The following is a 72,089-nucleotide window of genomic DNA, read 5'->3' as shown; positions in this document are numbered from 1 at the left end:
TTCGATTTGAAAATGCTTTGCATCAGCTAGTCATTATCGTGGAGAGAAACGGAAAATATTATGTTCTAAAAAAAAAATTGCGCTTGAAAGACCCAACTCTTTTCTCTTCCGAAGTCGTAAAACACGTCATGACGTTGACTAAAGCATGGTTTGCTTCATGCTTGGGTTTTCCTGACATATGATGGTTCCCGTAAAAAAATTTGATGCGTTTCAAAGTCCGTATAATCGTCTTTGATATGCTGAAAACAAAAGTTACACATGCTTTTCGCAAAACTAGAATATTTAGGATGATACAACACCATCAATTAAATGGGACAGCGAACAATGAAACATTATTATCACGAAAAAATCGAGTTTGCATCCACAATATTTTTGTCCCCTATCTAAGAGATATGATATTTTTCGATTTGAAAATGCTTTGCATCAGTTAGTCAATATCGTGGAGAGAAACGGAAAATATTATGTTCTAAAAAATAAATTGCACTTGAAAGACCCGACTTTTCTCTTCCGAAGTAAAACACGTCGTGACGTTGATTAAGACATGGTTTGCTTCCTGCTTGGGTTTTCCTGACATATGATGGTTCCGGTAAAACATTTTGATGCGTTTCAAAGCCCGTATAATCGTCGTTGATATGCTGAAAACAAAAGTTACAGATACTTTTCGCAAAACTAGAATATTTAGAATGATACAACACCATCAATTAAATGGGACAGCGAACAATGAAACATTATTATCAGGATAAAATGGAGTTTGCATCCAAAATATTTTTGTCCCCTATCTAAGAGATATGATATTTTTTCGATTTGAAAATGCCTTGCATCAGTTAGTCAATATCGTGGAGAGAAATGGAAAATATTATGTTCTGAAAAAATAAATTGTGCTTGAAAGACCCGACTCTTTTCTATTCCGAAGTCGTAAAACACGTCGTGACGTTGACAAAAGCATGGTTTGCTTCATGCTTGGGTTTTCCTGACATATGTTGGTTCCGGTAAAACATTTTGATTCGTTTCAAAGTCCGTATAATCGACTTTGATATGCTGAAAAGAAAAGTTACAGATGCTTTTCGCAAAACTAGAATATTTAGGATGATACAACACCATTATTATGACATATGATGCTTCCGGTAAAACATTTTGATGCGTTTCAAAGTCCGTATAATCGTCTTTGATATGCTGAAAACAAAAGTTACAGATGTTTTTCGCAAAACTAGAATATTTAGGATGATACAACACCATCAATTAAATGGGACAGCGAACAATGAAACATTATTATCACGAAAAAATGGAGTTTGCATCCAAAATATTTTTGTCCCCTATCTAAGAGATATGATATTTTTCGATTTGAAAATGCTTTGCATCAGCTAGTCAATATCGTGGAGAGAAACGGAAAATATTATGTTCTAAAAAAAATTGCGCTTGAAAACCCAACTCTTTTCTCTTCCGAAGTCGTAAAACACGTCGTGATGTTGACTAAAGCATGGTTTGCTTCATGCTTGGGTTTTCCTGACATATGACGGTTCCCGTAAAAAAATTTGATGCGTTTCAAAGTCCGTATAATCGTCTTTGATATGCTGAAAACAAAAGTTACAGATGCTTTTCGCAAAACTAGAATATTTAGGCTGATACAACACCATCAATTAAATGGGACAGCGAACAATGAAACATTATTATCACGAAAAAATGGAGTTTGCATCCACAATATTTTTGTCCCCTATCTAAGAGATATGATTTTTCGATTTGAAAATGCTTTGCATCAGTTAGTCAATATTGTGGGAGAAACGGAAAATATTATGTTCTAAAAAATAAATTGCGCTTGAAAGACCCGACTTTTTCTCTTCCGAAGTCGTAAAACACGTCGTGACGTTGATTAAGACATGGTTTGCTTCCTGCTTGGGTTTTCCTGACATATGATGGTTCCGGTAAAACATTTTGATGCGTTTCAAAGTCCGTATAATCGTCGTTGATATGCTGAAAACAAAAGTTAAAGATGCTTTTCGCAAAACTAGAATATTTAGGATGATACAACACCATCAATTAAATGGGACAGCGAACAATGAATCATTATTATCAGGATAAAATGGAGTTTGCATCTAAAATATTTTTGTCCCCTATCTGAGAGATATGATATTTTTTCGATTTGAAAATGCCTTGCATCAGTTAGTCAATATCGTGGAGAGAAATGGAAAATATTATGTTCTGAAAAAATAAATTGCGCTTGAAAGACCCGACTCTTTTCTATTCCGAAGTCGTAAAACACGTCGTGACGTTGACAAAAGCATGGTTTGCTTCATGCTTGGGTTTTCCTGACATATGTTGGTTCCGGTAAAACATTTTGATTCATTTCAAAGTCCGTATAATCGACTTTGATATGCTGAAAAGAAAAGTTACAGATGCTTTTCGCAAAACTAGAATATTTAGGATGATACAACACCATTATTATGACATATGATTGTTCCGGTAAAACATTTTGATGCGTTTCAAAGTCCGTATAATCGTCTTTGATATGCTGAAAACAAAAGTTACAGATGCTTTTCGCAAACTAGAATATTTAGGATGATACAACACCATCAATTAAATGGGACAGCGAACAATGAAACATTATTATCAGGACAAAATGGAGTTTGCATCCAAAATATTTTTGTCCCCTATCTAAGAGATATGATATTATTTTTTCGATTTGAAAATGCCTTGCATCAGTTAGTCAATATCGTGGAGAGAAATGGAAAATATTATGTTCTAAAAAAAAAAGCGCTTGAAAGACCCGACTCTTTCTCTTCCGAAGTCGTAAAACACGTCGTGACGTTAATTAAAGCATAGTTTGCTTCATGCTTGGGTTTTCCTGACATATGATGGTTCCAGTAAAACATTTTGATGTGTTTCAAAGTCCGTATAATCGTCTTTGATATGCTGAAAACAAAAGTTACAGATGTTTTTCGCAAAACTAGAATATTTAGGATGATACAACACCATCAATTAAATGGGACAGCGAACAATGAAACATTATTATCACGAAAAAAAGGGAGTTTGCATCCAAAATATTTTTGTCCCCTATCTAAGAGATATGATATTTTTCGATTTGAAAATGCTTGGCATCAGTTAGTCAATATCGTGGAGAGAAACGGAAAATATTATGTTCTAAAAAATAAATTGCGCTTTAAAGACCCGACTCTTTTCTCTTCCGAAGTCGTAAAACACGTCGTGACGTTGATTAAGCATGGTTTGCTTCCGCTTGGGTTTTCCTGACATATGATGGTTCCCGTAAAAAAATTTGATGCGTTTCAAAGTCCGTATAATCGTCTTTGATATGCTGAAAACAAAAGTTACAGATGCTTTTCGCAAAACTAGAATATTTAGGATGATACAACACCATCAATTAAATGGGACAGCGAACAATGAAACATTATTATCAGGATAAAATGGAGTTTGCATCCAAAATGTTTTTGTCCCCTATCTAAGAGATATGATATTTTTTCGATTTGAAAATGCCTTGCATCAGTTAGTGAATATCGTGGAGAGAAATGGAAAATATTATGTTCTTAAAAAAAAATTGCGCTTGAAAGGCCCAACTCTTTTCTCTTCCGAAGTCGTAAAACACGTCGTGATGTTGACTAAAGCATGGTTTGCTTCATGCTTGGGTTTTCCTGACATATGATGGTTCCCGTAAAAATTTTGATGCGTTTCAAAGTCCGTATAATCGTCTTTGATATGCTGAAAACAAAAGTTACAGATGCTTTTCGCAAAACTAGAATATTTAGGATGATACAACACCATCAATTAATGGGACAGCGAACAATGAAACATTATTATCAGGATAAAATGGAGTTTGCATCCAAAATATTTTTGTCCCCTATCTAAGAGATATGATATTTTTTCGATTTGAAAATGCCTTGCATCAGTTAGTGAATATCGTGGAGAGAAATGGAAAATATTATTTTCTGAAAAAATAAATTGCGCTTGAAAGACCCAACTCTTTTCTCTTCCGAAGTCGTAAAACACATCATGACGTTGACTAAAGCATGGTTTGCTTCATGCTTGGGTTTTCCTGACATATGATGGTTCCGGTAAAACATTTTGATGCGTTTCAAAGTCCGTATAATCGTCTTTGATATGCTGAAAACAAAAGTTACAGATGTTTTCGCAAAACTAGAATATTTAGGATGATACAACACCATCAATTAAATGGGACAGCGAACAATGAAACATTATTATCACGAAAAAATGGAGTTTGCATCCAAAATATTTTTGTCCCCTATCTAAGAGATATGATATTTTTTCGATTTGAAAATGCCTTGCATCAGTTAGTCAATATCGTGGAGAGAAATGGAAAATATTATGTTCTGAAAAAATAAATTGTGCTTGAAAGACCCGACTCTTTTCTATTCCGAAGTCGTAAAACACGTCGTGACGTTGACAAAAGCATGGTTTGCTTCATGCTTGGGTTTTCCTGACATATGTTGGTTCCGGTAAAACATTTTGATTCGTTTCAAAGTCCGTATAATCGACTTTGATATGCTGAAAAGAAAAGTTACAGATGTTTTTCGCAAAACTAGAATATTTAGGATGATACAACACCATTATTATGACATATGATGGTTCCGGTAAAACATTTTGATGCGTTTCAAAGTTCGTATAATCGTCTTTGATATGCTGAAAACAAAAGTTACAGATGTTTTTCGCAAAACTAGAATATTTAGGATGATACAACACCATCAATTAAATGGGACAGCGAACAATGAAACATTATATCACGAAAAAATGGAGTTTGCATCCAAAATATTTTTGTCCCCTATCTAAGAGATATGATATTTTTCGATTTGAAAATGCTTTGCATCAGTTAGTCAATATCGGGAGGGAAACTGAAAATATTATGTTCTAAAAAATAAATTGCGCTTGAAAGACCCGACTCTTTTCTCTTCCGAAGTCGTAAAACACGTCGTGATGTTGACTAAAGCATGGTTTGCTTCATGCTTGGGTTTTCCTGACATATGATGGTTCCGGTAAAACATTTTGATGCGTTTCAAAGTCCGTATAATCGTCTTTGATATGCTGAAAACAAAAGTTACAGATGATTTTCGCAAAACTAGAATATTTAGGATGATACAACACCATCAATTAAATGGGACAGCGAACAATGAAAATTATTATCAGGATAAATGGAGTTTGCATCCAAAATATTTTTGTCCCCTATCTAAGAGATATGATATTTTTTCGATTTGAAAATGCCTTGGATCAGTTAGTCAATATCGTGGAGAGAAATGGAAAATATTATGTTCTCAAAAAATAAATTGCGCTTGAAAGAACCGACTCTTTTCTATTCCGAAGTCGTAAAACACGTCGTGACGTTGACAAAGCATGTTTGCTTCATGCTTGGGTTTTCCTGACATATGTTGGTTCCGGTAAAACATTTTGATTCATTTCAAAGTCCGTATAATCGTCTTTGATATGCTGAAAACAAAAGTTACAGATGTTTTTCGCAAAACTAGAATATTTAGGATGATACAACACCATCAATTAAATGGGACAGCGAACAATGAAACATTATTATCACGAAAAAATGGAGTTTGCATCCAAAATATTTTTGTCCCCTATCTAAGAGATATGATATTTTTCGATTTGAAAATGCTTTGCATCAGTTAGTCAATATCGTGGAGGGAAACTGAAAATATTATGTTCTAAAAAATAAATTGCGCTTGAAAGACCCGATTCTTTTCTCTTCCGAAGTCGTAAAACATGTCGTGATGTTGACTAAAGCATGGTTTGCTTCATGCTTGGGTTTTCCTGACATATGATGGTTCCGGTAAAACATTTTGATGCGTTTCAAAGTCCGTATAATCGTCTTTGATATGCTGAAAACAAAAGTTACAGATGCTTTTCGCAAAACTAGAATATTTAGGATGATACAACACCATCAATTAAATGGGACAGCGAACAATGAAACATTATTATCAGGATAAAATGGAGTTTGCATCCAAAATATTTTGTCCCCTATCTAAGAGATATGATATTTTTTCGATTTGAAAATGCCTTGCATCAGTTAGTCAATATCGTGGAGAGAAATGGAAAATATTATGTTCTGAAAAAATAAATTGTGCTTGAAAAACCCGACTCTTTTCTATTCCGAAGTCGTAAAACACGTCGTGACGTTGACAAAAGCATGGTTTGCTTCATGCTTGGGTTTTCCTGACATATGTTGGTTCCGGTAAAACATTTTGATTCGTTTCAAAGTCCGTATAATCGACTTTGATATGCTGAAAAGAAAAGTTACAGATGCTTTTCGCAAAACTAGAATATTTAGGATGATACAACACCATTATTATGACATATGATGCTTCCGGTAAAACATTTTGATGCGTTTCAAAGTCCGTATAATCGTCTTTGATATGCTGAAAACAAAAGTTACAGATGTTTTTCGCAAAACTAGAATATTTAGGATGATACAACACCATCAATTAAATGGGACAGCGAACAATGAAACATTATTATCACGAAAAAATGGAGTTTGCATCCAAAATATTTTTGTCCCCTATCTAAGAGATATGATATTTTTCGATTTGAAAATGCTTTGCATCAGCTAGTCAATATCGTGGAGAGAAACGGAAAATATTATGTTCTAAAAAAAAAATTGCGCTTGAAAAACCCAACTCTTTTCTCTTCCGAAGTCGTAAAACACGTCGTGATGTTGACTAAAGCATGGTTTGCTTCATGCTTGGGTTTTCCTGACATATGACGGTTCCCGTAAAAAAATTTGATGCGTTTCAAAGTCCGTATAATCGTCTTTGATATGCTGAAAACAAAAGTTACAGATGCTTTTCGCAAAACTAGAATATTTAGGATGATACAACACCATCAATTAAATGGGACAGCGAACAATGAAACATTATTATCACGAAAAAATGGAGTTTGCATCCACAATATTTTTGTCCCCTATCTAAGAGATATGATATTTTTCGATTTGAAAATGCTTTGCATCAGTTAGTCAATATCGTGGAGAGAAACGGAAAATATTATGTTCTAAAAAATAAATTGCGCTTGAAAGACCCGACTTTTTCTCTTCCGAAGTCGTAAAACACGTCGTGACGTTGATTAAGACATGGTTTGCTTCCTGCTTGGGTTTTCCTGACATATGATGGTTCCGGTAAAACATTTTGATGCGTTTCAAAGTCCGTATAATCGTCGTTGATATGCTGAAAACAAAAGTTAAAGATGCTTTTCACAAAACTAGAATATTTAGGATGATACAACACCATCAATTAAATGGGACAGCGAACAATGAATCATTATTATCAGGATAAAATGGAGTTTGCATCTAAAATATTTTTGTCCCCTATCTGAGAGATATGATATTTTTTCGATTTGAAAATGCCTTGCATCAGTTAGTCAATATCGTGGAGAGAAATGGAAAATATTATGTTCTGAAAAAATAAATTGTGCTTGAAAAACCCGACTCTTTTCTATTCCGAAGTCGTAAAACACGTCGTGACGTTGACAAAAGCATGGTTTGCTTCATGCTTGGGTTTTCCTGACATATGTTGGTTCCGGTAAAACATTTTGATTCGTTTCAAAGTCCGTATAATCGTCTTTGATATGCTGAAAACAAAAGTTACAGATGTTTTTCGCAAAACTAGAATATTTAGGATGATACAACACCATCAATTAAATGGGACAGCGAACAATTAAACATTATTATCACGAAAAAATGGAGTTTGCATCCAAAATATTTTTGTCCCCTATCTAAGAGATATGATATTTTTCGATTTGAAAATGCTTTGCATCAGTTAGTCAATATCGTGGAGGGAAACTGAAAATATTATGTTCTAAAAAATAAATTGCGCTTGAAAGACCCGACTCTTTTCTCTTCCGAAGTCGTAAAACACGTCGTGATGTTGACTAAAGCATGGTTTGCTTCATGCTTGGGTTTTCCTGACATATGATGGTTCCGGTAAACATTTTGATGCGTTTCAAAGTCCGTATAATCGTCTTTGATATGCTGAAAACAAAAGTTACAGATGCTTTTCGCAAAACTAGAATATTTAGGATGATACAACACCATCAATTAAATGGGACAGCGAACAATGAAACATTATTATCAGGATAAAATGGAGTTTGCATCCAAAATATTTTTGTCCCCTATCTAAGAGATATGATATTTTTTCGATTTGAAAATGCCTTGCATCAGTTAGTCAATATCGTGGAGAGAAATGGAAAATATTATGTTCTGAAAAATAAATTGTGCTTGAAAGACCCGACTCTTTTCTATTCCGAAGTCGTAAAACACGTCGTGACGTTGACAAAAGCATGGTTTGCTTCATGCTTGGGTTTTCCTGACATATGTTGGTTCCGGTAAAACATTTTGATTCGTTTCAAAGTCCGTATAATCGACTTTGATATGCTGAAAAGAAAAGTTACAGATGCTTTTCGCAAAACTAGAATATTTAGGATGATACAACACCATTATTATGACATATGATGGTTCCGGTAAAACATTTTGATGCGTTTTAAAGTCCGTATAATCGTCTTTGATATGCTGAAAACAAAAGTTACAGATGTTTTTCGCAAAACTAGAATATTTAGGATGATACAACACCATCAATTAAATGGGACAGCGAACAATGAAACATTAATATCACGAAAAAATGGAGTTTGCATCCAAAATATTTTTTTCCCCTATCTAAGAGATATGATATTTTTCGATTTGAAAATGCTTTGCATCAGTTAGTCAATATCGTGGAGGGAAACTGAAAATATTATGTTCTAAAAAATAAATTGCGCTTAAAAACCCCGACTCTTTTCTCTTCCGAAGTCGTAAAACACGTCGTGATGTTGACTAAAGCATGGTTTGCTTCATGCTTGGGTTTTCCTGACATATGATGGTTCCGGTAAAACATTTTGATGCGTTTCAAAGTCCGTATAATCGTCTTTGATATGCTGAAAACAAAAGTTACAGATGATTTTCGCAAAACTAGAATATTTAGGATGATACAACACCATCAATTAAATGGGACAGCGAACAATGAAAAATTATTATCAGGATAAAATGGAGTTTGCATCCAAAATATTTTTGTCCCCTATCTAAGAGATATGATATTTTTTCGATTTGAAAATGCCTTGCATCAGTTAGTCAATATCGTGGAGAGAAATGGAAAATATTATGTTCTCAAAAAATAAATTGCGCTTGAAAGACCTGACTCTTTTCTATTCCGAAGTCGTAAAACACGTCGTGACGTTGACAAAAGCATGGTTTGCTTCATGCTTGGGTTTTCCTGACATATGTTGGTTCCGGTAAAACATTTTGATTCGTTTCAAAGTCCGTATAATCGACTTTGATATGCTGAAAAGAAAAGTTACAGATGCTTTTCGCAAAACTAGAATATTTAGGATGATACAACACCATTATTATGACATATGATGGTTCCGGTAAAACATTTTGATGCGTTTCAAAGTCCGTATAATCGTCTTTGATATGCTGAAAACAAAAGTTACAGATGTTTTTTGCAAAACTAGAATATTTAGGATGATACAACACCATCAATTAAATGGGACAGCGAACAATGAAAAATTATTATACCGGTAAAATGGAGTTTGCATCCAAAATATTTTTGTCCCCTATCTAAGAGATATGATATTTTTTCGATTTGAAAATGCCTTGCATCAGTTAGTGAATATCGTGGAGAGAAATGGAAAATATTATGTTCTGAAAAAATAAACTGCCATTGAAAGACCCAACTCTCTTCTCTTCCGAAGTCGTAAAACACGTCATGACGTTGACTAAAGCATGGTTTGCTTCATGCTTGGGTTTTTCTGTTATATGATGGTTCCGGTAAAACATTTTGATGCGTTTAAAAGTCCGTATAATCGTCTTTGATATGCTGAAAACAAAAGTCACAGATGCTTTTCGCAAAACTAGAATATTTAGGATGATACAACACCATCAATTAAATGGGACAGCGAACAATGAAACATTATTATCAGGATAAAATGGAGTTTGTATCCAAAATATTTTTGTCCCTTATCTAAGAGATATGAAATTTTTTCGATTTGAAAATGCCTTGCATCAGTTAGTCAATATCCTGGAGAGAAACGGAAAATATTATGTTCTAAAAAATAAATTGCGCTTGAAAGATCCGACTCTTTTCTCTTCCGAAGTCGTAAAACACGTCCTGACGTTGATTAAGGCATGGTTTGCTTCCTGCTTGGGTTTTCCTGACATATGATGGTTCCGGTAAAACATTTTGATGCGTTTCAAAGTCCGTATAATCGTCGTTGATATGATGAAAACAAAAGTTACAGATACTTTTCGCAAAACTAGAATATTTAGAATGATACAACACCATCAATTAAATGGGACAGCGAACAATGAAACATTATTATCAGGATAAAATGGAGTTTGCATCCAAAATATTTTTGTCCCCTATCTGAGAGATATGATATTTTTCGATTTGAAAATGCTTTGCATCAGTTAGTCAATATCGTGGAGAGAAACGGAAAATATTATGTTCTAAAAAATAAATTGCGCTTGAAAGACCCGACTTTTTCTCTTCCGAAGTCGTAAAACACGTCGTGACGTTGATTAAGACATGGTTTGCTTCCTGCTTGGGTTTTCCTGACATATGATGGTTCCGGTAAAACATTTTGATGCGTTTCAAAGTCCGTATAATCGTCGTTGATATGCTGAAAACAAAAGTTAAAGATGTTTTTCGCAAAACTAGAATATTTAGGATGATACAACACCATCAATTAAATGGGACGGCGAACAATGAATCATTATTATCAGGATAAAATGGAGTTTGCATCCAAAATATTTTTGTCCTCTATCTGAGAGATATGATATTTTTTCGATTTGAAAATGCCTTGCATCAGTTAGTCAATATCGTGGAGAGAAATGGAAAATATTATGTTCTGAAAAAATAAATTGCGCTTGAAAGACCCGACTCTTTTCTATTCCGAAGTCGTAAAACACGTCGTGACGTTGACAAAAGCATGGTTTGCTTCATGCTTGGGTTTTCCTGACATATGTTGGTTCCGGTAAAACATTTTGATTCATTTCAATGTCCGTATAATCGACTTTGATATGCTGAAAAGAAAAGTTACAGATGCTTTTCGCAAAACTAGAATATTTAGGATGATACAACACCATTATTATGACATATGATGGTTCCGGTAAAACATTTTGATGCGTTTCAAAGTCCGTATAATCGTCTTTGATATGCTGAAAACAAAAGTTACAGATGCTTTTTCCAAAACTAGAATATTTAGGATGATACAACACCATCAATTAAATGGGACAGCGAACAATGAAACATTATTATCAGGACAAAATGGAGTTTGCATCCAAAATATTTTTGTCCCCTATCTAAGAGATATGATATTTTTTCGATTTGAAAATGCCTTGCATCAGTTAGTCAATATCGTGGAGAGAAATGGAAAATATTATGTTCTAAAAAAAAGCGCTTGAAAGACCCGACTCTTTTCTCTTCCGAAGTCGTAAAACACGTCGTGACGTTAATTAAAGCATAGTTTGCTTCATGCTTGGGTTTTCCTGACATATGATGGTTCCGGTAAAACATTTTGATGTGTTTCAAAGTCCGTATAATCGTCTTTGATATGCTGAAAACAAAAGTTACAGATATTTTTCGCAAAACTAGAATATTTAGGATGATACAACACCATCAATTAAATGGGACAGCGAACAATGAAACATTATTATCACGAAAAAAAGGGAGTTTGCATCCAAAATATTTTTGTCCCCTATCTAAGAGATATGATATTTTTCGATTTGAAAATGCTTGGCATCAGTTAGTCAATATCGTGGAGAGAAACGGAAAATATTATGTTCTAAAAAATAAATTGCGCTTGAAAGACCCGACTCTTTTCTCTTCTGAAGTCGTAAAACACGTCGTGACGTTGATTAAGGCATGGTTTGCTTCCTGCTTGGGTTTTCCTGACATATGATGGTTCCGGTAAAACATTTTGATGCGTTTCAAAGCGGGTATAATCGTCGTTGATATGCTGAAAACAAAAGTTACAGATACTTTTCGCAAAACTAGAATATTTAGAATGATACAACACCATCAACTAAATGGGACAGCGAACAATGAAACATTATTATCAGGATAAAATGGAGTTTGCATCCAAAACATTTTTTCCCCTATCTGAGAGATATGATATTTTTTCGATTTGAAAATGCCTTGCATCAGTTAGTCAATATCATGGAGAGAATTGGAAAATATTATGTTCTAAAAAAATAAATTGCGCTTGAAAGACCCGACACTTTTCTCTTCCGAAGTCGTAAAACACGTCGTGACGTTGACTAAAGCATGGTTTGCTTCATGCTTGAGTTTTCCTGACATATGATGGTTCCGGTAAAACATTTTGATGCGTTTCAAAATTCGTATAATCGTCTTTGATATGCTGAAAACAAAAGTTACAGATGTTTTTCGCAAAACTAGAATATTTAGGATGATACAACACCATCAATTAAATGGGACAGCGAACAATGAAACATTATTATCACGAAAAAATGGAGTTTGCATCCAAAATATTTTTGTCCCCTATCTAAGAGATATGATATTTTTCGATTTGAAAATGCTTTGCATCAGTTAGTCAATATCGTGGAGGGAAACTGAAAATATTATGTTCTAAAAAATAAATTGCGCTTGAAAGACCCGACTCTTTTCTCTTCCGAAGTCGTAAAACACGTCGTGATGTTGACTAAAGCATGCTTTGCTTCATGCTTGGGTTTTCCTGACATATGATGGTTCCGGTAAAACATTTTGATAGGTTTCAAAGTCCGTATAATCGTCTTTGATATGCTGAAAACAAAAGTTACAGATGCTTTTCGCAAAATTGGAATATTTAGGATGATACAACACCATCAATTAAATGGGACAGCAAACAATGAAACATTATTATCAGGATAAAATGGAGTTTGCATCCAAAATATTTTTGTCCCCTATCTAAGGGATATGATATTTTTTCGATTTGAAAATGCCTTGCATCAGTTAGTCAATATCGTGGAGAGAAATGGAAAATATTATGTTCTGAAAAAATAAATTGTGCTTGAAAGACCCGACTCTTTTCTATTCCGAAGTCGTAAAACACGTCGTGACGTTGACAAAAGCATGGTTTGCTTCATGCTTGGGTTTTCCTGACATATGTTGGTTCCGGTAAAACATTTTGATTCGTTTCAAAGTCCGTATAATCGACTTTGATATGCTGAAAAGAAAAGTTACAGATGTTTTTCGCAAAACTAGAATATTTAGGATGATACAACACCATTATTATGACATATGATGGTTCCGGTAAAACATTTTGATGCGTTTCAAAGTTCGTATAATCGTCTTTGATATGCTGAAAAAAAAAGTTACAGATGTTTTTCGCAAAACTAGAATATTTAGGATGATACAACACCATCAATTAAATGGGACAGCGAACAATGAAACATTATTATCACGAAAAAATGGAGTTTGCATCCAAAATATTTTTGTCCCCTATCTAAGAGATATGATATTTTTCGATTTGAAAATGCTTTGCATCAGTTAGTCAATATCGTGGAGGGAAACTGAAAATATTATGTTCTAAAAAATAAATTGCGCTTGAAAGACCCGACTCTTTTCTCTTCCGAAGTCGTAAAACACGTCGTGATGTTGACTAAAGCATGGTTTGCTTCATGCTTGGGTTTTCCTGACATATGATGGTTCCGGTAAAACATTTTGATGCGTTTAAAAGTCCGTATAATCGTCTTTGATATGCTGAAAACAAAAGTTACAGATGATTTTCGCAAAACTAGAATATTTAGGATGATACAACACCATCAATTAAATGGGACAGCGAACAATGAAAAATTATTATCAGGATAAAATGGAGTTTGCATCCAAAATATTTTTGTCCCCTATCTAAGAGATATGATATTTTTTCTCGATTTGAAAATGCCTTGCATCAGTTAGTCAATATCGTGGAGAGAAATGGAAAATATTATGTTCTCAAAAAATAAATTGCGCTTGAAAGACCCGACTCTTTTCTATTCCGAAGTCGTAAAACACGTCGTGACGTTGACAAAAGCATGGTTTGCTTCATGCTTGGGTTTTCCTGACATATGTTGGTTCCGGTAAAACATTTTGATGCGTTTCAAAGTCCGTATAATCGTCTTTGATATGCTGAAAACAAAAGTTACAGATGTTTTTCGCAAAACTAGAATATTTAGGATGATACAACACCATCAATTAAATGGGACAGCGAACAATGAAATATTATTATCACGGTAAAATGGAGTTTGCATCCAAAATATTTTTGTCCTCTATCTGAGAGATATGATATTTTTTCGATTTGAAAATGCCTTGCATCAGTTAGTCAATATCGTGGAGAGAAATGGAAAATATTATGTTCTGAAAAAATAAATTGCGCTTGAAAGACCCGACTCTTTTCTATTCCGAAGTCGTAAAACACGTCGTGACGTTGACAAAAGCATGGTTTGCTTCATGCTTGGGTTTTCCTGACATATGTTGGTTCCGGTAAAACATTTTGATTCATTTCAAAGTCCGTATAATCGACTTTGATATGCTGAAAAGAAAAGTTACAGATGCTTTTCGCAAAACTAGAATATTTAGGATGATACAACACCATTATTATGACATATGATGGTTCCGGTAAAACATTTTGATGCGTTTCAAAGTCCGTATAATCGTCTTTGATATGCTGAAAACAAAAGTTACAGATGCTTTTCGCAAAACTAGAATATTTAGGATGATACAACACCATCAATTAAATGGGACAGCGAACAATGAAACATTATTATCAGGACAAAATGGAGTTTGCATCCAAAATATTTTTGTCCCCTATCTAAGAGATATGATATTATTTTTTTTTTTTTCGATTTGAAAATGCCTTGCATCAGTTAGTCAATATCGTGGAGAGAAATGGAAAATATTATGTTCTAAAAAAAAAAGCGCTTGAAAGACCCGACTCTTTTCTCTTCCGAAGTCGTAAAACACGTCGTGACGTTAATTAAAGCATAGTTTGCTTCATGCTTGGGTTTTCCTGACATATGATGGTTCCGGTAAAACATTTTGATGTGTTTCAAAGTCCGTATAATCGTCTTTGATATGCTGAAAACAAAAGTTACAGATATTTTTCGCAAAACTAGAATATTTAGGATGATACAACACCATCAATTAAATGGGACAGCGAACAATGAAACATTATTATCACGAAAAAAGGGAGTTTGCATCCAAAATATTTTTGTCCCCTATCTAAGAGATATGATATTTTTCGATTTGAAAATGCTTGGCATCAGTTAGTCAATATCGTGGAGAGAAACGGAAAATATTATGTTCTAAAAAATAAATTGCGCTTGAAAGACCCGACTCTTTTCTCTTCCGAAGTCGTAAAACACGTCGTGACGTTGATTAAGGCATGGTTTGCTTCCTGCTTGGGTTTTCCTGACATATGATGGTTCCGGTAAAACATTTTGATGCGTTTCAAAGCGGGTATAATCGTCGTTGATATGCTGAAAACAAAAGTTACAGATACTTTTCGCAAAACTAGAATATTTAGAATGATACAACACCATCAACTAAATGGGACAGCGAACAATGAAACATTATTATCAGGATAAAATGGAGTTTGCATCCCAAACATTTTTTCCCCTATCTGAGAGATATGATATTTTTTCGATTTGAAAATGCCTTGCATCAGTTAGTCAATATCATGGAGAGAATTGGAAAATATTATGTTCTAAAAAACTAAATTGCGCTTGAAAGACCCGACACTTTTCTCTTCTAAAGTCGTAAAACACGTCGTGACGTTGACTAAAGCATGGTTTGCTTCATGCTTGGGTTTTCCTGACATATGATGGTTCCGGTAAAACATTTTGATGCGTTTCAAAGTCCGTATAATCGTCTTTGATATGCTGAAAACAAAAGTTACAGATGTTTTTCGCAAAACTAGAATATTTAGGATGATACAACACCATCAATTAAATGGGACAGCGAACAATGAAACATTATTATCACGAAAAAATGGAGTTTGCATCCAAAATATTTTTGTCCCCTATCTAAGAGATATGATATTTTTCGATTTGAAAATGCTTTGCATCAGTTAGTCAATATCGTGGAGGGAAACTGAGAATATTATGTTCTAAAAAATAAATTGCGCTTGAAAGACCCGACTCTTTTCTCTTCCGAAGTCGTAAAACACGTCGTGATGTTGACTAAAGCATGCTTTGCTTCATGCTTGGGTTTTCCTGACATATGATGGTTCCGGTAAAACCATTTGATGCGTTTCAAAGTCCGTATAATCGTCTTTGATATGCTGAAAACAAAAGTTACAGATGCTTTTCGCAAAACTAGAATATTTAGGATGATACAACACCATCAATTAAATGGGGCAGCAAACAATGAAACATTATTATCAGGATAAAATGGAGTTTGCATCCAAAATATTTTTGTCCCCTATCTAAGAGATATGATATTTTTTCGATTTGAAAATGCCTTGCATCAGTTAGTCAATATCGTGGAGAGAAATGGAAAATATTATGTTCTGAAAAATAAATTGTGCTTGAAACCCGACTCTTTTCTATTCCGAAGTCGTAAAACACGTCGTGACGTTGACAAAAGCATGGTTTGCTTCATGCTTGGGTTTTCCTGACATATGTTGGTTCCGGTAAAACATTTTGATTCGTTTCAAAGTCCGTATAATCGACTTTGATATGCTGAAAAGAAAAGTTACAGATGTTTTTCGCAAAACTAGAATATTTAGGATGATACAACACCATTATTATGACATATGATGGTTCCGGTAAAACATTTTGATGCGTTTCAAAGTTCGTATAATCGTCTTTGATATGCTGAAACAAAAGTTACAGATGTTTTTCGCAAAACTAGAATATTTAGGATGATACAACATCAATTAAATGGGACAGCGAACAATGAAACATTATTATCACGAAAAAATGGAGTTTGCATCCAAAATATTTTTGTCCCCTATCTAAGAGATATGATATTTTTCGATTTGAAAATGCTTTGCATCAGTTAGTCAATATCGTGGAGGGAAACTGAAAATATAATGTTCTAAAAAATAAATTGCGCTTGAAAGACCCGACTCTTTTCTCTTCCGAAGTCGTAAAACACGTCGTGATGTTGACTAAAGCATGGTTTGCTTCATGCTTGGGTTTTCCTGACATATGATGGTTCCGGTAAAACATTTTGATGCGTTTCAAAGTCCGTATAATCGTCTTTGATATGCTGAAAACAAAAGTTACAGATGATTTTCGCAAAACTAGAATATTTAGGATGATACAACACCATCAATTAAATGGGACAGCGAACAATGAAAAATTATTATCAGGATAAAATGGAGTTTGCATCCAAAATATTTTTGTCCCCTATCTAAGAGATATGATATTTTTTCTCGATTTGAAAATGCCTTGCATCAGTTAGTCAATATCGTGGAGGGAAACTGAAAATATTATGTTCTAAAAAATAAATTGCGCTTGAAAGACCCGACTCTTTTCTCTTCCGAAGTCGTAAAACACGTCGTGATGTTGAATAAAGCATGGTTTGCTTCATGCTTGGGTTTTCCTGACATATGATGGTTCCGGTAAAACATTTTGATGCGTTTCAAAGTCCGTATAATCGTCTTTGATATGCTGAAAACAAAAGTTACAGATGCTTTTCGCAAAACTAGAATATTTAGGATGATACAACACCATCAATTAAATGGGACAGCGAACAATGAAACATTATTATCAGGATAAAATGGAGTTTGCATCCAAAATATTTTTGTCCCCTATCTAAGAGATATGATATTTTTTCGATTTGAAAATGCCTTGCATCAGTTAGTCAATATCGTGGAGAGAAATGGAAAATATTATGTTCTGAAAAAATAAATTGTGCTTGAAAGACCCGACTCTTTTCTATTCCGAAGTCGTAAAACACGTCGTGACGTTGACAAAAGCATGGTTTGCTTCATGCTTGGGTTTTCCTGACATATGTTGGTTCCGGTAAAACATTTTGATTCGTTTCAAAGTCCGTATAATCGACTTTGATATGCTGAAAAGAAAAGTTACAGATGCTTTTCGCAAAACTAGAATATTTAGGATGATACAACACCATTATTATGACATATGATGGTTCCGGTAAAACATTTTGATGCGTTTCAAAGTCCGTATAATCGTCGTTGATATGCTGAAAACAAAAGTTACAGATGCTTTTCGCAAAACTAGAATATTTAGGATGATACAACACCATCAATTAAATGGGACAGCGAACAATGAAACATTATTATCACGAAAAAATGGAGTTTGCATCCAAAATATTTTTGTCCCCTATCTAAGAGATATGATATTTTTCGATTTGAAAATGCTTTAAATCAGTTAGTCAATATCGTGGAGGGAAACTGAAAATATTATGTTCTAAAAAATAAATTGCGCTTGAAAGACCCGACTCTTTTCTCATCCGAAGTCGTAAAACACGTCGTGATGTTGACTAAAGCATGGTTTGCTTCATGCTTGGGTTTTCCTGACATATGATGGTTCCAGTAAAACATTTTGATGCGTTTCAAAGTCCGTATAATCGTCTTTGATATGCTGAAAACAAAAGTTACAGATGATTTTCGCAAAACTAGAATATTTAGGATGATACAACACCATCAATTAAATGGGACAGCGAACAATGAAAAATTATTATCAGGATAAAATGGAGTTTGCATCCAAAATATTTTTGTCCCCTATCTAAGAGATATGATATTTTTTCGATTTGAAAATGCCTTGCATCAGTTAGTCAATATCGTGGAGAGAAATGGAAAATATTATGTTCTCAAAAAATAAATTGCGCTTGAAAGACCCGACTCTTTTCTAATTCCGAAGTCGTAAAACACGTCGTGACGTTGACAAAAGCATGGTTTGCTTCATGCTTGGGTTTTCCTGACATATGTTGGTTCCGGTAAAACATTTTGATTCGTTTCAAAGTCCGTATAATCGACTTTGATATGCTGAAAAGAAAAGTTACAGATGCTTTTCGCAAAACTAGAATATTGAGGATGATACAACACCATTATTATGACATATGATGGTTCCGGTAAAACATTTTGATGCGTTTCAAAGTCCGTATAATCGTCTTTGATATGCTGAAAACAAAAGTTACAGATGTTTTTCGCAAAACTAGAATATTTAGGATGATACAACACCATCAATTAAATGGGACAGCGAACAATGAAATATTATTATCACGGTAAAATGGAGTTTGCATCCAAAATATTTTTGTCCCCTATCTAAGAGATATGATATTTTTTCGATTTGAAAATGCCTTGCATCAGTTAGTGAATATCGTGGAGAGAAATGGAAAATATTATGTTCTGAAAAAATAAACTGCACTTGAAAGACCCAACTCTCTTCTCTTCCGAAGTCGTAAAACACGTCATGACGTTGACTAAAGCATGGTTTGCTTCATGCTTGGGTTTTCCTGTTATATGATGGTTCCGGTAAAACATTTTGATGCGTTTCAAAGTCCGTATAATCGTCTTTGATATGCTGAAAACAAAAGTCACAGATGCTTTTCGCAAAACTAGAATATTTAGGATGATACAACACCATCAATTAAATGGGACAGCGAACAATGAAACATTATTATCAGGATAAAATGGAGTTTGTATCCAAAATATTTTTGTCCCCTATCTAAGAGATATGATATTTTTTCGATTTGAAAATGCCTTGCATCAGTTAGTCAATATCGTGGAGAGAAACGGAAAATATTATGTTCTAAAAAATAAATTGCGCTTGAAAGATCCGACTCTTTTCTCTTCCGAAGTCGTAAAACACGTCCTGACGTTGATTAAGGCATGGTTTGCTTCCTGCTTGGGTTTTCCTGACATATGATGGTTCCGGTAAAACATTTTGATGCGTTTCAAAGTCCGTATAATCGTCGTTGATATGATGAAAACAAAAGTTACAGATACTTTTCGCAAAACTAGAATATTTAGAATGATACAACACCATCAATTAAATGGGACAGCAAACAATGAAACATTATTATCAGGATAAAATGGAGTTTGCATCCAAAATATTTTTGTCCCCTATCTGAGAGATATGATATTTTTTCGATTTGAAAATGCTTTGCATCAGTTAGTCAATATCATGGAGAGAATTGGAAAATATTATGTTCTAAAAAACTAAATTGCGCTTGAAAGACCCGACACTTTTCTCTTCCGAAGTCGTAAAACACGTCGTGACGTTGACTAAAGCATGGTTTGCTTCATGCTTGGGTTTTCGTGACATATGATGGTTCCGGTAAAACATTTTGATGCGTTTCAAAGCCCGTATAATCGTCTTTGATATGCTGAAAAAAAAAGTTACAGATGCTTTTCGCAAAACTAGAATATTTAGGATGATACAACACCATCAATTAAATGGGACAGCGAACAATGAATCATTATTATCAGGATAAAATGGAGTTTGCATCCAAAATATTTTTGTCCCCTATCTAAGAGATATGATTTTTTCGATTTGAAAATGCCTTGCATCAGTTAGTCAATATCGTGGAGAGAAATGGAAAATATTATGTTCTGAAAAAATAAATTGCGCTTGAAAGACCCGACTCTTTTCTATTCCGAAGTCGTAAAACACGTCGTGACGTTGACAAAAGCATGGTTTGCTTCATGCTTGGGTTTTCCTGACATATGATGGTTCCGGTAAAACATTTTGATGCGTTTCAAAGTCCGTATAATCGTCTTTGATATGCTGAAAACAAAAGTTACAGATGCTTTTCGCAAAACTAGAATATTTAGAATGATACAACACCATCAATTAAATGGGACAGCGAACAATGAAACATTATTATCAGGATAAAATGGAGTTTGCATCCAAAATATTTTTGTCCCCTATCTAAGAGATATGATATTTTTTCGATTTGAAAATGCCTTGCATCAGTTAGTCAATATCGTGGAGAGAAATGGAAAATATTATACTCTAAAAAAATAAATTGCGCTTAAAAGACCCGACTCTTTTCTATTCCGAAGTCGTAATACACGTCGTGACGTTGACAAAAGCATGGTTTGCTTCATGCTTGGGTTTTCCTGACATATGTTGGTTCCGGTAAAACATTTTGATTCGTTTCAAAGTCCGTATAATCGACTTTGATATGCTGAAAAGAAAAGTTACAGATGCTTTTCGCAAAACTAGAATATTTAGGATGATACAACACCATTATTATGACATATGATGGTTCCGGTAAAACATTTTGATGCGTTTCAAAGTCCGTATAATCGTCTTTGATATGCTGAAAACAAAAGTTACAGATGTTTTTCGCAAAACTAGAATATTTAGGATGATACAACACCATCAATTAAATGGGACAGCGAACAATAAAACACAATTATCACGAAAAAATGGAGTTTGCATCCAAAATATTTTTGTCCCCTATCTAAGAGATATGATATTTTTCGATTTGAAAATGCTTTGCATTAGTTAGTCAATATCCTGGAGAGAAACGGAAAATATTATGTTCTAAAAAATAAATTGCGCTTGAAAGATCCGACTCTTTTCTCTTCCTAAGTCGTAAAACACGTCGTGACGTTGATTAAGGCATGGTTTGCTTCCTGCTTGGGTTTTCCTGACATATGATGGTTCCGGTAAAACATTTTGATGCGTTTCAAAGTCCGTATAATCGTCGTTGATATGCTGAAAACAAAAGTTACAGATACTTTTCGCAAAACTAGAATATTTAGAATGATACAACACCATCAATTAAATGGGACAGCGAACAATGAAACATTATTATCAGGATAAAATGGAGTTTGCATCCAAAATATTTTTGTCCCCTATCTGAGAGATATGATATTTTTTCGATTTGAAAATGCCTTGCATCAGTTAGTCAATATCATGGAGAGAATTGGAAAATATTATGTTCTAAAAAACTAAATTGCGCTTGAAAGACCCGACACTTTTCTCTTCCGAAGTCGAAAAACACGTCGTGACGTTGACTAAAGCATGGTTTGCTTCATGCTTGGGTTTTCCTGACATATGATGGTTCCGGTAAAACATTTTGATGCGTTTCAAAGTCCGTATAATCGTCTTTGATATGCTGAAAACAAAAGTTACAGATGCTTTTCGCAAAACTAGAATATTTAGGATGATAAACACCATCAATTAAATGGGACAGCAAACTATGAAACATTATTAACAGGATAAAATGGAGTTTGCATCCAAAATATTTTTGTCCCCTATCTAAGAGATATGATATTTTTTCGATTTGAAAATGCCTTGCATCAGTTAGTCAATATCGTGGAGAGAAATGGAAAATATTATGTTCTGAAAAAATAAATTGCGCTTGAAAGACCCGACTCTTTTCTATTCCGAAGTCGTAAAACACGTCGTGACGTTGACAAAAGCATGGTTTGCTTCATGCTTGGGTGTTCCTGACATATGTTGGTTCCGGTAAAACATTTTCATTCGTTTCAAAGTCCGTATAATCGACTTTGATATGCTGAAAAGAAAAGTTACAGATGCTTTTCGCAAAACTAGAATATTTAGGATGATACAACACCATCAATTAAATGGGACAGCGAACAATGAAACATTATTATCAGGATAAAATGGAGTTTGCATCCAAAATATTTTTGTCCCCTATCTAAGAGATGTAAAACATTTTGATGCGTTTCAAAGTGCGTATAATCGTCTTTGATATGCTTAAAACAAAAGTTACAGATGCTTTTCTTAAAACTAGAATATTTAGGATGATACAACACCATAAATGAAATGGGACAGCAAACAATGAAACATTATTAGCAGGATAAAATGGAGTTTGCATCCAATTTTTTTCCCCTATTTAAGAGTCAGGTATGAAGAAAGCCATGATTTAATCAACGCCATGATGTGTTTTACGACTTTGAAAGCCAAATAGTACCACATTTCCGACGGAATTTATATTTATTATTTTTGCAGAAAGAATATTTTCCAATTTTTTCACGATATGGATTAACTGATGCAAGGTATTTCCAAATCCAAAAAAAGTATTAGTGAATCTCTTATATTGAGGACATCAGACTGAAATTCGATTTTATCGTGGAAGCAATGGTTTTTCGCTGTCCCATGCATTTCATTTATGGTGTTGTATCATCCTGAATTTTCTAGTGTTGTGAAAAGAATCTTCAACATTTTTTTTCAGCATATCGAAGACGATTATAAGCACTTTCAAACGCATCAAAATATTTTACTGGAACCCTCATACATCACGATAATCTAAGCATGAAGAAAGCCATGCTGTGAATTGGATGCTTAGAATACTTTGATAGGTACTCAATCCTAATAAATTACAGAGCAATATACTTATAATGAAAGTATAGCTGCATGTAGTGTATGGCTGGTCTGGCATGCATTTACACAGTCGTTCTATAGTCGAGTTTGTTGTATATCGATTATCAATTCTGTCAATATAAACATTTGAATTGTTTCAAACTGTTTGCTTTGTTAATCAAGAAGGACTTCGGTGGTTCATTTTTTGCCCATGCGCATAAATAAGAAAGTTATACATTCGAATGTCATTCGAACTGATGTCTTTGGATTTTGAATTATTGCGTAAAATTACACGGGTGTAATAAATATTCCCGGGCAGAATTGGAAATTCAATATCTCCAGGCAAAATTAGCAAATATTTCTGGGCAGAATTCCCCGCCTCGCGGATGCTCGGGTATAAAGTAATACATATATTCTATAACCGATAATTACAGTGTAAAATGTAATGTACGTGCTCAAGAAAGATTATAATATTTTCAGTATGTATTCGCGACTCTTGATTATGCATGAGCCCAGATAGCCTTTAGGGTCACCGTTTTCCATTTCTACTAAATATAGAGAACATACAAAAGAGACCGGCCTATGATCTTTGCTTTGGACGAGCTCTAATTAATGTTCATCTAAGAACATAGTAAAATAACATTGTAAATGTGCAGAAAATGTAGTGTAGCAATGTAGCCATTTTAGGCAATGTAGGCTTTATAAGCTACATTATGGGATGTGCACTAGCACCTTAATACTTGCAGCTAATGCCTAGAGTCAAACGTCGCACTTTTAATGCGCTGGACGTATTAAAAAACACTACGTCCATGTTATTCACTCTTTCATACTAACAAGCACATAGAAACTTAGATATGATATACATATAAGTAAGCCAATAAATAACACTTAACCATGCACCTTAAAACGGAAGCCGTAACCGTGTTGTAGAAAAAAATAACGTAGTTGTAATCTAAACGTATATGCAATAAAATAATTATATTCATGCAAAACATGCCTATTCGATGGCAGGGCCGTAGCTAGAAGCTTAATTGGGGGGTGCATATTCATATATTCATCATATGCCCGAATGATTTCTTTTGTATGCTATTGTTCCTATGGTATATAAACATGAATATATGAATATACACCCCCATAATTAAGCGGTCTAGCTACGGCCCTGTTCGATGGGTCGATATTTGAAGATTTTACCAGAGAGTCGAACATTGGCCTGTAAGAAGGCTGGAAGCGCTGTGCAAGGTGATAAAGTAATTCGGCTCCAACATTTAAACATATAGGATGCTGCAAAGCATAATTTTCACTGCCTACGAGTTTTGCATTGATTGAGAAATGTGAAAATTAATTTCAAAATAAACTTCTAAAAGTTTCAATAAAGATAAGTAAAGAGAAAATTTTTGGAAAATATTGAAGCTGCATGTATGTAAAAAATACTGGAATGGAAATATAAATTAAAAATGTCAACTACATGTACAAATTTTGTGCAGTCAGTGCCAGAGATGTTGCTGTTTCTTGTGTCTTTGCATGCTGCCGTTTGTGCTGAATCCTGAGTGACATATTTCACACTGCACCTTTATACCTGCATGCACTACTTAATGCCTCTTTAGATTGCGCTTGTTGGCATAACACTTGCCACAATCATCACACTTGTACGCTTGTGTATGCATTAAACTGATATGGCTGTCAAGTAAATGCAGGTTTTAGAAGGACTGACCACAACTTTAGGACGGCAACCTTTCTTGTGCAACCGAAAATCCTTCCACGGCTAATTTGTCGGTTGCAATTAGGACAGTTTTGTTTCTCCTCCGATAGTCCCATATCTAAATTCTCACGTTTCTTCTGGGCTTCCAGTCTCCAATCCTGTGCAGTATATAGCGTAGCCAGCAAGCCGAAAACGCTAATTTTTTGTTGCTCACCGATTGTGAAAACAATAGATTTCTAAAGACATGAATAACTATAATAACTCGAGATTTACATATAGTGGGACAAAATCGTCAGGCTGGCTACGCCACTGAACCTGTGAATGATAAAATAATATTGTGTGATTATTGTTAAGGTACATTGTATGTACATTGGATTTTTTTATCCTTAGGTAACTGCCATACTTAAACTGGTGGGGGGGAGTAACGCCCACCAGCATTAGGTGAAATATTGAAGTGGAGAAATGTCTGACAGTATTATATAAAAGCAGTATATAATATTGGGATGATATTAATATCTGATATCACTCACTTTTCCTCTTTCACTCCCAATCTCTCTCCACATCTTTGAAGCTACTGTGCAAACCTTTCCAATATCAGAGTCCTTCATGAGGTTGTCCTTAATAGCTGGCTATTGTAAAACATTATACAGGTATATTTCTGTGGAATTGCATTCATTGCTAAAGTATAATATTTGATAGTAGTCTGAGGTTAAGGACAACATCATTGCTAAACTTATGTTATGAACCCAAGGTCTTTCTAACAGACCAATTGAAGACTATAAAGCGAGTGTGGTTACTTTGGAGGTTTATACTCTATATGCATATTTATAATTATGCATGATTTAGAATTTTACATTGATCTATAATATATGAATAAAATCACTATCTAGGGGCTGTTTACATGAGCCCGGTTACCCGAGATTCAAAAAAAGCGTGAGAATTTAAATATGTCTTCATGACACGAAACAGCACATGCTTTTGTGTGTGATTATACGACAGCCCGTGTTATCTGTTTGACTTATTGATAGAAATATTCCAGCTACTTGGCTTTTTTTATTGATTCTTTTCTGCCGCCACTTCTCTGAATACGCACAAATTTGTTGTCTTTGGAGTGGATACTTTGGAGTGTTCATGTTGGCAACGACCGTTTACGAAAGGGAAAATTGCCGTTGGTCTTAGGCTTGAGAGATGGCAGTCACGTTTTTGTTTCAGTTCCTCCAGAATTTATTGCACCAGCAATAAACCCGGCATATTACAGACACTTTCACGTTTCCGGAATCTCCATACCATGTCTTTTGCTTATCGTCACACAGAGCCTAACACAAGAGATGTGCTCGGAGGGGCCCTAAGTCATTTACAGGTAGTAATCATCGGTAATCACTTCTGCTATACAAGTTGAAATTCCTTAGAAGTAATCAGTGGAACTATAGTCACAAATGAGGCTTATTATCGGGACGTCACTATTATATTAAGACAAAAATTTATCTGCTATTGGAGACGGCTATACGAAGGGTTTTGGTCACAATGTATTTAAATTGCTATAAGGCTTAAACTTTTTTGTTACATAAAATTTGATACATAAAATTCGATGCACAGGCCTTGGAAACATGGATGAATTGCACATAGAGTAAGACTTTTTAGTTGTTTATTCAATTAGTACAGTCCCAACCATGTGGACTATCTTGGAATATAATCGTATAATACACGTTGAGAGGAAGTCATCATTTACATATAGCTACTGCTATTTTTCTTAAAACTTATTTTCTTTTAGTTTTTTCGCTATAAATTATTTTTCTTTTATTTCTAATTGTAACTGTCCTCTTCTATAAAAAAATCGCTTCATGTTGAAGTTGGCAACAGTAAAGCTACCAAAAATGCTGTTCTTGATAACTGCTTGAGACATAAACAATACGTATAGAATATTGTTATAAATTTCAATTCATCTCTTTGTCCACAAAAGCTTCACCTTTCGTAGTCCAGGAGTAAATCCAAGTTTCATTTTCAATACATATGCTACTGTTTTTATGGCCAAAACTAGCATTTCAGGTAGGAAACAGATAGTCAAAACTCAACTGAATAATTTCACAATGGCAATATCATCAGAAGAAAAACGAAATACGACAAGTAGAAAAGAAAAGAATTAAATTAACGGAAAACAAACATAATACATATATTGTTAAACCACAATGAATACAACATCAAAAACAGTTCACTACATCAAATACGACATTGACTTTCACATGTGCAATAGTACAACAATGATATAATTATAATCGAATACAATTTCACCAACAATTTAGGAACAACTTTCACGAACAATGTTACAACATTTTAGACAAAGAGGAAGGAAAGGATGACACACTTTCTACATATATTTATATATATACACAAATCTCATTTGATTTTAAATTGCAAATTCAGCAAGGAATAACATTGCAACATCTTTGTGGTAAAAACAACTCCCGAAGTTGCAAAGTAAAAAAATGTTAAAAATTGACCAGTGCAAGCTGTCACATATTCGTGATTAATTGTTTTTTCTTTTGTTACTGCTTTAATTAGGCTCAAAGGTGAAAATATGCGATTGTGACTAACACTTTATCAGCCTCCTATTTGCTCATTTTTTCACGATTTAGTATTAAAAACATGTAATTCAATAGTTAAAAGCCTAACCTTTCCGAATGTTTAAAATTTCGTTGATAGAATGAGTAGTTAACGTACGATAGCGCGCCAAAGTTGGATTACCTTTTTTATACATCTGATGCATCGTATTCGCGATTTACGAGGTCACTGAATTCACAACGCAAGATTGAAAACAGTCAAAGCACGGTAATCCAACGCAAATTTATTCAAAATTAGTGTAATAAATCTATTTTAATATTTATACAGCTATTTATTGGGATTCCTATGGTTGCAGGGGCAAAGAGAGTGTTGCAGTGACACACAGACTTAAGGCAGGTTGTCTGTTGCATGGATTTAGTTGTTTAACCTGTAAAGTGTTTTGTTTAACCCCTTAGCTGTGTTGAAATCCGGCAAATGCTCTTTGGTAAAGCAACCATTTTTTTAAATGATGACAACTCGTGTATCAGCATGTTTTAATATGATAAAATATTTTCAAAATATATTGCATGCATATTAATATTATATGACTTGAGTAATATTTATCATTCTTTTCAAAATAAATATTGAGAAAGTAAAAATTACAAAATAAGAATCTGTTGAAATCCATGAGCTACATTTAAATTATATTAGTTCAATGTTTGATAAAATCCTGATCACGTTAGATTTAGTTGTTCAAGAATTGTTACTGGGTGTAATGATACTGCATGAAGCATTAATTGTGCAGGGTTTAATTGTGCAATGTTCTTGATGAAGCTATTGTTCCATGACTTAATTGTGTTTTAGAAAACGAAAACTACAAAGGCATGGAAAAGATTTGGTTTTTGCCAGACGCAAAATGAGTGTAAACGGCTGAAAACAGGTGAGGATCAATACAATGATGACAATAAAACATAGCAGGTGTAGAGGATGTTTGGGGGGTAAAAAAATCTTCTAGGCGGGTAGATAAGTAAGTTTTATTCATTAAGATAAATAAGTTAGACTTATTTAATTATTGGTAAATATGAAATGTATTTCCCTCCAAATAAAGTATAGTCTAGAACAAACGATTTCTCCATATGTTTTTGGGAGGTACGTATGAGAATATTCACTTCAAATATAATTCATCCTCAACCCCCCCCCTTTAGTAATTAATTTATGATCGGTCCCTTATTTCATACTACCAGGCAAGGAACTTTTCGGAGAAAACAACAATTTTACAACTGAAAAAAATTATGATGAATATGCCGAACACCCTGAGGTAATCTGCTGTGGATTAAACCTAGCCCATCTTTGATTAGCATCTATATACTATATGAAAGAACTTAGATTTGTACTGTATGTTGATAAAATGCCCTCCATTCATCATTCAGATTTAACAACACTCGGTACAACTGTCGTCATCAATGGAAAACGAAATATTTATGCGCTTAATGAAGCTCCAATCTACAACGTGCAAACTTGGTAGGAGCGTATACGTATAATTGGCAATAGGCCACTTGCAACAATAGACAAACTTGTGAACTACTTTTCGTTGTGAATATTAATACGTTTTTTTTGCCTTAGCGATAACCGGAAGCATTTTCCTTTTGACTCTGAACCGTTTCATTTCAATGGTAAGATCATCAAAATATCCCAGCATTGTGGCCTAAGATAAAAATACATCAATAAAAAAGGCTGCTACTTTTTTGTGTACCCAAGGATTCTCAATAACGCAGAGTGAAAGGCAAACTGAAACGTTTGCCCGAAGAAAAGAAGAGGTAACCATTGCGGCGCTATCAAAAAATTCTCGCCCATGAGGAAAAAAAGGAGCGCAACGACTGCAATTTTGGCTATCGATTTAACAACGCTCGATACAACAGTCGTCGTAGATGGAAAACGAAATATATATGCACCACTCATTTACATCGTGCGACTTGTTAGGAGTGAATAATTGATCATTTAAAACAAAGCACGATAATGAGTGATGAAACGTGATGCGTGAAAAATTTATAAGGCCGTAATTCGTCATGCTTCAAAAGATTTGTGAAGAACTGCGAGGACAGATATAGTGGTTTTGCAAAAAATCCTGGTTGTATATATATACAGTAGGAGGCAAAAGTTTGAGTCCAGTGACTGTATTTCATTGTTTTAGCAGCATATATTAATATTCTACAGAAAACCTTACCGATAATTGAACTACAAAAAAGTACATGAGTAAACAGAAAAATACATGCTGTACAACAACTATGAGATGCTATGATATTCATTTTACGTATGTTAATCTGCAAAAATGCATTACATATCAATGCTTAGTATCCCTCTTTTTTGCTCTTGAAATGACGTTTATTCTTGCTGGCATAGACTCCATAGGTTTTTTAATGTCGCACGTTCAATACCTTGCCAGCATTCGTTGACCACTTGCCTCAAGTCATCCTGGCTGGTGAGTCTGTGCCTCGCCCTTTTCCGGTTAAAACGGTTCTACAAGTGCTCCATGGGTTTCAGATCTGGAATTTGAGGTGGAAAGCCATGAGAACGAGATCACCAGAACGAGTTTGCTTCTAAAAGATTTCTGGCACATAGAAGATGTGCAGGTGCTTAGGGGATTATCATGTATAGTTAGACGCGCGATCATCTTTGTCCCAGATGAAATTCCATGTCCTTGAAGAATTGGATGATACTTTTCTTTAATTAGGATCCTATTAGCTATATCTTTCAATATTGCCAAACCGAGCATGACCGAAGAAGCTAAATGTTTGCTTGAGTAGGATTTAGTTTCTTCGAACCTCTCCAAGGTTAGTTGCATACCACCTTTTTAAATTCTCACTTTTTCTGCGATCTTACGAGGAAAGAATCCTTCAATACTTAATGCAACTATTTGTCCTTGTGCACCATCACTTTGCCCTTTTCCCCACCCATCTTGGGCAGCGTAAAGGAATAAGAACTTTATTTTTTATAATTTACATCATTAGGACCAAAACAGTGTGCAATTAATATGGTTTACAGTATTGAAACACTAATACGCATGTCTTAGCTCGAATACACTGCCAGGATTTAATAGTGGAATTCTACAACGACTGGACTCAAACTTTTGCCTCCTACTGTATATATATATATATATATATATATATATTAATATATATATATATATATATATATATATATATATATATATTTCTTATCATATTTATACGTAATGTATTTATTTTATTTAAATTTATATTATTATTAGTTATTCTTATGTAGATAATCCTTAATTATTTGGTTATTTAATTACTTCTATTTCTTCGACATTTAAAATTAGCATAATATTAATTTTCGTGCTGTTAAATGATATTTACACTGGCTACTTTTATGATTCTGTTCATGCAGCATTTTTTTAAGAAGCAGCCCAGTAGCATTGGGTGAGCATCGATAATTGAGGTTCACAACAACAAGTTAATATGCACGGTCTAATTGAATGCTGCACATCATAAAAACGTGGAAGTAAGTGACTGCATGTTTTCTTGACTGCATGTGACACTTTTGGTTGTGAATGTTAATACTTTTTTGCCCTAGCGATAACAGGACGCATTTTCCTTTTGACTCTGAATCGCTTCATCTCAATGGTATAAAATCGTCAAAATATCCCAGCATTGTGTCCTCAGACAAAGATATATCAATAAAAAAGGCTGCTACTTATTTGTGTACCCAAGGATTCTCAATAACGCAGAGTGAAAGGCAAACTGAAACGTTTGCTTGAAGAAAAAAAAAGGTAACCTTTGGGGCGCTATATAACAATTCTCGCCCATAAGGAAAAGAAAGAGCATAACGACTGCAATTTTAGCTATTGATTTAACAACGCTCGATACCACAGTCGTCGTAGATGGAAAACGAAATATATATGCACCACTCATTTACATCGTGCGACTTGGTAGGAGTGAATAATTGATAATTTAAAACAAACACGATAATGAGAGATGAAACATGATGTGTGCAAAATTTATAAGGCCGTTATTCATCATGCTTCAAAAGATTTGTGAAGAACTGTGAGAACAGATATAGCGGTTTTGTAAAAATTCCTGGTTGTATATTTATAATATTTCTTATCATATTTATACGTAATGTATTTATTTTATTTACATTTATATTATTATTAGTTATTTTTATGTAGATAATCCTTAATTGATTCGTTATTCAATTACTTCTATTTCTTAGACACTTAAAATTAGTATAATAATAATTCTCTTATTGTTAAATGATATTTACACTGGCTACTTTTATGATTCTGTTCATGCAGCGGTAATTTAAAAAGCAGCCCAGTAGCATTGGGTGAGCATCGATAATTGAGGTTCACAACAACAAGTTAATATGCACGGGTCTAATTGAATGTTGCGCACCATAAAAACGTAGAAGTAAGTGACTGCATGTTTGCTCGACTGCATGTGAAACTTTTGGTTGTGAATATTAATACGTTTTTTACCCTAGCGATAACCGGAAGCATTTTCCTTTTGACTCTGAACCGTTTCATTTCAATGGTAAGATTGTCAAAATATCCCAGCATATTGTGTCCTGAGATAAAGATACATCAATAAAAAAGGCTGCTACTTTTTTGTGTACCCAAGGATTCTCAATAACGCAGAGTGAAAGAAAAACTGAAACGTTTGCCCGAAGAAAAAAACAGGTAACCTTTGCGGCGCTATCTAAAAATTCTCGCCCATGAGGAAAAAAAAGAGCGCAACGACTGCAATTTTGGCTATCGATTTAACAACGCTGGATACAACAGTCGTCATAGATGGAAAACGAAATATATATGCACCACTCATGCATTTACATCGTGCGACTTGGTAGGAGTGAATAATTGATAATTTAAAATAAAACACGATAATGAGTGATGAAACGTGATGTGTGAAAAATTTATAAGGCTGTTATTCATCATGCTTCAAAAGATTTGCGAAGAACTGTGAGGACAGATATAGTGGTTTTGTAAAAATTCCTGGTTGTATTTATATATTTCTTATCATATTTATATATCTTATATTTATATATTTTCAATAGCATTTATCGCATTTACATTTATATTATTATTATATAGTTATATTTATGTAGATAATCCTTAATAAATTGGTTAGTTATTTACTTCTATTCCTTTGACACTTAAAATTAGTATAATATTAATTCTCGTATTGTTAAATGATATTTACACTAGCTACTTTTATGATTCTGTTCATGCAGCGGTAATTTAAAGAGCAGCACAGTTGCATTGCGTGAGCATCGATAATTGAGGTTCACAACAACAAGTTAATATATGCACGGGTCTAAGTGAATGTTGCATACCATAAAAACGTACAAGTAAGTGACTGCATGTTTGCTCGACTGCATGTGAAACTTTTGGTTGTGAATATTAATACGTTTTTCTGCCCTAGCGATAACCGGAAGCATTTTCCTTTTGACTCTGAACCGTTTCATTTCAATGGTAAGATCGTCAAAATATCCCAGCATTGTGGCCTAAGATAAAGATACATCAATAAAAAAGGCTGATACTTTTTTGTGTACCCAAGGATTCTCAATAACGCAGAGTGAAAGGCAAACTGAAACGTTTGCCCGAAGAAAAAAAAGGTAACCTTTGCGGCGCTATCTAAAAATTCTCGCCCATGAGGAAAAAAAAGAGCGCAACGACTGCAATTTTGGCTATCGATTTAACAACGCTGGATACAACAGTCGTCATAGATGGAAAACGAAATATATATGCACCACTCATGCATTTACATCGTGCGACTTGGTAGGAGTGAATAATTGATAATTTAAAACAAAGCACGATAATGAGTGATGAAACATGATGCGTGAAAAATTTATAAGGCCGTTTTTCATCATGCCTCAAAAGATTTGTGAAGAACTGTGAGGACAGATATAGTGGTTTTGTAAAAATTCCTGGTTATATATATATTTCTTATATTCATACGTAATGTATTTATTTTATTTACATTTATATTATTATTAGTTATTTTCATGTAGATAATCCTAAATTAATTGGTTATTTATTTACTTCTATTTCTTCGAAACTTAAAATTAGTATAATATTAATTCTCGTATTATTAAATGATATTTACACTGGCTACTTTTATGATTCTGTTCATGCAGCGGTAATTAAAAAAGAAGCACAGTAGCATTGCGTGAGCATCGATAATTGAGGTTCACAACAACAAGTTAATATGCACGGTCTAATTGAATGTTGCGCACCATAAAAACGTAGAAGTAAGTGACTGCATGTTTGCTCGACTGCATGTGAAACTTTTGGTTGTGAATATTAATACGTTTTTTACCCTAGCGATAACCGGAAGCATTTTCCTTTTGACTCTGAACCGTTTCATTTCAATGGTAAGATCGTCAAAATATCCCAGCATTGTGTCCTGAGATAAAGATACATCAATAAAAAAGGCTGCTACTTTTTTGTGTACCCAAGGATTCTAAATAACGCAGAGTGAAAGGCAAACTGAAACGTTTGCCCGAAGAAAAAAAAAGGTAACCTTTGCGGCGCTATCTAAAAATTCTCGCCCATGAGATAAAAAAAGAGCGCAACGACTGCAATTTTGGCTATCGATTTAACAACGCTGGATACAACAGTCGTCATAGATGGAAAACGAAATATATATGCACTACTCATTTACATCGTGCGATGTTAATCTAAATAGTTAGATCTTTAGCTTGAACTCCACTTTGATGAATATGCTTTGATGAATACATGATATGATTTGTCAAGGGATGTGTTGGCCGCGTATTCACCAACTGGAAAGTTTAAAATAATGTATATGTAATTACTCTGACTAAGAATAATGTATATCTAATTACTAGTACTGGGATCATGTACATCTAATTAGCTGAAAGTCTGTCAGATTGAAAGGAGGATTGGAAGTTCCTTGCTTGTGTTTGTGGCATTGGGGCAGCAAATGCTGTGTATGCCTACATATGGTGCAAATGTGCTCGTCTGGACCGATGTGACACCACAAAGCATTGGTCTATTTTGGACCCTAACAATGGTGCACGGACAGTAAAAGAGATTGAACAATATGCCAAATCCAGAAAACTCAATTGTAAATCCAAGCCAATTTTCCCTTTCATTCTCCTTAGCCATGTGGTAATCGACACCCTTTATCTCTTCTTAAGAATTTCTGATAACCTGATTGGAAACTTGATACGGCAGCTCAAAATTTGTGATTCAATTGAAAAAAAAAATCAAATTTTCAGATGGTTTTCAAAGAGAAAAATACAGACATATGGCTAGATATGAAAAATTCTTGCAAGAATTGGGCATACCATTTTCTTGGTACATTGGCAAAGAAAGCAAACAGTTGGAGTACCGAGACTTAACAGGACCAGAGAAGGTAAAGCTTTTCCAAAAAATTAATATATCCTTTCTACTGCCAAATTCAGAAAATGCTGACACAATCCAGAAAGTTTGGGATGGGTTTTGGAACATTAGACAGGATTTGAAAAAGGATTTTAATTCTATTGAGGTAATTGCTCTCAAAAGCAAGATCACCTCCTGGTTGGAACTATACTTGACGATATACCTGGCAAAAAATGTAACACCGTATATCGATCCATGCCCTGTATGCTCATGTGCCCGAGTTCCTAAATCTACACTCCAACCTAGAATATTTTACACAACAGGGCATGGAAAAATACAACGATATTACATCCAAAAATTTTCTCAGGTCTAGTAACCATCGGAGTATCTCTGCACTTGAACAGATTTTCTTGAAAAAGAACAGAGTTCAATATTTAGAAACAACTGGCTGTGCCAGGGTTAAGAATAATTATACCTGCTTTAATTGTAACAATCCCGGACACACAATGAAAACATGCTCTGAGGTATGTAAGAATTGTAATAGCTCAATTTGTTGTTCACACCTGGTAAAGCAGAATGGCAAATATCACCCTAAGTGCACAGTACTTACTAATGATACAGCTAGTGGTCAATGTAACTGATTTGCAAGTAATGGGGGTTGCACCGTTGCACAGCTATTGGGGATAACACAAACACCTTGTATATAATAAGCACACTATATATAAATTTGATTTTTTGTTTCGCAATGAGAAAATGAACTATTATTATACAATTGATCTCATTAAATCTTGTGTCTTCGTTTATATTGTACATTATTTCCACTATTTTTCACGAAAGTAAAAACCAACTGAGTGCAGCCTTCGATTTCAGTTTTCACATGCTTGCTCCCTACAATCTTGTACTCAAGTAGTGAAGACTTTCTGCCCAACCAAAATTTCACAGTTCCTTCGACAATGAAGCAAAAATCTCCACGAATATTTAGAATTCGTTCGTCCCATTTCTGCCCAAGAATATCATCAAGCTCGCGGTTTACTGATAAAGTGTAAATAAACCTTCCCCTTTCGGTAAAACCCTTTGAGACGCTACCAAGTACACGTGTAAACACATCCTCACTAGCATCAAACTCTAGGCGAACATCGGCGCGATTACAGCTAACCGATGCCGAAACTATGCAATGCTTTGTTCAAGGACTACGTCAAGATCTGAAAGAGCATGTTATTTTGCAGTTACCAGATACATATGCCGCCGCTGTTGATGCAGCGCGTTTGAAAAATTCGCTTTCACGCCCAGTAACTTCAGCTCTATGAAGTCCAAGTTCGCGTGCCTTAACGCCTATAGATTTTGTTTCGTCGCACTCGACAGCACACGTCGAGACCGCACGTAATACTCATTCTGACTATGAGGTTGCAAAACCAAGTTCAGTCAACGCCGGCCAACATTAGACCGAGAATGGGGCCGACACAAATAGTTCCAAATGCTTATAATGCTTCGCGTAATCGACGCACCACGGATGGTCGAGAAATTTGTAATCGTTGTAATAGAGTAGGGCATATTGCAAGTCGTTGTTTTTTAAACTTGGATCGTTCAAGTTTTTCACAAGACCGCACAACTTTTAATTCACCCAGAAGTACATTATTTCAACCACAACGTAGTCAACACTACACACCGGGGCAAACTACACGAAATAATTTTAATCAAAATAACCCAAGATCAAACCTTTATTCAGGAAGGTCTACCCGTTTTCCAGCATTACCTCTGCCTGCTCCCCCACCACCTCCCTTGAATGCTTCACAGCAAGAGAGTGCATATGTATCTAGTCAATATCACGTTAAACCTTGTTTTCTCTTTGCACGAAAACGTTCTGCTCCAAACAATGCATTTGCATCACTTCGAAAAACGTATTACCTCACTGTAACTGGAAAAATCGAAGGCATTGATGCGAATATTCTCATTGATACGGGTTCCGCTATTACTGTAATTAATCAAGCTTTCTGGGAGAAAATTCGGCAAAATTCGAAATTGGCTTTAGGAACATCAGGGCAGTGTAAAACAGCGCAGACCGCGAGTGGCGAAATAGTTCAGGTTTTAGGTGATGTAAATCTGGAATTCTACTTAGGTAACGCTAGTTATATGGTAAAAACATGTGTTTTACCTAAACTTCATTATATGGCTATTTTGGGAAAGGATTTTCTTTAGCATTTTGATTGTATTATAGATTTTAAATCTCGTTATCTCAAAATCGCTCGCGATAATTTGGTTATGTTTAATACGTCTGGTACGCAGGGCAAAACTGAGACTACCGACCACGAGCCAACAGGCGAAACAACAAAGGACCCATTACCATTCACCCGTTTCACCTATTCTAAAACGCTTAAAGCGTTAGTTCTAAAATTTAGAATTGTGCTTTGATGCGTCACCGGAATGTTGCCTGTGCATTCCGTGAAGTATAACAACTAGTACCCAGTAGTACGCAGTGTGTGGTCCTCAGAGATTGATATGGAAAGCCGTAACTGTCTTAAGTGATCAAAAAGCATTTTACGCGGTGCTTCGATCATTATACGGGGTACTTTGAACATCATACGCGGTGCTTTTAATATTTTACGAGGTGCTTTTAATATTTTACGCGGTGCTTTTAATATTTTACGCGGTATTTTTATCATTTTACGCGGTGCTTTTAGTATTTTACGCGGTGCTTTCATTATTTTACGCAGTGCTTCAAATATTTTACGCGGTATATTATCGATATGTCGTGCTTTTACCTTTCTACGCGGTGCTTTTATCATTATGTGGTGGTGGTTAGATCGGGATATACCGGATATTGTCGGATTTTATCGGACGCTCGGCGGAAATGAACATCGACACCTGAAAGATCCAATTTGCAACTGACTACCCGCCATTTTTACATTTTTATGTATGCCGCCATCTTTGTCATCTACGATCACGATATTTATCTTACATGTTTTGGGATGGATGTTATTTTACAAGAAGTTGGTTTGGGAACACTTATTGATAGATTTAGAGAAGAACGCATTGATCTGGAGGCGCTAGTTTCACTAACTGACACGGAATTGAATCGTCTTGGCGTAAATACAATTGGCGAACGAGCTCGTTTACGCGAATCATGCCGCAAGAAACTGGCGAGTCAATCTATAAATACTAATCAAAGTCATTGTTCCGTTTTGGCTCGAGAACGATCGCTGCTGTTTTCTCCCAGCACATCATCTTCCCGAAGAACAACATCGGCAGAAAGAAACAAAAAGACGACTAAGAAACGACCATGGACAGTGCAGTTTTTGTGCCTTGCAGATAAATACACTTCGAAAGTCCCATCGGCATCCGAAAAGCAGATCCTATATAAAGCTGGTTTGGGTGTTAAGAAAATTAAATTAGACCTCGATGACGATGAAGAAAAAGTAAAAAATAAGGTTACATCTGATGCTAAAGACGACCTGACTCAAACCGTGATGGGCTTTCCACAGTTGCGTTCTGCTGCAACCTCGTACCCAGGGTCTTTACTCGTGGGGAGAAAAGACCCTGGTTGCCGCTGGTCACGTGGCACCCAGATTCTGGGTGCTAAATTGAAATTTTCCTGTGGGAGGGGTGGGAGAGGAGCGTACGTTTGTTATCGGAAAATTTTCCTCGTAGTATTGTGTTTTGTCCTTCGCAAAAAGAAAAAATATACATAGTTCACGCTTGAAGATTTTGTGTTATTGCAATTCAATAACACTGCCATGGCCTCAGAAGAATGGAGTATTAAGTTACATGTTAATCATGGAATTAGATCAAATTTCAAAAGAATACTCATTCAGTTTTCGCCAATGGCTAGTAAAGGCACGCCAAAAAAGTACTACAAGAATCCATCTAAATCGTCGGTCAATATCTCGCGCTGCAGACTCTGTAATTCTGTTGGTGATCCGAGGCATTGTAAAGGTTTGTTTCGGGACTCTAACGTCGCGATTTTACGTGACGTTGAGACTATTTTCGGCGATAAGTTGCCACAAAGTAGCAACCTTCCGCACTTGATCTGTCGGCCATGTGAGAGAAGACTAAAAACTGCTATACTGTTAAAGAAAACAATTTACGAAACGCAGCAACAACTACAAGAAGAAATCCGTGCCAAACGTTGTGTTGAGATATCGCCGTCGGTCGATAAACCAGCACCCAAAGTTCGAGCAACTGGGATTACGCGTCGACGCAGTATTGATTTTGACATCGCTACCTCTGAAAGCGCAAGTCCTACAACATTACCTTCACAAGTAAGTGTTCTTTATTTTGCGTGTAATGCTGTTTAATTCTAGTATTTTGATATTTTTCTTGTAGAATATTTAGCGCTATTAATGAGGCGTGATATTCACAAATGATTAATATTTAATCATGGTCATGAATAATAAGATCTATATTTGGTTCATACTTCATAGTAATTTTAATTTATAGTGAAATGTTTCGAAATTGATATCTTTTAAAATATATTCTAATTTGCCTATTTAAAGGAAGGTGAATTATTGGATTTGGCTAAGGCAAATCAAGAATTGATTGAGGTTGCCAGAAGAAGTGAACCATCTGTTCTCAGGCAAATATCCTATGATGGTATGTCAGATGAGGGTTGGATGTCGGAAGTGTTAGAAGAGATGGCAACCAGATGTCCAGTTGTGAACAAAATACTGCTATCTCTGATAGAAAGCAGCATCTATCCGGGGAAGAAGAATCCTGGCATCTGCTTAATTTATGGCATCATAATGTTCTTAAGATGCCATGAATTGAGTAGAATTCAGAGAATAAACTCGGTTTTGTTGGTACAAGGTCAAGCATCTGTTAATGTAAGTCATTACATTTTCATGCCCAAGTAATTTTTTGTGTTGTTAAATATGTTATGAAATATAAAGTAATCTAAATACTTAATTAAGCCCTCTGATTAAAACTATCCATATTGGAGCCACATCAACAGTATGAAAAATTGCTATGAGACAATGAATTCTGCTTAACTGCTGTAAATAAAATTGCTTAGGCTTCTAGCTTTAGGCAGTTGCCAGGCAGTTAAATCAATTTTGTGCATGTGTGGCCAAATGAACGAGATCACCAATGCACTGATAGGATATGCCATATGCATGGTTAGGATTTACAAGTGTTTAGTAAATAAAGGGTTTTTAGCATATGTAGTCAGGTAATACTGAAATTATTTTACACACAGGCTCATCATGTCCTTCATTGTACTGTAACACTAACAGCTGACTTAACTAAATATTACCATTCAATTCTGTTTGTGTATTTAGAACCAAAAATTCTGAATTTGCATTCTTATTGAATGCTGTACCTGTTTTAGAATGATTGACAACTGATCTTGTAGCCTTGTATGTGATTCCTGATTCTTTTGTACCTTCTCCCCAGAATTCAACATTTGTTTTTTTGATCATCTGTTATTTAGTGTATTGCCAAATTGAATAAATATGGGCTATGTCTTGAGCCCACCAAAAAGTACAAGATCCTTGACGATGTTGGAAAACATTTACTTGACCGTGCCACAGAGCTAGTGAAGTCTGGTTACAAGTTTGTCTACGTATTAGACAATATCGACTGGGAAGAAAAAGCACATGATATGAGGCAGGATATTCAAAACCGTAGCGTTCATGCAGTTGCTTCCAGTATTGTCTTTAATCGAGTACCAGACCAAGGCTTTTCTGACTCTGGTCCACAGCAGGATCTCAGGAAAATCAATGCCAGGGATGTGGTGGCTGTAAATGATTCAGAGCTAAAAGAGATACGAAGTCGGTACCAGGTCATCATTGCCAAAATTTTGTTTGAACATTTACCATCCTTCGCCATGTTTCAACCATTTACCCCTCAAACCACCAAATGTGTTTATTCCAAAGAATTATCCGAAAAATCTGAGGTTGTCACAATGCCAGTACTTATGAAAGATGAAAAGAAATACTCGGACTGTGTTGATGTTTTGGACCAACTTGAGAAGTGGACTCGTGAAATATATTCATCAGCTGGACTGTGTGCACCAGAGCCTGAAGAAAACTGTGAAAGTACACCTGCAATTGGAACAACATCAAGACCTGATCAACCTGCCTCACATGTCCCACCAGCTGCATCTGAGAGTGATCCATTGCATGGTGTGAAAGTACCATGCTTTGGAGATCAACTCACCCGTGTTAGATTTGCTGGGGCAAAAGATTTACGTGCTGGGTGCCATTCAGCCAAGCAGAGGTTGGATCATCTCTATCCCTTTTGCATTGTTGACTGGCATACGAAGAGAAGTTATCTTAAGGTATTGTAGTGTATAATTGTCTACTCCTATAAATTATTTTGCGCCTGTAGTTTTATTTGCACCCATGATTTACACTGGTCTCTGCAAAATTAATGTATCAACACTGGTACTGCAATTGGGTAGATTGTGTCGAATACTAAACAGGTATGTCCTTGGAATATTTGTCTTCTAATATTTCATTTACTGCTTTTCAGACTGTTTTTAAGAAATTATATCTCAATTCTGGAAGGGAAAAGGGTACACTTCGCTTCTTCAGGGAAAAGCTAAACAGGAGAAATGTTACAGCTGATGTCAAACACTATGAGGATTGTGAGCAGCTGTTTTTCAGTGTTGGTAAGTGTTTTGTTATCGAAGCCCTTTTGGAGTTTTTCCAAATGGGTGATGCAAAACACAAGCCAACAGCAAACGGTCCTCATAGTGTTTATGTTCTCAGTGAAGAGTACCAGAAGAGCTACCTCAACAATACCCTGGACAAATTCCTCAATGAGTATGTTTTTGTTGGTGATGATGAGACTGTGGCAACTGATGATGAGACTACGTTATCTGGTGATGATGAGACGACTGATGGTGTTTGGGCCTACAGTATAAACATCTTGAAGTCATTCCTTCTGCTGGCAGATATAAAGGATGCTGTTGCAACAGGTAATGGTGAGTACCTGTGTGTGTTAAGAAAGCAGCTGTTACAACATTTCTTTTCCACTTCTGGTTTTAATGAGTTTGCAATTGAAATGTTCATCAATATTTTGCAAACCAAAGTCCTCTTATCAGAAGCTGAAGCCCATAGATGCAAATGGGCTGCTACTGTTAATTGGAAAGGTGGGAATGGAAAGAACATTGAAATTGATCTATTTCAAGAGAACCGCAACTGCGAGATGAAAAAACTGATTCGTTCTATGGGGGCTAACAAAACTGAAAAGGCAATCGAAAGGGCAAGCAAAGCATCAGGAGGAGTTTCGAAAATTGTGGAGGCATTCGAAGGTCAGGTGAATATTCGACCAAAGTCATCAGGCCACACACACAAGTCGTCAGCTGATGATGAACAACTGATAGGGAAAGATTTGAGGGCATTAAGACCATTTAGGAAGGAAGAGGGTAGGATGTTTGAGACATTTGGAAATATCTCGTGTGATCCACTACACTCATTCAATGAAGAAAAATTCAAGGAATGGATTGACAGGCATAAGAACAACATTCTCATGCATTACCCAGTGTTTGATGACAGAGAACAATCAACTGAATGATTAATTTTAAAATAAAAACATTATAATAGCACTTGTGCAGTGTTTTCTTTTATGCTATTGTCTTTACCTGCAACACTTACGTGATGCAATATATTTGCTTTACACCAAAATGAGGTTTAGTGATGAAGACAATAACATAAGGGAAAACCTGCAGAAGTACTATTGCTATATTTGGGGGAAATTATTTGAGACTGAACCATTTGAAACCCATCACCTCCTAATACAATTTAACTACCCATATCACAATTTAACCATGGTACACATATGCCAGATTGATATACTCATTGGCACTGGCACTGTTCTGTTGTTGAGTGATATATTCTACCAGTAAAATACTAAAGTAAGGTCTGTCTGGGTGCATTGGGACTCAGTGGTTTCACTGGATTCATTAGTGTGTAAATAGACTTATATGTATTATGCCATATATTAAACTTTGTTACATATAAGATAATTTAATTTAATACTTTTAGTATATACAGTTGTTGTCAAAAAGGTTGTATATATATATACAGCCGCTGTCATTAATGTTGTCCAAATCAGGTATATCAATATACCTGTCATGTGACTTATTGGTATGCACCAACTCGAGTGTGCTTGCTATGTAAATATATCTGCTATGCGGGTGCTTCATACATTTACATATCAAGCACACTCGAGTTGGTGCATACCAATAAGTCGAACAAAAGTTACGCATATCGTCTTGCATATCAACTCTATTCTTACCAATATCTCTGTTATTGTAATATAGGCTAGCTGTTGATGGCTTGCCATCCCTTCCAGCACGCCCAGTCTCTTGAAAATATGCCTTGACTGAATATGGAGGTCCAACATGAATCACCTGACGTATATTAGGTATGTCCACACCCATTCCAATGGCAACAGTTGCAAAAACCACCCGAATAATACTTCTTTTTGAGCAAAGCTGTTTCAAAATCTCTTCTTTCATTTGGTCAGTTTGTGGTGCATGGAACTGAGCAAACAACCTATTTGATGGGGTTGGTTTAGCACCTGGAGGGTAATACTGTTGGGGACCAAGAATATGCTCAAACAATTTATATGCAAATCCACATATCTTTAAGGGTGTATACACAATTGTTAAAGGATATTGATTCTTTTCTTGGAGAAGACCAATTGCAATTGGCTCCAAAATAGACTTGACAGCATCAATGTCTTGTCCAGATCGAAATATTTTACTGTAAAAAATATTTTTCCTATCTGGATTGGCAACAATAGAAATGCAATTTTTCAATCCAAGTGAGTCCTGAATAGCCTTCATGTCCATCCTATTAGCTGTTGCAGTCATGGCAAGACATGGGACATCTGGGAACAATGCACATAATACTCCCAGTTTTCCGTAATCTTTCCTAAAGTCTTTCCCCCTACAGTACGAAACAAAAATGTCATAGAATTTGTTTAGTGAAGCATCCATTTTTTTCCAGATGGCTACCCAAATTTTACACATGGTATACTAGAAAATCTGTTTACTAATATTGGAATTTTCATTTTTCAAAATACTAACCATTCCACTATACAATGAGCCTCGTCTACGACAATAGCAACAACATTCTCTTGGTAGATATTGCTCAGCAATAATTCCCGTCCATATTTACTGGAAATCAAAGTCTCTGGATGCGCAAAAACAATGTTATAAGCTCCAACACGTAAATTGTTCTCTTCGCACAGACTGAAATCGACATCTACATCATCGTTCATATATTCCTCGTCAGAATCAAGTTCCCGACTTCTCGGCTCTTTCACATTCAAAACGGACGCTCGGATTCCACTCGTACTTAAGCGAGATATTTGGTCACTCGTCAAGGAATTAAGAGGCGATACAACGATGACTATTGAATCTATCTGTTCCGTTGAAATACTCGATTTCGAACTAGAACCGCGCAATTTATGTTTCGCGAACAACAGTACAGGCGTAAGATGGAAGATCAGAGATTTTCCATATCCCGTTGGTAAAACGCACATAACATCCTTTTGCAAGTAAATACTCTCAAGACAGATAACTTGCTTTGGTTTTAAGGTAATTTTTTTATATAAACTATTTAAAACCGCAAATTCCAAGCACGAGAAAAAGGCAATGTATTCCAACATGGCGACGACAGCAGAAATGACAGCTAACAAGTGGAAGCATGTAATATGATACTTTCTCCACACCCCCTGAGGCGATGCAATTTTTATAGGCCACGTGACCAGCGGCAACCAGGGTCTTTTCTCCCCACGAGTAAAGACCCTGGGTACGAGGTTGGTTCTGCTGGTGGTTTTGAAATGATGTTATGCATGCCCAACTGCAGGGATCTATCTGTCATCAACTCATCGTGGTCAGCAAGCGACCTCAAAGCTTCCCTAGGCGGTGGACAAGCTAAAATTTATCTAAGGCCTATTCAACAATCACTTTCAACAACACCTGTTGGTAAAGATACCAATATTTCTTCTATTAAAGAAACGTGCAACCTTTGCCAACAAGAGTTCTTGGTTAAAGATTTGCGAAGTCACATATGGCTTTGCTCAACTAAATTAATCAATGACAGTCCTGATGACAATGCTGGCAATAGTACCAGTGGTAACAGTGGTGAGTTAAGTGTAAACCCTGTGAGAAATGCTGATGAGGACTCTGGCACTAGTACTAGTTATGAGCCGATTGAGAGCCATGTGAGAAGTGATCCTGCTTCAGAGGCTGACCTCAATTCAAGAACAAGAGAACAGCAAGGTTCCTTCAATGCCAATGACCATTCTCAGAGAGAGGAAATCATCATAGATGATAATGATGAGAACATAATGGTGACACACCATGAAACAGAAGAAAGCAGGCAAGATGTTGGAGGTAATGTTGATGGTATATTTGGTAGCAATCATTCTTTAGAAGATGCTGTTGAGTCAACTTTAAAATATTGTGAGCAACATGAAGTTGTCAACCCCGTCGAGATTTTGAGATCCCTCCAGCTCAATGTGGTCTATGGTAGAGCTCTTGATGTACAGGATCCTTCAACCGTATGCGAAGGGGAAACCAATTTTATTTTGGTTGACAGAGATAACCTACTGGAGACTGCTTTTGATGAAATTAGCAGTATCACTGACCTGAGGAGAACATTAGAAGTTCAGTTTTATAATGAGGTATTGAATGATTATTATGCATATTGATTACTACGCATATTTATAATATTAAAACTGAAATGGTACTAGGGATATTCTCATGTTCATGTCATTGTCATATAGGTTGCTGCAGACTATGGTGGCCCCAGAAAAGAATTTTTTAGGTTGATTCTCCGTCAAATAAAGGAAACATATTTTGACCATGGGTTAAGAGAAATGCTTTCTGATAAATATTTGCCTGTTGGAATAGTCTTGGGTAAGTAGTGACATGAGTTTGAAACATGTGCACAATATAGTAGATAGTGATTATGATAGGTTCAAGACTTCAAGTCATGCCTCAGGGGCCATGCCTGCAATTTATCACACACAATTTTTTTAGTTGGTGTGTAGGTTCTGCTGTAGGTTCATATAAGAAAATTTTTTGATTTACTATGATTACAGTATGTTAGCTCTTTTATCAGGGTTCTAAAATTATTAAACATAATTATAAGACAGGTTCTGAAATTAAATGAGAAAGTGTTGGTCCTTTAAAAGTAATGATCCAAGTAGAGCATGTTTACTATTCTCATAAAAATATAATTTAGTGCTGTACCATCTCTATATATAATATTAAAATCCTGACATTATTCTTTGTTGTTTATAGGCCTTAGCATTCTCCAAAATGGAAAAATGCCAAATTTTATATCAGAGGAAATAATCCAGTGTATATTTTCTAAGGATAATCCATCGTCCCCTTGTGTACTCCAATTACGTGAAGGCCTCAAGAAACTTGGGATATATCAGGTAAAATTTTGCAGACATTCAAGTCAAAATCTTGTTAAATACCTATAATTTATGTACATGGAAGTATATTCTTACACTGTAGATTGGATGTCGACTAGCAGTATTTCTGAATCTTTTAAGACCAGGACCAGCACAACCATTGACTTTCAGGAAGGTTGTATGGTTACTTCAACCAAACTTTAGTGAAGCTGGTTCAAATGCCCGAAAATTTGAAAACGAAGTATATGCCCAACTCACCAAATATCTTAGAGAAGCTTCAAGTAAGAAAATAGTAAACCGCCTATAATCAAAGACAAAAATTTAATTTGGTCAACGGTGGTATATCTATAATTCTGACTCGTGTTATTTTTCTTTGTATTTGCAGGCGGAAGACGAAATGGTGTAATGTTGAGTGATGTGTTACAGTTTGTCACAGGGGCTGATGATGAACCAGTATTGGGATTTGCAATGCGTCCGACGATAAGAATTCAAAATGGCAGCCAGACCGCCTAAGCGATTCAAGTCATGTAAACTTCGAGTGCGCTCAGTTTCGACGAGTGGCAGGACAACTACCAGGAAAATCACCCTGAAGAAATCAAATTCCTCTGATTCCTCTAAATTAGAGTCAAATTCAGCGCCATCACGTACGAAAGAACAAGATATTCGGCCTGAATTTGATAGCAATGACCTGTGTGATAATATCAGTGATAATATGGAACAAAGCACTTGCGTAAGAGATTATCAGACCCGACGAGAAAAAGAATACGAAGGCTGGCAAGAGATTCGGGAGTTGCTTTTAGATGGTCGAATTGAAGAAGAAGAGTTTCTTAGCGAAGAAAAATGTGTTAAGTGCAGAGTAGCTGAGGTTACAATTCGTTGTAACGAATGTGGACATAACACATATTTTTGTGAGAGTTGTGCAAACAGCACTCATGATACCTGCAACTACTTCCACGTGTTAGAGAAGTTCAAGGTATTTACGCAATCGCATAAATATTTCATAATTAATGAAAAGGATGCTTTACTCATTATCAATACAGAACAAATCATAGAGATGGTTATTGGATATTTGATTTTGAAAAATTCACCCTAATATTAAACCTCAGATTACTTTTTTATTATTTCCGAAAGGAGTTATTTTATTTGTTATAATGCAGGTGAAAGAGGAAAAATACCTTGAATAATTCCTGTTATTACTGTAATATAAAAGTTAATTGTATATATACTATTAAATGTTGCATTTTTATTTCATTCATTCCTAGGATGGTTTAATTCTGCCATATTTCCCAAACCACAATGTACTTGCAGGGAGACATCAAACACACTGTCCAGGAGCTGTTTCAAGGAATGTTATTTGCATAGATCAATATGGTATGTTTATAGGCCATGAATCAAGTTATTGAACCTTCAGAAAATATTACTTCATGGTACATGTATTTATTACATAAATGCCTGTGGTGGAAAGGTTGGGTTTACTGCCTATTGGCCAATAATTGCTGTTTTGTTTGCTTTGGGCTTCTATGTGTGTTCTTAATTCTTAGGTAGACAACATCAGAAGAGAATCCTATTTTGTGATTGTGAGAAGGATGCAGTCACATTAATAAGATTAAAGCTGTGGCCAGGCAGTGCTTCTCGCCCTTCCTTAGCATTTCATCTGAGATTAATGGAGTTGGCAGAGACTTTACTACTTGAGTGTCATGTATCCCTTCGAAAATTTTGTGATGTATTGGGAATATTAACAAAGTCTTCACCTTTACCATTATGGGTAGGTCTACATGTATTTTTTAGTATAAGAATGTCTACCTCAAATTTCTATTAACTTTTTGAAACATGTTTTATTGTTATGTGAAATGCATTGTTCAATACAGATTTCTTGACTGTCTGTGAAGCACCATGTAAATAATTTGTATGAATGTATGAAAAAACATTTTTGTCTAAATGGTTTAAGTTCCCAAGCTTGCTTTGGTTCTGTAGACCATCGGGCATATTGTACCGTATATATATTTTTTATTTATTTTATATAGTGTTCCCATATATTTTCCCTCTTTAGTGGAGAAGCTATTGTGTACATGAAAAGTAAACAGAATATTGTGTACAGTAACAGTTAAATGAGGTGAAGCTTAATTATGTGTATAAATTCAATTTATTGTAGGTTAAGAACATGTACTCAACTCTGAATAGTGATTCATTTGATGAATTTCGGTATGTGATTTCCCAAACATTTATATATTGCTATTGTGTTGCTGACAGTAGATGTCTACCATGAATGTCCCCCTGTAGTACTCATTTGTGCAAGCACAGATTGTGTTAATCTAAATTTTTGGCAGGTACCATCAGCATTTGTTGAGAAGTAGATACCCCATGGTAAAGCAACACATCAGTTGTCAGGGACAAAATCTATGTCCTCTTTGCCCCAAGGTACAAATACGGTACTATAGAATTGTCTATGTATGTGTCAGTGAGTATGAATACTGTACATTTGTATGTAACAGCTAGGCAAGATAAAAGTTTGAACACTGTTCAAAACGAAGCGAAATAAAGTTCTTTTTCTTTCCATCTTATTTTAACAGGCCAATGAAGCTGGAACATTGATTGAATCAATGGACGCTTGCTTTGGTCTTGTGAGAAAGAAGTCCTCTGGTAAAGCATCCTTCGCACCTAGGCACCCATGCACAATGTTTTTTGATCAAGAAAAAGTTGACAACTTTGTTGAGAGTTACACATTGAAGGCAGAGCAAGCAAAAACTGTAAGTGACAAAATTATCCTCATTATCAAAAAATCGACCATATGTACCAATGATAGACTCTTTCTCAAAATTGCCTTAAATTTAAAAGTGAAACTGGATGCGGGATTCATCCATGTACATGTACTGGTGCGATAGCGCCTACCTCCAGGGGCTGGTTGTATAAAAAGGTAGTTAACTTTTAACCATAGTTAGTTGCAGAATTAGCCAATCAGAATAATGCATTATGCCTTTTATTCGCCCATTTTCTGATTAACTACAATTTACACTGTAACTACCTAAAATGTAATTAAGAGTTTTATACAACCCACCCAAGAAGAATACCCTGTTATTATGAAATTTTTGTATTGAACACTTTAAAATTGATGTACCTTTCCTTTTTGTGGTGAATTTTAGGATTGCAATGAATTTAAAGCTGGGGAGGTGAACAACATGTTAAGGTCCAAAGGCAGGAACAAATTATATGATGTGAAAGGTGTTTTTGGTCGTGTCTGCCGACATGATTATCCTAAAGCATTTATGGATATAAAGCATGGGGAAAGGTAAGTATTGCATGATGTATTGCACTCTAAAGTGATGTTTTGCACCCTAAAGTGGTATATTGCACCCTAAATCTCTCCACGTGATGGACAGGGTTCGTGTACTTAATTTGGACCTCCTTAGTACTGCGCATTAGGATAATCTCAAATATGCACTGAATATGTATATGAGTATTGTGTGGACGATGCAGTATCCCAAAGCTTGTTGCACTGCTAGTAATTATGCGTCATTTTTCTACAGAATTGCGTATTCAGTTTTCAGCATTCAACATCTGCTGGACAATTCTAACGAAAATTGTACAATAAAGGTCATGTATGACATTGCATGTACTTTGAATGCACATTTGAAGGTTAGTGAGGAAACTATACGTGACGTCTGTGTTTCAAAAGTTCGTCTATTTGTCCTGCTTGTGTATGACACTATTAGGCTCACGTCAATTCGAAAAACCATTTAGCTACAATGCTTTTTGTCATTTTTTTAGAAAAATGAAAGACAAGATTTACTAGAAAAGGTCACTTTTGCAATTCCCATTTTTCACTGCTACGGACACAAGTCAACATGCCAGGTACGTGTATTTACATTTCAAATGGTGTGTTGCCTACTTCAGCGAGAAGATAGCCATCTAAAAAGTGTCACGTAGATGTGTTTCCGCTTCTAGATACAGTATAGCCCTAGAAGACAATTGGGATATGGGTTGACAGATGGTGAAGGGGTAGAGAGGCTCTGGTCATTTCTTCGGAGGTTCTCTGCAATGACCAAAGAAATGAACACTGGTCGGCGCATTGATCTATTGACTGATGCATTGCTGCATTACTCCACTCGTCAACGTCAACAGTTTGGTAAAGCTTTTGTTAATTAATTGTTTCATCTATGTAAAATTACCAAATAGAAAGCTCACAACTGTGTATTTCTGAGTTACTGTATGGCAATGTTTTGGTAATGTCTTATCACGTCTACAGTACATACGTACACAGACACACTCTACAGTATACTTATATATGTTTCCTCTGCTAAACACCACACAGTGGCGTTGAGAAACTAACCTTGCACAACATGAACATATTAATATGTTCTCCCCTCTCGTCTTTGATGACAGTACAGTATTTCAATTACATACCTGTAATTGTAAATCTAGATCCGGCGCTGTTTGCGGTCAGCTGCTGTACACTTGCGCTTACTGGTTTGAAGTTTACACTTCTGCAAGTTGTTTCATAGATTTTAGAGCGCTAGAGCATTTTCAGCAGCATGAAGAACTGAAGGTATAACTGTAATAATCAAATTGTTATACAGGATCTGCACTGGCAGGGAAGCTGAAAAGGGTTCCAGAACTGATGTCCAATACACTGTCTCAAACTCAGGAGCTTTTTTCAAGGCTAGATGTTTCGTATGACCCAGAAATAATAGAAGTATGGATCAAGGAAGAGGAGAAATTAATTAATGAAAAGAATGGTGTGTTGGTAATACTGTATGCATGTTTACAAAAAAGTCTATGAACTTCTGCTCTCTCATATAGATTAACAATTTTCATAGGAAAACGGAAACCCGAACTGACGTGGCAACATAATTATGTACAGCATTTATTGGAGCTTTATCAGCTGAGGTAAAGTTGAGCGTAATTACATACACTGTATACTGACGGGTATATATTCTAGTAAAACAGCATGCGAACGCGTTGGTTTCTTCTTCTGAAAATCAGTTGAAACATCTTTTGAGAGGGCTCGTAGCTCTAGCCCAGTTAGCTAGTTCAAGAATGCACTGGAAACATTATGTGGTCATATATAACGGGTTCTTTAATTAATACAATTTTCAACTAGCAAAATATCAAAAAGGTCACAGCCTTACATCAACAAGTATGCGTCCTTTTTCGTTTTTATAGGGTGCAGATTGCATGCGCCAAGGAGAGTGACCAAACGTATTTCACAGATATTGTGAAAAAGAGCAAGAGGTAAGACACCTATAATTTATCTAGTTTTTCCTGTTAGTAGATGCAAAGTTACACGATTAGAGTCATAGAGACCACCCGTAATATTGCCTATTTATTCGTGTTTGTAAACCGTTGTAGATATAAGTACAGAAATATCTTATATCACCTATTTCTAGAGTTGTGAAACTCGTAGAAAACACCGAGCGAAGACATAGGGTTTTAAAAAGATGGAAACCTGGTGAGAGGAAATTTAACGCTGCAGCCTTGTCGTTGGAGATGAGCAGAAACGAGGCCGTCATAGAGTCAACTTATGCCTTAGCAAATGAGAGAATGTTCTTGATCTCATTGAAGAAGAAGTACGCAGGTAATAATTGGTAAATAGATACATTTAAAGCACACATTTCTATATAATACAGTAAACATTGACTTTTGTGTACTGTATTTGGTTCCCTACCAGATTGCATTTTGCCTTTTTCCAGTTTCTTCTATATCAGCATGGCTTTTTGTGAGAGTAATCTTTGGAGTAAACTATTATTATACTATATATATTTATATTTCTTGGTGTCTCTTATCCATAGATGGGCAAGCAATAGTTATCAAACTTTCCAAGCAAATCACGCAGAGGACTAATGCTATTAAAACTGCTTTGGGAAAATACAATGCATCGCTGAAGTCTTTGGAAGATTGGATCGAGGAACTGCCGAAAGAAATCGATTTTGATGAGGCGAAAGATCCAGGATCGCAGCTTTACAATGATTTTAAGTCCCCGGCCGGTCAAAACCAAGATACTGTGCCGTTTACAGTCAAACGATCTGCAATTGATTTGCACAACTTCCTACAGAGATGCAAGGAAGAGCAAGAACTTCTTAAAATTGAGAGTGAAAGGCTAATCAATTATTACCTAAACGAAAGGCAAGAACTGGAGTCGTATGGTCGCGAACATAGTGAACCTCAAACCAAATTAATGAGAGGAGCTGTAGCATGTTTTAACAAAGAAATAGTTAACCTTGATAACACTCTGTACTCACTATCATATTTGCTAGCTGATCACTTGACAGAAGCAAGCAAACAAAAGCTGCCAACTGTGAAAGTAGAAGCGGAGCACTCGTTATCTCCGTTACATGCGTATGATTTTGGCGAGAACGCATCGCTAGATGAAACCAGTTCAGTTGGCGATGAGAGTGACTTTGCGTTAAATCTTCAATCATCAGACGAGGACTCGGAGAGTGAACATTAGTTGTTGATTGTAAATATTTAGTTCCATGGTGCAACTATTGTACTTTTATGAATATAACTATAATAAACTTTTGCCCACCAAGACTGACCGGGTATTTTTTCCAATTTGCTACTGCAGCACGATGCATTGTCACCAATGTAGTGCATGATTACATCATCTCTCATAGTTTCATAGGCATTTTTGTAGAGTAGTGCTAAAGCGATTTTATAATGAAACGTCCTTATATTCAATTAAATTCGATAAGCAATTTTTATAGTATACATATTTCATACCCTATATTTTCTAATATTTTCACAAATATACGTCATTTGGTTAAAAATGGGGTGTGTTTTCGCGAAATATTACACAAAAACAACATTCTACCACACATTTCCGAAATTTACCCCTGATTTTCTAATATTTACGTTAAATACGTCATTTGCATGCATGGATAAAAATAGGGTGGTTTATTGTTGAAATAGGGTGTGTTTTCACGATATATTACACATCTACAACATTCCTACCACACACCTCCAAAATTCACCCTACATTTTCTATTATTTCTTCAAAAATACATTTTTTAGTTGAATTAAGGTGTGTTTTCACGATATATTATACATCTACAGCCTTCCTACCACACACCTCCAAAATGCACCCTACATTTTCTATTACTTCAACAAAAATACATTTTTTAGTTGAAATAGGGTGTGTTTTCACGATATATTACACATCTATATACAACATTCCTACCACACATTTCCAAAATGCACCCTACATTTTCTATTATTTCTTCAAAAATACGTTTTTTGTTGAAATAGGGTGTGTTTTCACGATATATTATACATCTACAGCCTTCCTACCACACACCTCCAAAATGCACCCTACATTTTCTATTATTTCAACAAAAATACATTTTTTAGTTGAAATAGGGTGTGTTTTCACGATATATTACACATCTACAACATTCCTACCACACATTTCCAAAATGCACCCTACATTTTCTATTATTTCTTCAAAAATACTTTTTTTTGTTGAAATAGGGTGTGTTTTCACGATATATTATACATCTACAGCCTTCCGACTACACACCTCCAAAATGCACCCTATATTTTCTATTAATTATTTCTACAAAGATACATTTTTTAGTTTTTAGTTTATTTCCACGATTTCCCCTGATTTTTTACAAAATGATTTAAATTGTCTTACATTTTCATTCAACTTTGGAAACTTAGAATTGATCTCAGCACCCTTTGGCAGCACTGTTTAGAAATACGTCATCGCGCGCAGTCATGCAGTCCGTGTGTGATAGCAAATGTGATCGCATGCTCCAGATCCAGACCCCACACTGCCAAACGGCAAACGCCGCAGTATTACACAGAATTCTGGCCAGGTATGGCTGAATCAATAACACCAACTGCAGCTAAATGCGTAAAATATAAGAAGAAACAAAGATTTATTTCATCAGATTTTCGTGCAATTCGGGCATCTCGGTAAGTCACCAGCACCGGAGCAATTATAGGTTACTCCGTCACTACCTATATTCAATGTTAGGACAGTTAGGTTAGTAAAAATTTTGCATAAACAAAGATTTAGATTTCAAAAATCAAAGTTATTTCATACCTGACCCTGATCCTAACCCAGATCTAACCTACGCATTTAATAAAATACATCACGAATTCACGATAGGAACTCTCTAAAAAAGCGGTCATACTAAATACTGACAAGAGTTTAGTCTGTGGCTCTGGCAAAGTATATTCAATAAAGTTTGATGACATGAAAATGCACTGAAAATGTCTGATTTGTTCAAGTTTTACATATTCTTTTAAAGGCTGTCAAAATTGTATGTGGCTGATCGAACTTCGCGTGTGGAGTGCTACAAGGTTCTGAATGACATTAATGAGCAGGCAGCCCAGCTAGAGAATGATCATGTTTCATCCAGGGAGTGTGGTTTTATAATTCGACATTGTTTCCCTGGTCTCAGGAGAATTCACAGTAATCATGTCTACTTTTACTCGGGAATCCGCCGCATAATAGCAAGTGATACTAAACCCCATGGTAAGTGATTAATTGGTGCACATAACACTTTTCTGAAAAAAATCTATTTTCAAGCTACCCTGTACATATACTGTATATACATGTATATGCATTTTTATACACATTTATACAATTGAATGCACACACCAACTGAAAATAGAAAATACAGTAACATCCTCTTTTTTTCTCATGCAGACAATGATTCAATTGCAATTTATGGGCAAGCATCAGCTACAATTCCAAAAAGCTTCTTTCTTAAAAGAGCTGAACTGTTAGACTTTGTTAAATTGGATGACCAACCATTGTACAGTTTTGACAATGGTATTGCATCAACAACAGTGGCTAAACACTTCAGAGATCTTACGGTTGCAGTGCAAGAATTTACAGTCAAGCCCATCCACGAAGCAGAGAAAATCCTTGATCTACCAAGTCACCCATGTCTCCCCCTGTTGATTGGGCTATGTTGTGAAGAACAACCTTACCTTTCGGTGACTAAATTTTATGGTGCAAAAAGAATTGGACTTATGTTATCTATTTCTGCTGCAATAGCAGAAGGACCAACAAAAAGAATGAATTCACCCCACTGGATGTCAATAATATGTGATATCGCTAAAGGCCTTCTCCATATGCATACAAATGGATTCTTGCATGGAGACCTGAAGCCTAGCAATATTATTTTATATCGGAAACCTGATTGTGATAAGTATTTTCAGCCAGTCTTTTTAGGTCTTACAAAAGTGACAAAATTTTCAATTGCAGATATTGAAAAACTGCTTATTTTTGAAGATCTGATAATGTTTCAGCACCTGGTTAAAAATATATTAAATGTTGTGACTCTTGACGATCAAACACAAGAAAAATTTATGAACATGATAAGTGTGGCAACAACCTATGATGAACAGTGGCAAATGTTGGAAAATGTAATACATTTCTTAGAAACATTATAGAATAAGGATACTTATATTAAAATATTTATAAATTGTGAATGTCAAAGTCTTTTTTCCGCAGGTGTTTGTGGGCCTCAATGCGCTATAACATCATTTAAGATTATGTCCACAACAATTAAAATTAGATAGCTACATAATTTTTAAAATTTAGGTTGCACTTTTTATAGAAAGTCTTGTTTTGCTAAACATTCTAGAACAGAGGTATCAAAACTGGAAGGTATGCTTATTTGACCATTTAAGATTGCCCTTTTAAGACGCAATGTTCCGGGTCCTTTATCTTGGTCAGATATGACATTTAACCCAACAATACATGTTTTCTCATTAAGAAGTTTGTATGTAGTATTGGTAAACTCTTTCTTTGTTTTGTCCAACCAATACCCAAAGATCTTGTCTTCTGTAGACAACAACTCAATACCATCTGCTGATCCAGGATAGTAGAATAGCCAATATGGTTCATCAGTATCCGTATAAACTGGGAGAATGTACCCTTGATGAGCTTCGCCACTTTTATAGTTTGCAACTAGTGCTGCAAGGGCATCTGCATCAAACAGCTCCTTTAACTTTGTAGTTACCAAACTGAATTCAGACTTTGACAAGTCAATGTCAATGACATTTAAATCACTTTCCTTTATCAATATGTTCTTCAGCAAACATGACGATATTACTGAGTCATCATCAATTATTTTCTTTAACACCGACCTGTATGTAGCTCTTTCTGTTTCAGTCACGTGATCACATACTGGGATTTTGTTCGTTGGTACCACGTTCAGAACAAATTTGATGTTGTCAGCATTTTTCATAATATGAGAGATTTGTTTCATACCATATTGGCCAGGTTTCTTAAACACAATGCCCTCTGGTAGTCCTGTCACGGTGAAGCCACCTTTTGCATATGGAACTCTGCAGGGTTTTCCACAAACTTCACCTAACAGAATAATTGCATGGACTATAACAATGTTTTCATACTGTATACAATTACACATGCAAGGAAATATCCATGTAATCACAGATTAGCTATATATATATATATATATATATATATATATATATATATATATATATAATATATATAATATATATATATATATATATATATTATATATATATATATATATATATATATATATATATATATATATATAAATTTCTTAAAAAATGAATGATGATAATAACAAAAAAATTTACATAGCACTACTAAATCCTCAGACTGGCTAAGTGTCTGCAAACACTTACTGTATTTCTGGTTGAACAGTTTTACAACATCACATACTTTGTAGTTCACTTCAACTTTTTTGGGAGAGTCTGCATATACAAAACATAAAAAGAATTTATATTAATTACTTTATGCACAACATATGCGAGGTTTTGAACACTTCTAAAGTCAAACTCATATAGCATGACTTTGTATGAACTCAACTTTCATATTCATGAAAGAAAAACAATAATTTTCTCAGTACAGTAATTTTGGAAGAACTGCCTTGCTCTAAATTTTGACATTCCATTCTTTTTCGTAATTTACTTTGTCATATGTTCTGGTAAAGTAATACAATTAAGGCAGATCCATAAAGAGCCAAATGATAAAATGTAATGTGCAATGAATACAAACCCAAATACTCAACAAACTTGACACTGATTTTCTCATTTTCTTGTAGAAATTTGAGCCCTTTCTCTGTCCCAAATTGCTGCAAACAGGCATCACCAGGTTCTGAGAACAAAACTGACACTTCACAACCAAGGCTTTCCAAATAAGCAAGCTAAAATGGAACAATAATCATCAACCAGAACATAACATCACAGTTAATAGAACTACATGGTTTGGAGACTACATAAAAGTACAATAGAACTCATTAACTGCATGAATGTCTGAGAACATTTATGGAAAAAAATGTTCCTTATTCATTACGTGTCTGTTGTATTTTGAACAAATAAACCAATAGTAAGGTCTGAATTAACATGTTGTTCAAGTCACAGTTGAGGATCGAGCTAAGCCAAGCTATTGATATTGGTTAGTTGGATGAAAATACAATAGACATGTGATGGATAAGGAATCATTTTTTGCATAAACCTGGACAATAATATAGATAATGAGTTGTATTGCACTTCCATCTAGTCTCCAAACCATGTATATTCTAATAACTGTGATAACATGTACTAGTCCCAATACATCCTGTAATTAATCACTGCTTCCTCTGAACTACATTCCAGTACTCCCACTGTTTCCCATTAATAGGTACATTACTTTTATATTCAATCAAAAGATTGTGGAAAGTTGGATTGTCTGGTATTTTATGTTCACCATTAGAAAAGTGGTACAGTTCTGACGTTTTTGATAGACTATAGAACCAACATAACATTCAAAGAAATATCAACTTTGACAACTTGTTTTAACTGTTGTACCTGTGAAGAAAGTTGTTTCTTTGTCTTTTTGATTTGGTTCTTGAGCTGCTTCTCACTCAAGCCACTAACATTGTTGCTCTGCAGGGCTTTTACCCGTTCATCCCACATACCACGTTGGTCTGTCCCAAGCATGTTCCATTTGTCTACCGCTAGTTTTAGTCTTTCTGCATTAGTACTAAGACACTTGCACTCTTCTAAAAATCAAAGAGCATATTGCATATTCAGTTTTTGTATTGATTATGGATAAATAAAAATAGAAAGCAATGTAAACTGTTTCAATAGTGTTAACTAAGAACAAAACTGTGACTTGTTAAGGCAGATTAATTATATATCTAACCAGTAATGTAGCCAGCCTGACAATTTAGTCATGCTATGCATATTTTAGGTATTATCATTATTCATTTCTTTAGAAATTAATTGTTTTCACAGTCGACGAACACCAAAATATTAGCATAGCACAACTAAATTGTTGGGCTAGATACGCCACTCTATCTAACCTGAGTTTAGCACTTCTGAACAAAATAAATTATAGGCAGTTATTTTACGCTTTGATGGACAAGACATCTGGGGCAAAACAGTCTCCTCTGAGGCAGATTTTCTTTTTCTGCTTTGTTTCTCATTTCCAATCCATTTCTAAGAGATTAAAATAGCTAACTGCTAAGCATTGGCAAATCATTCTAGTCATTCTATAATAAATATAAACATATTGTTCACAAAAGTTCTCTTGGAATGACACATATGCAGGGATTACCATCAATGATCAATCTTTAGAACTATTTTACCATCATAATTACAAGAAGAGTGCACTGTTTTTGTTACTTTAAAATCAATAAATATTTATTTTTTAAGCAATACACAATTCAACATGCCTAACTTGAAGAGATGACTCGGGTAGGGCTGGCACTTGACGGAAGACTATTATTTGGGACAAATATGCTATATATTTGCATAGCGGGACAAATTGTCAGGCTGGCTACACTACTGATTTCAATGAGATTCGGTTCAATGAGAATGTGATCTTTCTTGATTCTTCAAATAATCAAATTCCTAACCTACTAAATGCCTGACAATGACAAGTTTATATAAACCAGCAAACATCCTTAAAATTACAAATTAGTGTGATATCTGGCCTTCAATGCTAACTAGCCTAGCTGCATGCAATGGTGGGCAACATGTTTAAAAATTACGCTATTTTTGCCCAGACATGGTTGTCACTTGTCATTGCAGTTCAGATCTCCAATCTCAATGAATCTGATTTAATGAATCTGGGATCTTGGAGCACGTATGAGCGCCTCTTAAACTTAAATCAGCTAATGGCTAAGCTGGCCATGTTATTTTGTCGTATTTATGCAAATAAACTTGAGCCAAAAGAGGATGAGTATGAATAATGGAAATTTCAAAAATTAGCATAATATCGTACCTTTACTCTATCGACAGTGATGCCTGCTTTACTTGCAGCTTCTATAATTACTTTCTCCATACTTCTGGACGCCGTCGTCATCCCTCTTTCGTAAAACTCTCGCAGGATTTTCTTTTGCTCTTCATTTATCAATTCGTAAGAAAGCGAACGGCTAGTACTGCCCGCCATCTTGTGAATAAAAATCAGTGAGCAACCACTGAGCTCAATAATTCGACACATTAATGATCCCTAGAATGCACAGGCAACATTCCGGTGACGCATCAAAGCGCAATTCTAAATTTTAGAACTAACGCTTTAAGCGTTTTAGAATAGGTGAAACGGGTGTACCATTCGCAGACATAGAACCTAAAATTCATGATAATTCAGGATATACCATTTATGCGGCTGATACTCATGTTATTCCACCAAATTCTGAAAGTGTCATTCCGGCAACATTTAAGAAAAATTATTTAACTGAAACAATGGGTTTGATTGAGGTAAATGCAAATTTACCGCAGCGATTTAATGTTTGTGGAGCCGCAGCGCTTGTGTACGTATCCCCACCAGGGCTTGTCCCCTTTCGCCTGGTAAATCCTACTAAAAGACTTGTCAAAATTTATAGGTATACGACACTGGGAACGTTTTTTCAACAAAATCAGATCAGTAATATTATGTCCTTATCAGCAGAGCAAACATATAACCCTTCTGTATCGACTAAACAGAATCCTGAGCAAACAAATCAATATGAATTTGATATTTCACCAGATTTAACAACTGATCAACTGAATAAACTACATGGGTTTTTATCGGATAATGCGGATATCTTTTCACAAAATACACATGATTTAGGTCGAACATCCATCGTTAAACACCAAATTTTTACTGATGGTTCTCCACCTATAAGACAAAGACCATATCGTACTGCACCAACACAACGCGAGACTATAACAGAACACATCCAGACAATGCTTGAGGCCAACATTATTGAACCTTCAGTTAGCCCATGGGCGAGTCCAGTAGTGCTCGTAAAAAAAGATGGTTCAACTCGTTTTTGTGTTGATTGCAGGAAACTGAATGCTGTAACAAAAAAGGATTCTTACCCTTTACCGCATATTCAAGAAACTTTGGACTTATTAGGCCAAACACAATTCTTTACCACCTTAGATTTGTTTTCTGGATATTGGCAGGTAGAAATGGACGAATCGTCAAAAGAATTAACAGCATTTACCACTTATGACGGCCTATACCAATTCAATGTACTCCCTTTCGGACTGTGTAACGCACCATCCACCTTTCAGCGATTGATGGAAAATGTCTTACGAGGATTAAATTGGAAAATATGTCTAATATACATCGACGACATAATCATATTCTCCCATTCCTTTCAAGAACATTTACAACATTTAAATTTGGTATTTCTGCGCCTTAGACAAGCAATATTAAACTTAAGTCCACTAAATGCCATTTTGCCTTTCCTAAAGTCAAATATTCGGGCCACATAGTTTCACGAGAAGGAATTCAACCAGATCCAGATAAGATTAGTGCCGTAAAAGACTTTCCTGTTCCAAAAAAGGTTAAGGATGTGCGTAGTTTTCTTGGCCTAGCTAACTATTATCGACGTTTTGTGAAAGATTTCTCGAAAATTGCTAAACCACTTACGCAATTACTCTATAAGAATGTAAAATTTCAATGGACCGATGCTTGTCAAATAGCCTTCGATATCTTAAAAACGGCGTTAATATCAGCTCCAATTCTGTGTTACCCTGACTTCACAAAACAATTCGATTTATATGTATATGCAAGTTTCGATGGATTAGGAATGACCCTCGGTCAAATTCAGAATAACCGGGAAGTTGTGATAGCATATGCTGGTCGTAGTTTAAATTCGGCCGAGCTCTCGTATTCTGCTACAGAAAAAGAAGCCTTGGCAGTAATTGACGGTATAAAGAAATTTCAACCGTATTAATTTTGTATATGGGCATAAGTTCACGGTGCACACAGATCATAACGCTTTAAAATCATAAAATGGCTTATGAGTGTCAAAGATGTCACCGGAAGATTAGCGCGATGGTCGTTATTTATCTAGCAATTTGATTTCGAAATAAAACATCACCCAGGGATAGCTAATGGCAACGCAGACAGCCTTTCACGGCGTGCTTATTCTAGTACCTTAGCTGCTTTAAAACCTCTCTCTACCGAGATGGCACGAATTCATGAAATGCAACGAAAAGACGCGAATTTGGCACCACTTATCACATATCTCGAAACATAAACACTGCCAGACGAGGAAAAAGCGTCAAGAACTATTCTAAACCAAGTTGACCAGTTTTTACTATATGAGCATGGCATATTACATCATTTGTTGACTCCGACAGGCCGCAACCGACCTGATACTAAAATTCAACTGGTCGTACCCGCTTCTTTGCGTTTTGAAATATTAAAGTCCTTGCACGATAGCCCGCTAGGTGGTCATTTAGGCCTAGAAAAAACGTATGAAAAAATCAGGACGCGCTATTATTGGTCTGGTATGTTCACGGATGTACAACATTGGGTAAGGTCGTGTATTGATTGTCAAATGCGTAAAACACCGCGAAATAGGATTAAGGCTCCTTTATTACCGATTCCTGTCGACGGAGCGTTTGATAGAGTCGCTGTTGATTGCTTAGGGCCATACCCAGAATCGTATTCAGGAAACCGTTATGTTGTAGTTTTTTCAGATTACTTTACGCGCTGGCCAGAGGCATTTGCAGTTTCCACAATTGAAGCCACAGTTATAGCTAAATTGCTTGTGAATGAAATATTCTGTCGACATGGAGCGCCAAAAACGTTGCTTTCAGATAGAGGTAAAAATTTTCTGTCAAAACTAATTCGTGAAGTGTGTGGGTTATTAGACATCAAAAAACTCAACACAACCGCTTATCACCCACAAACGGATGGGCTTGTTGAACGATTTAATAGCATTATTTCGCAGTCATTATCAATGTATGTATCAGCAAATCAAAAGGATTGGGATGAGTTTTTACCATGGATACTATTTGCATATAGGACCTCACCACAGGCGACAACTGGGGATTCCCCATTCTCTCTTCCATATGGACGCGAACCGCGTCTACCTGTAGATGTCAATATATTACCGCCTCAAACTGATAAGCTCTCAACGTCCATTGCGGAACATAGGGCTCGTATCGTCTTACAAATAGAGGAAGCGCAGCGATTAGCTAAAGTAAACACGGAACGAACTCAGCAACAAATGAAAGCCCGCTACGATTTAAAGCGAAGTCTAAACCAGATGCTTATAGAATTGGGCAGCGTGTCTGGATATTTACACCAAAGACCCAAAAGGAGTTGTCAAAAAAATTATTGCATTGTTGGCATGGTCCCTATCGTATTGTAGAGAAAGTATCTCCTGTGAACTTTAAGTTAAGAAATTCAGCAAACTGTCTTATTTGGACACCGGTACATGTTAATCGTATGAAACTCTTTTACGACGCGAATGATCGCCCAATGACCCATTTGATGGTGATTTTACTATGCGCGAAGACGAAATTCCACAGGACAGCTTTGAAAAGAAAGGAGATACTGAATCAGACTCCTCTTCCGATGATGAAACGCCAGAAATAAACGGGAAAACGCATACCTCTAATGTGCCTAGTCAGCCAGACCATGTTAGTGACGATGAAATAAATCAAATTGAGAAAGTTTTGAAGACGCGCTTAAGAAAGGGTCAGAAACAATACCTCGTGAAATGGTTAGGCTTTCCGAGTGAACAAAATTCGTGGGTAACAGAATCAGACATGGTAACACAAGAACAAACACAACCCTCCATTAATTCATTGTCTTGCAAGACCCCGACATCGAATCAGCAGCAACAGACACATCAGCGTAATACGAAGCGAGCGCTACACCTTTTTAGGTCCATATATAATCTTGTAGCCATATTAGTATTACTTGTAACATATATCACAATAGGGTCTGCTAATTCAATTAACCTTGGACCTCTTTACGACTGTTCACGCGTATACCATACCGCGTTATACAAATTTACTGATTATTCACATTGTGAGCATGATATGCACCTTAGTGATTCTAAAGTTAAATATTTCGAAGCTGACGTTCTGCAATATTCACCAAGAAGCTCCCATCTGCCTATTTTTCACTGCACTGCCCAACGATTACGAATGACGTGTTCTGAAAATTTTTTTGGTCATAAAAGCAGACATCACACCTTGCATACAATTTCGGTTTCTAACCGTGAGTGTTTCAAAGCAGCAATTCATCGTAAGACGCACTACGGAAGACTGAAACAGCATTCAAATGGAGAATGGCGGACTTATACTCCAGATTCATATAGCTGTAAGTGGTTGAAAACTAGGACGCGTACTTATATCCATTTTCGCGTGATTCAATATGCTGCACGACTAACATGCAAGGATAGGTATATTCAACAACATCTAACACATACTCGTTGTCGCTACCCTCAATATCATTGTCGACCCCGTGAAAAGCCTAAAAGTTCAATTGTGTGGAAACAACTAGTGCATCATGATACTCGGTTGTATCATTCGCTTGGTAAATTTACAGCGCATCGCATTGATAATTACATACTCATTCCATCTTTGAGCATTAGTGGCACCATTGTAAAAATTCGCGAAAAAGCAATTATGGTTCTCGATAGCGGATATGTTATAATAATTTGGCACATCGTTACGGCGCACTAGACCAACTTGAAAACAAATTGAAGTCATTAAAAATTAGGGACTTGTATCTTAAGCTGCCTGGTCAAGCTATTAGAAGTCTTGCACGCGTGTTCTCTGTACAAGTTAACTTATTCGTTAGTCATTTAGCTGCCTTGTCCGAACAGGAACGTATATAAATATGATTCGTTCATGGGAAAACATATGTCGCCAACGCCAAAAAATGTCTAGGATATACCGGTGGGCAATTGAAAACTTCCCCCATAGTAGCTCCCGATGGTTCTCTAGCAGAGAGGGTCACACAATAAGCCCAAATGGAGATGCATATCTGTTGAGTCAATGCTATAATGAAACCGATTACACCTTATTTTTAAATCGCACTTATAACGGTACATGTTATTCGCAGTTTCCAGTTTATCTTCATGCAAACAATCAGATTAAGTATCTCTCACTTACCCAACGTCGACTTTATAGCCATTCTAAGTCAATACCGTGTGATAATATTCCGGACGCCACATATATTGCTGATCATTCAGGAACCTTGTGGTATGTCGACCGCAATGGCACTGCGTCTAAAACTAATTATACCAAGACTTATTTACCAGCCTTCTCAAATTCCATATTAAAACTTGGCGATATTAATCCACGATTACTACGATATATTCCAGAGCCATTTGAAACATTCTCGCTTCTTGATATTCTGGCGCAGACTCAGGAAACAATAGAACAATTGGACAACATTCGAGCAGCAGACGAGGATAATAATGTCGCATTAGGTATAGGCAAAATAATTGGCATTACTCTATCAGGCATATCTTCCGGTGGAAGTCATATCATAAAAGGCAGTAGGATCAGCGCTACATGACGGCTTGACAGGTCTTGGAGATCTCGATGAAAAAGTTATAACCAGCTTAGGCAAAGCCACAGGAAACGTTATAGATTCATCCGGTCGTGCGTTTGAGCACGCTGCCCGAGGCGCAGGCGGATTCTTTCACGATGTATTGGGAGGTTTAAGTGGTTCCCTACTCTGGGGTGCGGTCGTACTTTTGGCAGTATTCTGTCTATATCAGTACATACGTAACCAACAAAACTGTTTTCAAAAACCTGACACATCATCTGATGTTGACGAAGCTGACATTGACGTTGAGATAAACGACGATCAATCTGAGTTACAGGACATGACTATACAGGACAAATGTGTAGACTGTGGGTTGCCCCGATGCCCATCCGTTTCTAACCACTTGTCCCAGGAATCATCCGTTTAGGAAGGCAAGCAGTTTCGCCTCTGCCTTCATGTAAATAGTTGTTTTCGTTTATATTGTGCTACGCTTATATAGTAAATGGAATATGTTTAATTGTAGATTACCCCTGAGGTACATATAGGGATAAGTCAATTATATTTAGATCAGTTGTATCTTGTATAATCGATTATGTAGTGTTGTCGTAGAATAACAACACGTACTATTCTGTATAATCTCAGTTGTTAGGCATTTGGTAATATGCCCGTGATAGCCGCGCCGAGCTCAAAAACAAATTAAAATAGTTGGGAATTTGTAAACATATTATATGTACACACATATCTATGATACTATTATATTTAGTTAACTTAAGTTCGTTATACCTCACACGAAGCTGGGGACAGCTTATTCTAGGTGAGGAGGATTGTTACGCAATGCTTCATTGTGTTTAGAGATACGCATATAAAAATAGCCATAAAAATAGAAGTAGCAATAGCATGACAGGGATTAGTGATTAAGTTTGCCACAAGATGCCTGAGTAAATATAAATTTTCGGCCATTCGCAATCATGCATTAATCACACTCCCTTTCATGTATGACATATCGTGGGATCAAGTGAGTAATTAGGGGAAAACATTTATCACCATGACAGAAGTAAATGTGTGGATCAACAGTTCTAAGTCGTTGATAAGCTCAACTGCTACATAGTATAAAAATGAGCGTGCTGTAGGAAATGTAAGCTCTTATGTCAATCAACTGTGCTTTTTATAATGAGCGGTCGAGCATTTTAAGGATTACGTCATCAAAAGTTTAAATCGATAAAAATAAGAGTAAAAATAGGTTAAGTTAAAGGATATTGTTCACGGAGGTATTATTTGAAAATTTTACTAGTTGTTGATGATAAATATTTTAAGTTGTGAACATTTTTAAGTATTGACCGATTGAGCTAAAGACCAACTTGACGTCAACGCCTTATACAAACAAGATATGAGAGTTGGAACGAGCTTCTAACGCCAACCCACATTTCTAACTTACAACGTTGATTGGTTGGATCAGGACCAGCCCACTTTGGTTGATGACGTCTGCAAGTTTCCCTCAACCGTTACTATAAAAGGGCATGCACAACACCCCGACCTTCAGTGGACTAGCGGAGTAAAAAGCATATGAAACGTTAAGAAGCTCAACCTGACAGAACAGACAGCCAAGACAAGAACAGAAAAAAACGAAGTTACGAAAGGACGAATATTTGAAGAGAAGAACGAAGTCAGAAACTAACATTAATGAACATTATAGTTAATCCATTGTAAAGATCTCCTACTTCGTGTAAATAGAAAATAAAGACTATATAACACAGTGAATTTATGTAAGTTATCTTTCAAATGTGAAATTTCATCACAGGAAAGCCTTAATTATGCATTTGGTCTATACAATATTGGGCAATTATCTTTTGTGCTTTTAATGTCCAAAGTGAAAGAATTGCTTGTGGCTCAACATTCTTAACTTTTGGATAGGTTATACTTGTTCCAGGAATTAAATCCTTCCATCTCAGAAAGAGCTGTTATCTTTGCATCGAAATGCTAAAGCATACAAATATGCTTTGATGAAAATATGATATATGATTTGTCAAGAGATGTGTTGCCGCGTATTCACCAACTGGAAAAGTTTCAAATGACCACAAAACTAAGTATCCGAAGCCATCACTGGATGCTGCAAAACTTGCTCCACTATCTGGTTAGTAGCTTTTAGTCCCAATTCCTAATTTCTCTTAATTCATTCCATCCAAATACACAATATATCAAGCCAAAACAATAAATTACAGTCGGGCTACGTTTTTAATATTTTCCCCCACAAAATTGTTGACCCGTAAATGTAAAGGCTGTGAAAGCATACATAAAGCAAAGCTAAACAATATCGAGAGGTGCCAGAAAACAAAAAATGAGTGACTGTTTTCCTTCTTTGTATTTGTTTATATTGGCATATTGTTGTGCGATTAGTTTGTCCTGTAAAATTATTATTATATTTTATAATGCATGTACACACATTTATAATAAATCCAACTGGAAATCTCAAAACAATTACATATTCATTAAAGTCTCCAACATATTTTTAACTAGGGGTTTCCTATAGCAGCTTGTAAGAAACCTAATAGAATCTTGTAGAAATTCATATAAAATCTTGTAGGAATTCCTATAGCGTTTATTTTTTATTTTTTTAATGTTTTCCGTATGTTTTTTGCAAATTATATAAATGCTTGCTTGTACATGCAATGAGGCTCCTCAATGTTGTTGTGGAGTATAAAGTAAAAAGAGCAGCGGAAAATGTCGATTGGGAATTACGTACATGTAATTACTCTGATTAAGAATTGTGTACATCTAATTACTCTGATTGAAAATAATGTATATGTAATTACTCTGACTAAGAATAATGTATATCTAATTACTAGTACTGGGATCATGTACATCTATAATTACTCTGACTCGGAATCATGTATATCTAATTACTCTGATTAGGAATCATGTACAACTAATTATTCTGATTAGGAATCATGTACAACTAATTACTTTGACTGGGAATCATGTTTATTCTAATTACTCCGCATAAGTTGCCTAGCTATGGGACAACTCGTTCATACGGTGTAAGTACGCCACATGTTTTCTCTGATATATTACTCTCTTTCTTATATATGTTTTGTGTTAATCCTATATATAATTATACGGCTACCACAGACGTTTTTCATACAGGCCAAAGACACGAGTTTACTAAAATTTTAGTTACAATGACTCCAGACGAGATGTTTAACCTTTTTGAGCGTAACCTTAATAAGGTTGACTTACAAAAACTTTGGTATAAAATCGTAAATTTCAACAAATTTAAAAATTTAAAAAGTATCAACTTTACTCTCTTCCTCATCCTATTCCGAGTTTTTTTTCTTCATAACGCACAAGAAAAGGAAAAAAATCGCATTCTCATTATGGTAACCATGAAATTGGCGCATAGCAACGCACTTAGCAACCACAAATTACAACAAAACCTCTGTTTTCTGGTCTTTTAAAAAATATTTATGTACTATGCATCCCTCACAATGAACGATGCTGCTAATGAGCTAAGGAGTTATCAGTCAAAGGAAATCAACCAGTGTGATGTTTCTTGCGATGGTACATGGCAAAGACGGGGGCATTCTTCCTAGAATGTGTGTGACAACGCGGTCAATGGAGAATGGAAGTGCCTTGATGTCAAAGTTTTGAGTAAAGTTTGTCATGGTTGTCAAATAATAGAAAGGGAAGTTGATGTGCATGGAAAAATTGAACAAGGAGAATATAAGGTATTAAAGCTAACACATGCGATAATTGATAAACTTCAGAATTACTATGGTATTGCCATTCGTAGTAATTCTGCTGACTTGGAAACTATAAAATCAGCCATTTTTGCACCTTGCTCCTTTGTGTATGGTAGGTAAAGCCATTCAGAAAAGTAACTATATTCTTGGACCTGGGTTACCAGATGACATAATTGGATTAGTAAAACCAATCTCAGCAGTAATGAGCAGTATTTACTACGTTTGATGTTCTGAAGCTTGGTGTATATGATGCTGTGGCACACTTAAGCATTGGTGCTTTAGGATAAAAGCCAAGGACTTAATATTTAGTATCTGATACTGTTTGATTAATAAGCATCTGAAATATTGTTCATTAGTAAAGTTATTGTGAGATTTGGACCTAATTAATTGCCAAACGACTGGGTTTATTCTGTTTCTATTTTATGTAAAAAGGTATATTGATGAGTATTCTAAAAATTAATTGGTGATAAAAGCTCTCAAAGTTACCTTATCTAAAAAATTACCCCATAGCAACGCCTTAGCAACGCATTTAGGTGCCAAAATGGTCCAAAATTTTGACTAAAATTCATTTCTAACCAATTTATTTTGGTTTCTCCTTTTGGTGTATGTAATTTTGAGTTGTATTATACATAAGTAAAAAGGTATATTGATGAGTATTCTAAAAATTAATTGGTGATAAAAGCTCTCAAAGTTACCTTATCTAAAAAATTACCCCATAGCAACGCCTTAGCAACGCATTTAGGTGCCAAAATGGTCCAAAATTTTGACTAAAATTCATTTCTAACCAATTTATTTTGGTTTCTCCTTTTGGTGTATGTAATTTTGAGTTGTATTATGCTGACTGCAATGTGATTGGTTCCTTTTTCACACATCACAAACTGCTGTTTTAGTGTTCTTTAAACAGTACTTGTTGTTTTTCATTGTATTTAAAAAAAAATGGGAAACATTAAAAACCAAAAGAGAAAAAGTGCTAGACATCCGCCAAGGAATACAGCAAAGAAATTTAAAGATGGCGTACCTTGTGAGAAAGAAGCTGGCTCTTCCGGGACGAAAATCGCCGCCGAGAGCGCAAAAAACGTGCCTACTGCAGAGAGTCTCGATAGTATAAGGGAAGGAACTGTTTTCATAGATCTTTATATTTTATTTGGCGTCTTGGATTGCCTTTTGATATGCCCTGACTGTTCTGGCGATGTAAAGTCTCATGATGACATGAAGAAGAAGCATGGCTTTTCTCACTAAATTGTTATAGAGTGTGTGGAATGCGAGTAGAAGTATTGTTTCCACACTTCAAAGAAGCAAGGATCAGCACACGAAATAAAAGTTCGAGCAGTCCTGACTTTCAGGGAAATTGAGAAAGGACACAATGCTATGGTAACATTCACCAAAGTTTTGAACAAGCCTGCTCCTCCAACACGTGACAATTTTACCAAAATCCAGAACAAAAAGCTTTTGCCTGTGGTTAAACAATGTGCAACTGATAGCATGAAGGATAATTCTGTGCAAGTGAAAGATGTAATTGATAATGAAGATGGAGAATGCGGTGTTTCTATAGATGGTACTTGGCAGAAGCGAGGATACTCTTCACACAATGGTGTCGTCACAGTGATATCACTGGACATGAAAAAATGTCTTGATGTCGAAGTACTTTCCGACAAGTGCCAGCAACGCCTCAAATGGAGCAAGAAGACAACTGAGCCAAAATATGAAGAATGGAAGGCAACTCATCAGTGCAAGATTAACCATACGGGGAATTCTGGAAGCATGGAGACAGCAGGTGCACTAAGAATGTTTGAACGGTCATGTGCAACAAGAGGGCTAAAGTATAAAGCTGTGCTGGCGATTCAGCCACCTATAGCTCTATCCTGGAAAGTAAACCACATGGAGAAGATTGCTTAACAAACAAATTAGAATGGATTGGACATATCCAAAAGAGAGTGGGAAGTAGATTGCGAAGACTGAAAAGCACTAACAAAGGCAGGAAGCTCTCTGATGGTAAAGGTATTTCGGGTAAAGGAAGACTAACTGATGCCAAAATAGATGTTCTACAAAATGACTATGGCTTAGCAATTAGGGAAAACCTGGACAGTGTTGAAGAAATGGCCAGGGTCGTAAAAGCCTCCCTTTTCCATGTTGCTTCGACAGAGCAGAAACCACAGCATGATCTTTGCCCAAAAGGAAGTGATAGTTGGTGTGGTTACCAAAGAGACAAAGAAAGTTATAAACATAAGAATGGCCTTGCCAAGCCTATTGTTGAATTGGTGGAGCCTATTTTTGAAGATTTGGCTAATCCCACATTACTGAAAAAATGTACGCATGGAAGAAGATATATATAAGCCCACAATTATCATTAATTCTCAATGCTCTCTTACATTCTCGATGCAAGGAACTACCTTGGTGGTCATAATTATAATTTAAGACATGAATCATCAACGAGACCCTTCGCGAACACCGAACGATTCATAAACTTTATAACTCTTAAATATTTTTAATATATAAATATTTTTCTTATATTTTGGACATTAGGTTTTAATTATTCATTCCGTGTAATTCAGTTTCTACTGCAATACGGTTTATTAAACATGCATTATTATTATTATTAATATATCAGTCTTAGTAGGCTAATTATTAAGTTATGTCCTCTGAATGTCATAAACGTAATTATGGAACTGCCCCGCGCAGCTTTTGACCTGTTTGTCCATGTAAATATTTTTGGTTAAGCTTCATTAATAATAAACAAATATGAGTTATTTTAAAACTATATGAAAGGAGTATTGTTGTCATATTTCAATTGCGTTGAGGACAAATTGTTTCAATAAACTAATTACAGCAACTTAAGACAATTTCAGGACTCCAAATATGCCTTTTTTTTAACAACAGACATGCATTTCATGCAAATTGAATTTTGCATATGACTAACTCACAATGAAAATGTGCAATGTTATACCTTGATATACAAATATAATAAACAAAATAACGAAGCAAAAAGTGACACAGAATGAGAGACAATACCACACAAATGAACACAAGGATGGACAAAACAAATTCAGATATCAGAAGAACAATGCAAAATATACGCAATATATTATTTACATAAAATAATTCCAGCTAAACAAATTGACGGAAATACCATAAGACTTTAAGTATTGCCAAGTGAATTATCAGAAGAGAAGAGAAAAATCTGTACCTCACTTTTCTCTAGCTTTTACATCATCCAATTGATGTATACCATAGGTAATCTTTCTTTGTTAACTAATGCATCTGTATTGCATGTAAGATGAATAGAGAACAGCATTCACATCATTTTTGAATGAGCCCTAAACATATTATACACTGTAAACCAGCTTGCTAGAATACAATATTAT

At 35.6% G+C, this 72,089-nt stretch overlaps 5 protein-coding genes and 1 pseudogene across 5 annotated transcripts; 4 read left to right on the top strand and 2 right to left on the bottom strand.

Moving 5' to 3' along the window:
- Positions 1 to 34,434: 34,434 nt before the first annotated feature.
- On the top strand, positions 34,435 to 35,522 carry LOC114540543 (annotated as a pseudogene).
- A 2,803-nt stretch (positions 35,523 to 38,325) lies between these two features.
- LOC114540545 lies at positions 38,326 to 42,884 on the top strand. The gene is made up of 4 exons (XM_028560663.1): positions 38,326 to 39,137; positions 39,372 to 39,698; positions 40,304 to 41,152; positions 41,347 to 42,884. Exons 1-4 carry the CDS (start codon positions 38,613 to 38,615, stop codon positions 42,391 to 42,393), a joined length of 2,748 nt encoding a protein of 915 aa, XP_028416464.1. The 5' UTR covers positions 38,326 to 38,612; the 3' UTR covers positions 42,394 to 42,884.
- Positions 42,860 to 45,546, bottom strand: LOC114540542 (ATP-dependent DNA helicase RecQ-like). Its single transcript, XM_028560661.1, has 2 exons — positions 43,913 to 45,546; positions 42,860 to 43,772 (listed from the first exon to the last, which is right to left on the bottom strand). The coding sequence occupies exons 1-2, from the start codon at positions 44,494 to 44,496 to the stop codon at positions 42,860 to 42,862; spliced, it is 1,497 nt and encodes a 498-aa protein (XP_028416462.1). The 5' UTR covers positions 44,497 to 45,546.
- Positions 45,547 to 46,662: 1,116 nt separating this feature from the next.
- LOC114540544 lies at positions 46,663 to 52,766 on the top strand. The gene is made up of 15 exons (XM_028560662.1): positions 46,663 to 47,230; positions 47,520 to 47,628; positions 47,799 to 48,022; positions 48,410 to 48,459; positions 48,585 to 48,675; positions 48,828 to 49,004; positions 49,398 to 49,543; positions 49,782 to 49,890; positions 50,023 to 50,106; positions 50,200 to 50,380; positions 50,832 to 50,990; positions 51,072 to 51,141; positions 51,418 to 51,486; positions 51,642 to 51,829; positions 52,044 to 52,766. Exons 1-15 carry the CDS (start codon positions 46,751 to 46,753, stop codon positions 52,700 to 52,702), a joined length of 2,796 nt encoding a protein of 931 aa, XP_028416463.1. The 5' UTR covers positions 46,663 to 46,750; the 3' UTR covers positions 52,703 to 52,766.
- Positions 52,767 to 54,073: 1,307 nt separating this feature from the next.
- LOC114540541 lies at positions 54,074 to 55,683 on the top strand. The gene is made up of 3 exons (XM_028560660.1): positions 54,074 to 54,171; positions 54,510 to 54,736; positions 54,911 to 55,683. Exons 1-3 carry the CDS (start codon positions 54,074 to 54,076, stop codon positions 55,660 to 55,662), a joined length of 1,077 nt encoding a protein of 358 aa, XP_028416461.1. The 3' UTR covers positions 55,663 to 55,683.
- LOC114540547 lies at positions 55,680 to 62,165 on the bottom strand. The gene is made up of 6 exons (XM_028560664.1): positions 59,480 to 62,165; positions 58,557 to 58,692; positions 58,060 to 58,253; positions 57,269 to 57,416; positions 56,896 to 56,964; positions 55,680 to 56,587 (listed from the first exon to the last, which is right to left on the bottom strand). The coding sequence occupies exons 1-6, from the start codon at positions 59,696 to 59,698 to the stop codon at positions 55,824 to 55,826; spliced, it is 1,530 nt and encodes a 509-aa protein (XP_028416465.1). The 5' UTR covers positions 59,699 to 62,165; the 3' UTR covers positions 55,680 to 55,823.
- Positions 62,166 to 72,089: the final 9,924 nt, after the last annotated feature.

The sequence above is a fragment of the Dendronephthya gigantea genome, unplaced genomic scaffold, assembly GCF_004324835.1.
Source record: "Dendronephthya gigantea isolate DGI-Jeju-01 unplaced genomic scaffold, DenGig_1.0 000240F, whole genome shotgun sequence".
NCBI classification, from domain to species: Eukaryota; Metazoa; Cnidaria; class Anthozoa; order Malacalcyonacea; family Nephtheidae; genus Dendronephthya; species Dendronephthya gigantea.
The sequence above is the reverse complement of the archived record's forward strand: the minus strand, read 5'-3'. Positions and strand labels throughout refer to the sequence as shown.

Coding starts and splice junctions, on each gene's coding strand:
- LOC114540545 (XM_028560663.1), top strand. CDS start 38,613: ATGGCCTCAGAAGAATGGAGTATTAAGTTACATGTTAATCATGGAATT. Junction 39,138..39,371: donor CTACAACATTACCTTCACAA/GTAAGTGTTCTT, acceptor GCCTATTTAAAG/GAAGGTGAATTATTGGATTT. Junction 39,699..40,303: donor AAGGTCAAGCATCTGTTAAT/GTAAGTCATTAC, acceptor TCTGTTATTTAG/TGTATTGCCAAATTGAATAA.
- LOC114540541 (XM_028560660.1), top strand. CDS start 54,074: ATGGCTGAATCAATAACACCAACTGCAGCTAAATGCGTAAAATATAAG. Junction 54,172..54,509: donor CGTGCAATTCGGGCATCTCG/GTAAGTCACCAG, acceptor ATTCTTTTAAAG/GCTGTCAAAATTGTATGTGG. Junction 54,737..54,910: donor AAGTGATACTAAACCCCATG/GTAAGTGATTAA, acceptor TTTCTCATGCAG/ACAATGATTCAATTGCAATT.
- LOC114540547 (XM_028560664.1), bottom strand. CDS start 59,698: ATGTGTCGAATTATTGAGCTCAGTGGTTGCTCACTGATTTTTATTCAC. Junction 58,693..59,479: donor TCACTGTCGATAGAGTAAAG/GTACGATATTAT, acceptor TTAATCTCTTAG/AAATGGATTGGAAATGAGAA. Junction 56,588..56,895: donor ACTGTTCAACCAGAAATACA/GTAAGTGTTTGC, acceptor TTATTCTGTTAG/GTGAAGTTTGTGGAAAACCC.
- LOC114540544 (XM_028560662.1), top strand. CDS start 46,751: ATGGCAGCCAGACCGCCTAAGCGATTCAAGTCATGTAAACTTCGAGTG. Junction 49,891..50,022: donor CTTTGAATGCACATTTGAAG/GTTAGTGAGGAA, acceptor TCATTTTTTTAG/AAAAATGAAAGACAAGATTT. Junction 50,107..50,199: donor GACACAAGTCAACATGCCAG/GTACGTGTATTT, acceptor TTCCGCTTCTAG/ATACAGTATAGCCCTAGAAG.
- LOC114540542 (XM_028560661.1), bottom strand. CDS start 44,496: ATGTTGGAATACATTGCCTTTTTCTCGTGCTTGGAATTTGCGGTTTTA. Junction 43,773..43,912: donor GCTCATTGTATAGTGGAATG/GTTAGTATTTTG, acceptor TTCGTACTGTAG/GGGGAAAGACTTTAGGAAAG.